The following is a 72,089-nucleotide window of genomic DNA, read 5'->3' as shown; positions in this document are numbered from 1 at the left end:
GCTTGCTTCTGGGATGTATTGACTATTTTCCAAAGAAGGCTGCGTCTATATATCATATACATACATATATATATTAATATTATATATATATAAAATAGGCTTCCCTGATGGCTCAGCTGGTAAAGAATCTGCCTTATATGCAGGAGACATAGGTTCAATCCCTTGGTTGGGAAGATTTCCTGGAGGAGGAAAATGGCAACCCACTCCAGTATTCTTGCCTGGAAAGCCCCATGGACAGGAAGCCAGGCAGGCTACCATTAAAAGGGTTGCAAAGAGTCAGACTGAATAACTAGGCATGAGCATGCTCTATGTATTATATATATCCATCCCTCAGGTTCTTACCAGATGCCACCGATGCTTCTTTTCCAAGGGGTCAGTCTCTGTCTCCTGCACTTGGACCTGGCTCCATCTTTATAACTGCTTCAACCAGAAGAAAATGTCAAAGTGACACTATATGATTTCTGAAGATCCTTTCAAAGCCATGCGGTTTCCTCCTGGCTCTTTCTCTCTTGGGCTGTTTGTTCTTAGAACTCAGGTATCATGCTGTGAGGAAGCCCAGGCCTCAGAAAAAGACCACAGGAGTGTCCTAACCAACAAGACAGGCTCACATAGGAGTGAGTGAGCATTCAGGTAATTCCAGCACCCAGGCTTCAAGTCCTCCAGCTGAGTCCCCAGGCATCATAGAGATAGGCCACCCCCACTGGGTCCTTTCTTTCTACATTTCTGATCCAAAGAAACCATGAGAGATAGTAAAAGATCATTGCTGTTTAAGCCACTGCATTTGAGGGTAATTTGCTATGTAGTAACAGATGCATTGGCCAACTCCGTGGTCCTGCCTCCCCGTCACGTGCACACAGCAGCGCTGTCACGATGGCTATTTGCATGTTTTTGTGAGCGATGCTTCATTTTCCCACTGGAACGTAAGCTCCACGAGGCCAGAACCCTGTCTGCTTTGTCTGTTTTGTCCCCGCAGTGGGCACAGTGCTTGTCTCTGTGTTCACAACATGAGGCTTGAACGAAGCTGGTGAGAGGCAGGGGCTTGCTCCAGCAACCTCTGGGCAGAATGCCGATGCTTCCAGGAATCTCCTGGGCACCGGCAGGTGACAGTGAGTAAGGAGGTGCCCCAGGATGGCTGGGGACCAGTGGGTGGCAGCAGACGGCAGACCCTGATGGCCACTGGAGCTGAGGGACTTCAGGCTCTGGTCCACTTGGCAGCTCCCCCTCATGGCTAAGGATCCTTGGTCTCTTCCCAGGGCACTGCACACAACTTGCTGATTCCTGCAGGGGCCTTGGTGCCCCCTCACCCTGGAGTGCTCTGTCCCTCTGCACGCTCCCACAGCCCATGGCTGTTACAGCCTGGCCCAACCCACATGTGTCTCCTCCAGGAAGCCTCCCACCATGGAGTCCCTTATATTTTGGATCACCCTTGTCGCTTGTCACAGGATGGTTCATGCACCCAGTGGCCCCTGGTCAACACTAAGGGGAGGCCGGGTAAAGTCCTCAGACCATTGTGGGGTACACAACAAGAAAATAGCCTCCCCCAGCATCTTCCCTTGAGACCTTTTCCCAGTCTCCTCTCCTCGGTTGGACCTTGCATCCCCCCATCACCATGGCAACCTGCATCTCATGACAAGCAACAACAGCATCGCAGGAGGTCTGGGAGTCACAGGCCTTTGCCTCCATCTGTCCTCAGAGGTTTCTGCCCCATCTCTTACCTCCAAGGTCTTCCAAATGGTTGGATGCCTGCCTGACATCTTGTTTAGGACCAGGGAGAGCACAGTGACCCCTTCTCCTGCATAGTCCCCGTTTTCTTTCTTCTACTTTCCTAGCTTGATGAAGGCCACAGGAAAAAACAAACTGAGATTTACTTTTTGTGATCGTTGTGACAGCTTTTGTGTCCTTTGGACATTCGAGGAGGAGTCATGGTCCCCACCCCACCCTGCTGCCACCCACTGCCCATCAGGAAGCCAGCTAATCCTTCTATTCTGTTCTTTCAAGGCTGTGCTTATACAGACTTGACTGAATCACCAGCCTGGGAGAGAGGGAGGCAGAGTGTTCTGAGAACCCTAGGGGGTTTGTCCATGAATGAAAAAACACAGGAGGGTGTTTGTTGCGGGGCTGTGTCAGGGACTGATCTGGGTAGATTACCCAAAGCAGTGTAAAACTCAGCCCCTCTTAAATGGGGAGCCCAGCACCCTCTACCTAACTTTGGTTCCATAGGACCCTTTGCTCTTCCCTCCACAAATGGTGACGCTTACTTGGCTCCTGAGCCGGTTCTCTTCAGTTACTTGAGTCCTCCCATCTCCTGGGCCCTGCATCGCTCTTGCACACAGACGTGCTGCTGAATTCACTCCGCCCAGAGGCCCCTGGGAGCCGGCTGGCAGTGGTGACTCAGGGCAGCCTATTTCCCCGGAGCATCTTCTTAGAAAGGGATGGCCCTGCCCTTCCGGGGTAGCTTTCTGCACCACCCCCGCCCCAGCTTCTAACACCTGTCTCTGGGTCGCTTCCCAGCCTTTTCAGTGGGGCTTCCAGCAGCTGCAGCTTGCCTGAGCTTGCAGCGCAGCAGGAGTAAGGGCATGGGGGGGCACCAGAGGACCATGGGATCCCTGGTCTGTGTCCCTCTCCAGGGAACCTCAGAACCATGGCACAAAGGGACTTAGGCACAGAAATGTGTCTTTCTAATGAGACAGTCACAGCATCTGCATCATCCAGTGTCCCTCCCGCGGCCCCACTGGGAGGTGGCAGTGGTTGGCTGAGCTCAGGGGTGGAAACTGAAAGAACTAGGGTGGCACTGAGCCAGGACTGTGCATCCATAGGTTGGTCAGTCACCTACGACGCGGCAAAGAACTCTGACCTGTCGGGGTGGTGTTAGCGAAACCGATCAGATTTGGACTAGATTAGAGAAAGCAGTAGGACTGGGCAGCTGGGAGCAAGAGGAGACCAGAGATGCCCCCAGAGAGATCCCAGGGCTGAAGCTGCTGCTATTCACGTGACACCTGGGCAGCTCTGGACCTTGAGTCCTAGTGGGTCACAACTGCGCTTCCCTCCATCACTGCCTCTGTCCTGCCCCGTGGCTCCTACCTTGTCCACTGTCTGGCCAGTGTTCAGTGTTTGTTTTATCTGGAAGTTTTATGCTTTTGCATTGAGAGTTGACTTTTGTATATGATATGAGATTTAGGTAGAGGTTTTATTTTTAAAAATTCATTTATCATTGTTGCTGCATGGGCTTTCTCTGGTTGCGGGGAGCAGGGGCTACTCTTTGTTGTGTGAGAGCCTCTCACTGTGGTGGTTTCTCTTGTTGCAGAGCACAGGTTCTAGGCACGCAGCTTCAGCAGTTGCAGCGTGTGGCCTCAGTAGTTATGGTCACAGGCTTAGCTATTCCCAGACATGCTGGATCTTCCCAGACCAGGGATGGAACCCATGTCTTCAGCATTGGCAGGTAGATTTTTAACCACTGGACCACCAGGGAAGTCCAGAGGTTTTATTTTTTGGCTTATGGATTTTCTGTGTTGCATCATAAATTATCACAAATTTAGAGGCTTAAAACAAAACACATTTATTTATTATCTCACAGTTTCTGCGGGTCAGGAGTCTGAGCTCAACTTAGCTGGGTCATCGTAGGGTCTCGTTGGGCTATGTTCTTATCTGGAGGCTTGACTGGAAAGAATATGCTTCCAAGCTCATCCAAATTGTTGGGGGAATTCATCTTGCTGGTGACTTTCAGCTCCTAGAGGCCACCTAGTTCCTAGAAGTCTCTCTCCTGCAGTTCCTCGCTTTGCAGGCTTTCCAAACACAGCTGCCTACTCCATCAAGTCATCAGGGAGAGTCTCTGGAGCAAGTGGGCAGCAAGATGGAACCTCATACAACATGATGTAGCCATGGGAATGACATCCCATCACTTTGCCATATTCCATTGGTTAGAAGCAAGTCACAGGTCCCACCTACACTCAAGAGGAGGGGTTTACACAAAGGTGTGAACACAAGAAGGCAGGAGTCATGAGGGGCCACCTAAGACTCCATCTGTCACACTGTCATATCATTTAATGAAAACATGATCCTTTCTTCATTGAATTCTGTTTGAACTTTTGTCCAAAATCAGTTGATCATATTTGTGTGAGTCTAGTTCTGGACACTCTTCTATTCCACTGATCTACACATCTGTCCTTTGGCCAGAAACATAATGTCCTGAGACTGTAGATTTCTACTAAATCTGGAAATCAGGTAGTGAGATTCTTCCAACTTTGTTGTTCTTTTCCAAGATTGTTTTTGGATATTCTAGGTTCTTTTGCTTTTCAACATAAGTTTTAAACTCAGTTTGCAAATTTTTTACCAAAAAAATCCTGCTGGAAGTTTGATTGCAGCTGCTCTGAAGTGATTTATAGAAGTGATAAATCTATAAAAGTGATTTTACAATGTGACAAGAGTTGAAAACTGATTTGAGTTTACATTGAAAAAACTCCAGATTTCTAGGTTTTCTTGAAAAACAAAAATAGGAAGATGGGACCACACCAGGCCCGTAACAACTGCCGCACAGCAACGGTCGCCGCTGCTTTGTCCAATGCTCTGCTCCAGCAGTGCTGCTGCCCGCCTGGCCCCTTCGGCCCTGGGGTCTGTGGTTCCTGCGTTAAGTTCTGGCTTTGGGGAAAGATGCCCTCTTCAGTACTCTGCATCTGGTTAATATCTTGCAGTCATTCAGAACTCAGCTCTAAACTCAGGGTTCCTGAGTGACTCTTCTGGACCTGAACAGGGGGAGGACTCCAGGCTGGTGATCTGGGAGCTCCCTGTGCTTTCTCAGTCCTCGGTCCAGGGCTGAGGGGCTTGTTGGTATGATTCACGCAGCTCAAGGTCTCTCTCTCACAGAGCTCCCAGAGGGCAGGGACCACGTCTTCTGGTCACTGCTGTACCTTCAGTGCCTGCCATGGTGTCTGCATGGGGAGAGCTCAGTGAGCGTCCAATTCAAGGACAGATGAGCCCTTCTCCTGGGCTGTAGCTAATGAAACTTTAAGCTGCTCCTCACGTCCCTGCTTCCCCTGCACTCCCACCCTCTTGGTCTCACTTGATGACACTGTGCCTGTGAAAATGGCCCACCAGGATCCTCGTGTCTCCAGCCTGCAAACTGTTAACTTCTAACAAGACAAACTGGACTCCCAGCCTGCGGCCTCCCTGCCTGACCTAAAGGTTTTAGCTGCTTTTCCTTCTTTTCTTTTCCTGTTTTAATTAATTTTTAAATTAAGGCAATATTTATGTACATTAAAACGTAAAAATCTTAATTGTTCAGTCAGTGTTTTGACAGTAGTATACACCTATATACCCACCACTCAAAACAAGACATAAAACAGTTCCAGGGGACTTCCCTGGTGGTCCAGTGGCTTAGACTCCAAGCTCCCAATACAGGAGGCCCAGGTTCCATCCCTGGTCAGATCCTGCATGCCATAACTAAGATCTGGTGCGGCCAAATAAATATTAATATTAAAAAAAAAAAGAGTTCCATTGCCCCAGAAAGTTCCCTCAGGGCTTCCCTTCACCACTACTTTCTGATTGCTACTCCCATAGAGTAGTTTTGCCTGTTCTAGAACTTTCTATATGTAATTCATGCAGCATGTACACTCCATCTGGCTTTTCTCACTCAGTGTAATGACTGTGGGATTCATACATCCTGCTGCATCACCTGTACAGCCAGAATGGTATTGTCTGAGTATCTGCTGAGTAATATTCCATCGTCTGGATGTTCCACAACTGGTTTGTCATGTCACCTCTTGGACGCTTGAACTGCTTCCTGTTTGGGTGATTAGGAATAAGGCTGCTATAGATGTTCTTATACAAGCCTTTTTGTGGACATATGTGTTCACTCTCTTCAGTAAATACCTGGAAGTGGAATTGCTGGACCATAAGGTAGACATTGATCTAACTTTTAAGAAACTTCTGCTTGCTTTCTAAAGAAGTCTCAGTTTATTCTTTCTGCTCTTGGCCTCCTGTTCTCTGGACGAGAAAAACAGATCCCAAGAATCAGCAAAGATCAGAGCTGGACGAGTTTTCAGAGGTCAGCTCCCCACCGCTCACCCTGAAGTGGGGGAGGGGTGAAGTTTGTCCAAGGAAGCCTGGTGAGACCTGGAAGAGCCAGAACTGGACTGATGTTTACATGCTAAGTCGCTTCAGTCATATCCAGCTCTTTGCAAAGCTATGCACTGTAGCCCTCCAGGCTCCTCTTTCTCTGTCCATGGGATTCTCCAGGCAAGAATACTAGAGTGGGTTGCCATGTTCTCCTCCAGAGGATCTTCTGGACCCAGGGGTCAAACCCAGGTCTCCTTAATCTCCTGCACTGGCATGTGGGTTCTTTACCACTAGCGCTGCCTGGGACTGGTAGCTCCTGAAAAATTTGCTCCTATTTTCAGCCAGGTTGAGCGCATCTGTTCTTGGAACCAGGTTTCTTGAGAGAAATATATGAATAGAATTGCAAGCTCAAGCTCCGGCCTACTACTCACATAATACTCACCCAGAAGGAGTAATGGGAGATGCAGCCAGGTAAGAGACCCAAGTCACAGCTCCAGCAGGACAGACGCCATACCGCCTTGTGCACAGGTGTGCTCTCCCTGCAGTGCATGTAGGACCTGCTGAGTACACAGGACTAGCTGCCAGACGCCAATGTGCTGAGGGACAGGGGCCTTCCTGGGAGACTTCCTGGAAGAGTGGGCATGGAGCTGATGCCTGGAGAACTATCCCTCCCAAATCTTGCAGCAATCTTACTTCCATGGGTCTGTCTCACAGAAGACCAGTCCAGTAGCAGGGTGGGGGCTCACTTGTTTTACATCTGGGGATATTGATACTCCAAGAGGCAAAGGGACAAGCCCAAGGGAGTTTACAGAAATGCTGGAACCAGAACTGGTGGTGGTGGTGGTGGTGGTGGAGTTCCTTGACCTGAGAGGAGATGGGCTTGGGGGTGGCAGGGGACTTCCGCCTTCATAGACACCCAGAGAGCAGCCTGCATGGACCTGGAAGTGTGAATTTCTGCTCTGGACAGCTGGTTGCAATTACCAAGGGCAGGACGACAGGCAGGCGAGGGGCGCCCTGCCTTCAGAGAAGGGTGACGGAAGGCAGGGTGCTGAAAAAATGTCCTGGAATGCAAGCCAGCTGGATGGCTCTTCCTTGAATGTTCCAGCTTTTAAAAAAATGAAACTTTGCTACTTTTCTCTGGTCCACACCAATTGGGCATGTGATTCTGAACACCTCATACAATTTTTAAAAACAAGAAAAAAGTGCTTTTTCTTGGAAAGCAATGGACAAGTGTTTTTCTGTAGATTCACTTGCCAGAGGGGACTCCTGGGTACTCCTGAGCTCAGCTGGCTGGAAAAGCCCCAGAGTCCATGGGGCCCCAACCAGCTCCAGGGCACGAGAGTGCACAGGAATCCTGGAAGCCGCCTTTCTGCTCTTTCTCTCCCCTTCTTTTTAAGGGTCCTGGTCTATCCTGTACAGAAGGAAGAGGGTGATGCCTTCTTAAAGCCCATTGGAAGTCAAGGTCGTGGTTACCTTGGTGGGATGGGGAGGGCACTGGGGGCTCCTGGGAGCTCACATGTTCTGTTTTTTGTCTGGATGCTGGTGGCATGGTATGATGGGTTTGGGAACACTCAGCAAACTGCCTGTTTATGACTTGTGTGCTTATCTATATGTCAACCACACTTCAAACAGTTAAAAAAGAAAAAAGAAAAAAAAAAAACAAAAACAAGGCCTGAGTTAAATCAATAAATGTTAGCTTCATTTAAAAGAAATAATAAAGTTTCAACATGAAAAAAATCAGATTTAAAGTATTTTATTAACAAAAGCTTATCTGAAATCACTTGGTTTGCAAATTTTGCAATGAAAGTGCTTTATGAATTACAGTGATCTCTTTCTTGAGCTTTTTATTTCCCTCATGAATTATACTGAATTTAGCAAAACATGCTGCTTGGCACATAATAAAAACCCAATAACTTAATAAACAAATGAATTTGGTTAAAACAAAAAGTTTAAATAAAGGACAAAGGAATTAAGTCTGTTTGATTAATATAAGGCAGACAACAGGCATTATCTTGCAAAGCGGAGATGACCAAAACCAAGGCATGCAGGAGTTAGGGAGGTTATACATTGTCGTGATTAGGAACGAATCTCTGCCCCTAGAAAAGCCAAATTGCCCTTTTCCCAGAGAGGAGCCAAAGTGCCTTTCTTATACCAGGGAAGGCCCTGCAACTCTGCGGTCACAGGCGACTGGACAAAACAGCCCTCGGTCCCCGCTCTTCAGGGAAGCGACAAATGGAGGGCTCGAGGTGTTGCTGCCCAGCCGTCTTGGGGGAAGATCTAGGCGTGACCATTTGGTGAAAGGCCACCACATGCTGCTAACAGGTGGGGCTCCCGGGGTGTCTCCGGGGAGCCCAGTGGGGATTCCTTGGGTGGAGCCCATCTCCAGTGACCCTCTCTACCCACCGCAGGAGCAGAGCTGGGTCAGCCAGAAACTTAGGCCAACTTTCCGTTCCAAGAGCCAGGAAAGGCTGGGGCAAGGGATGTCTGCAAGGTGCGGGAACAGGCTTGGGAAAGGCTTTTCCAAAGAGTGGACTGTGTACCCCAGCTGGCCCCAAATTCAGAGAAATAAGAAGGCAGAACACATCCCTTAGGACGAATCAAGCCCTCTTCCCTGACGTCTCCAGCCTCCCCTATGGTCTTCCTCTCTAGCTGCTGTTCCCCTGCCCTGAGCGCTCTCCATCCACAGCCCCACCCCCTCCACCAGGCTGACCCCCATCCACCACACTCACACTTCTGTCTCTGGTCTCCTCGCCCAGGTAGGCGGTCAGCCCCCTATCATTGCCCATCCCAGCAGAAAAATCGTACTCAGAAGGGACTAGAGACTGACATCAGTGAGTGGATGCATGGACACCCCACTGTGGCTTCCGGAATCATTCACTGGACAGTCATTCACTGGACAGTTATTCACAGGTGTGTGGACACAAGGGTTCAAGTCTGGGCCCTGCAGGTCTCGTCTCAGAACAGCCCTGCCTCCGTTTTCACATCTGTAGGATAGGGGAATCATTCTTGCCTGCCCCACTGGGGAGCTGTAGAGACCCACCCAAGTAGGAAGATGGTGAACAGCTGTGGGTGGGACTGTGAAGGACACCTGGAAAGACCAGACAAATGGGGTCTGGGTTCAGTCTGGATGGGGCCGTGGGGAAAGGAGAGGGTCGAGGCTCATGTCGTCAAGTCACTTCCTGTTGGGAGGGCTCTCAACCCCAGGCCTCAGACTTTCCTGGGAGTCACCTTGACAGTGATGGCGGATATGGAGGCCCCAAGGTGGGTGAAGCTGGGACAGTAATTCTGACAGTGATTCTCAGGTGGCAGCGGCAGACGGCTTCGAGCTGGGTGCTGAGACTTCTGAGGCAGGAAGCCCCCTGATGCCACCAGCGCTGTGGCAGATGAGGGCCTCTTCCCACCAGCTGGCTTATGCCATCAGCCAGTCACCTTCCACTGTCCCCACACAGCACAACTTCCATCTGCTGGTGATGCTCAGTGCTCATGTTCAGGCCCTGGGCCAAGAAAGCTGGAAGTGTCAGACGACTAGAAACACTCTGAAGGAAGACACCACCTCTCCCAGCGGGGCAGCAGACTAGATCTGGATGAAAGCTTGCTTCACCTAGTGGCTGGGGGCTGCTGGAGCCCAAGCCCGCTGGCCTCTGCTTGTTGAAATAGGAGGTCTTCATGTGGCGGACTCCTCCTGTCTTCAAGGCATGCACTGACCCCGCTGGGCTCCAAGGCCCTGTCAGCACGTGTGGAGCAGTGACAGGGGTCTACAGGGTGGGTAACGGGTGGCAGGAAGCCCCTTGCTTGGTAGAAAAGAGGCTGATGTGCTAGGAGGTCACCAGGAGCTCCACTCTGTCCTCGTTCAAAACCGTCCCCAGGTTTAAGTAGAGCCGGGAAGTGAGGACACACAGCTGAGCTGGTGGTGGGAGAAATGGCCAAGCCAGCTCCAGCCACTGGTCACAGGAGAGAGGGCCCCATCCCCCTGCTCCCTCTGCTCTCCTGCTCCGAGTGTTGCCGCTGCGGGAACGAGGATTTGTAAAATACCGGAAGTTGGATGAGACGTTGAGGATGAGCCCTTGCTGGAGCCACATGAGGTAAGGAAGGTGGGTGTCAGGAAAGGGAAGGACTGTCAGGGGCCAGGCCCTTGTCTTGGGATTTCATCCTGGTGGGACCAACTCTTCACAGGATGTCGGTTCTCAGTCAGGGGCTCGCTGGGATCCCTGGGCTTCCGTTCACTCATCTCCCCAGTCCGGGTGAGGCCTGGGCGCCAGCGTATTTATGGCCCTTCCTCCAGGTGGCTCTGATGCACATCAGGATTGAAAACCACCCATTGTGAGGGTGGCGCCCTCACTTTCATTCAGAGATGAGGGGACTGGCCTCATCTCAGAGGGTGAGTAACTCCCTCTAGATCACACAGCAAGAAGGGCCAGAGCAGGGCCCACACATCTTCACTGCTAGGGCTGGGGGAGCATGGGGTACTTTGGAAAGGGCCCTTCTGGCCTCCTCCCCTCCCCCAGCACTGCCCCAGGCACGCAGCGGCTGCTCGGGACAGCTGGGGGACGGGGGAGAGGGGCTGGCAAGCAGAGCAGAGGATTTGGTGCTGGGGTTCCAGCCCTCCACCCACCACTTACCACTGGGCCTCAGGTTCCTTAGCCTTAAAATGGGAGTAAGCAGCAGGGCCCTGACCACCTCAGTGGGAAGGGGCTGCAAGGTGGGGGTGGGACCTGCTGTCGCCGTCGAGGGACCCTCTGGTCTGGGAGGTCGTGTGATCCAGTGTCCGCACCTTCTCCCGGCCAGCCGCAGGAGGCCCTCTCCTTCCTGCAGCCTTTTTTGGTGGCTGAAACCCTAGACTGATCCCGGAGCCAGACAGGCGGGCAGACAAGCGCATTCTTTTCAGGGGAGGCCCCCTCCCCCTCTCTCTGAGAGCCGCGAGGGGAGAGGGCAGGGCCTGCCCAGGCCTGACCCCAGACTGGGTTTCAGGCTTCGAGGCCAAGTCGGGCTTGCTGGGGACCAGTGGAAGGAGTGGGAAGGAAAGCCCCAGAGGCCACCGTCTGCGGCGCGGAGTCTTGTGGGAGGAGGTGGCAGGGGGGTGATTCCAGAAGCCCTGGGGCTCGGGTGCTGCAGCTCCAGGGCTTACTCTGCGCGCTGATGACCAGTTTATGGGCAAACCCCCTGCCTGCCCAGGCTCTGTTTCCCCGATGACTGTCACCAGCCCTGGAACCACATATGACACGAGACTGGAACCCGAGCTATAAAAAAGGCTGCTTTCAGTTTCAAAAACCATCAAAGGTCATTCTACTGCTCTGCGTCCCCGTAAAGGAAAAGAAAGGAGGGTATGACGCACACAGAGGCGTACTCCAGACAGCGCTTCTACAGTGCTGGTCAACTTAAAAAAAAAAAACAAAAAACAACAATGTGTTCCCAGCACCTCCCACAGGAACCAGGCTGGACACGGGCCCCAGGTCTCAGGAATGGGGGAGGCAGCTTCCTTCCACAGCCTCCCTCTGGCCAGCGGGCTGACCACCTTGACCCAGGTCACAAGCCCTCTACTCTGGTCACTGGATGGAGGGAGGCAGTCCATCTCGGGTGCCATTCTGGTGGCCAAGTCACCTTGGCGGAGTCTGCCTCTTGGGGAGGTGAAATGGCCTGTAGGAATTCAAGTCCTGCATCCTGGGCATACACACACATGCTTTGAGACACACAGATGAGTCTGAAATGGCCTGCAGGAATTCAAGTCCTGCATCCTGGACAGACACACACACACACACGTCTGAAATGGCCTGCAGGAATTCAAGTCCTGCATCCTGGACACACACACACACACACACACACACACACACGTCTGAAATGGCCTGCAGGAATTCAAGTCCTGCATCCTGGACACACAGACACATAACACACACACACTTGCTTTGAGGCACACACACGAGCCTCCAAGATGGAGACTTCAAAGGAGCGTGGGAGGGGCGGATGAGTCAGGACGCAGCCTGGAGGGGCTGTGTCAGCCAGGGGATCAGCGCTCCCTCACTCTGTGGCCAAGCAGTAGTTCTGCTGGCATCCTCCTGGGTCCCTCCCTGCCGAGACCCCACCAGGCACTCAAGGGCATCTAGCGTTATCAGAGGACTGACGTCCTGCCCGGGGGACAGCAGGACCTCTGCGGCCCTGAGGAGGGTCTGGACCACACTCAGGATGAGTTGGCAAGAACAAAGAACATTCAGCATCCGGAAGACAAGGTCTCTGCCTCTGGGATGGCCTACAGGGTGTGAAGTGTCCGCCGGGCTGTGGGGCAGAGCCGGTCGTGACTATCACTGAGGTGGTTCTGTCAGGTGCTGCTCTAGGCCCGTTTCTTCCTCGTGGCAGCCCTGGACTAGCAGGGCTGGCCCTGTCACGGCTGTCTTACCAGTGAGGGCATGGCAGAATGTGGAAGGCCTAACTCCTAAGCAGCCAGCCTGGCCTCTGTCCAGATAGGGGACAGAGCAAGGAAATCTACATGAAGGCGTTTGTGAGACACAACCGCAAGAGGATGAAGATGCCCTGGAGGAGCCAGTCTGTGTTGAGTGTGGGGGTGGAGTCTCCTGAGATTCCTTGAAAATTGACCAGGGGGACACTTCTGCAGCACCGATGCACTGGTCTTGCTGTGTGTGGTCAGTCGCTCAGTTGTGTCTGACTCTTTGTGACCCCTATGGATGGTTGCCCGCCAGGTTCCTATATCCATGGAATTTTCAGGCAAGAATATTGGAGTGGGTGGCCATTTCCTCCTCCAGGGTGTCTTCCCAACACACGATCAAACCCGGGTCTCCTGCTTGGCAAGTGGATTCTTTACCACTGAGCCACCTGGGGAGCACTGGTCTTTGGGATCTCCCTAAAGATGTGATGAGCCTCCCTTATTTAATCTGCCAAGTGTATGGACACTGATATGTATTTCACTTAAGAGTCTTTGATTTCAAGGGATATAAACCCAACATAAAGAAAAACTGAAGCGTGTCAGGGTAACAGGCTTCTGGGGAAGAGTGTGAGTGCCATCATGTTTCCATGACAACAGGAATCACACTGTCATGCTTCCGCTTCTCTCCACCCTGCCTCCCACCCAGGGCAGAAAACAGCCTACATCAGATCTGAGCATGACACATCTTAGCCCCCACCACCAGAGGGGGCAATCACAAGGCGTACTCTGACTGGCCTAGATTGGCCACCGTGTGGGCAGCAAGTCAGAGCACACTGCTTGGCTCAGCAGGGGGCAGGTGCCCATTCCCGGACCTGGTGGTGTTAGAGACTTGACAAGAAGGAAAAATGAAGAGTAGTGGGTTCCAGGGAGCAACTGCAGAGAATCTGATACTTGAAGGCCTTGCTGGCTGCTAGATGCCGCTGTCAAGAAGGCACCATCCTCCAGTTCAATTGAGCAGACTTTATTGAGCACCTATTAAGTGCAAGGCACTGCGCTAGGTGCCGTGGGAAACACAGAGAGTGAACACAGAAAGCCCTGCCCACGAGGAGCTCACAGTCTAGAAAGAGAGGTAAGACAGAGCACACAATCAGCCGCAGCGACACCAACCAGAGCGGCAAGTGCCGAAAGCAAGACAAGTGCTGTGGGGTCACAAGACACCATGAGGCTGCTTCTGCTCAGAAGCTTTAGGCAAGGGTACAGAGGACCCAGGGCCGGGCCTTTGAGGGGGAAGCCATCTGGGAGAAAGGGCATTTTTAGCAGAGAAGAGATTCACTCGGAGTGGGAGCCCACAGGTAACTGAGGAAATTGTGTGGCTGCAGTGAGTGGACAGATGGGCTATACAGAGTGGGCCATCATGTACGACTGGGAGGTAGACTGCCAAGGATACTAAGCTCAGGAAGGTCTAAACTTGATACTCTGGTCAAGAGAGCCACTGGTCACTGCAAGAACAGGGGTGTGCAGAAGCGTATCTTCAGAAGATAAATCTAGCAGCTGTGCAGTCTCAAGGGGGTAGTTAGAGGCGGGAAAGCTGTGAGGTGGGCTGACAGGTCAGAGGCTGATGCCCACAGGGAGGCCATAAGCACAAGATGCGGGGTGGGGGGCAATGGCCAAAAAGGGACAACGGTGGATGCGGGGACCTTGTGGCAGAGTAGGTGGGAAAAGACAAGAGAACAGATGCAGGCAGAGGGTCTGGGGGGCAGTGGGTCTGGGGATGTCTCAGGGCTTCTAGGTAGACCTAAATATGCACTCATAAGGGGCAGGGCTGGAGCTGGGAGTCACTTCAGCAAAGAGGGGGTGGTTCGAGTCAAGGAAGTGTGCTGATCTCTAAGGGTGAGTGTGTCTCAAAATGTGGTCCATGGACCACCTGTGTGGGAACCATCCAGGGAATTTGCTGAAATGGCAGATTTCCACGCTTTGCACCAGAGCTACTAAATAAACCTCTGGGTAGTGCCCAGTCATCTGTATTAAGAACTGCCCTCCCCATCATGCGTCCCATAGCTGGTCTGAAGTTTGGAAACCACCTATTGAGCTGGTCTTTCTGCTGAACTGGCCTTTAGGTCAAAGAAGGAAAAGGAATGAAGACTGTTTAGGAGTGAGGGAAATCTCAGAAAATAGGGAAAGTAAGGGTCAACAGATGCAAAGAGTCGGACACGACTGAGTGACTGAACTGAACTACTCCTTGGAAGGAAACTGATGACCAACCTAGATAGCATATTCAAAAGCAGAGACATTACTTCGTCAACAAAGGTCCATCTAGTCAAGGCTATGGTTTTTCCTGTGGTCATGTATGGATGTGAGAGTTGGACTGTAAAGAAAGCTGAGCACCGAAGAATTGATGCTTTTGAACTGTGGTGTTGGAGAAGACTCTTGAGAATCCCTTGGACTGCAAGGAGATCCAACCAGTCCATTCTAAAGGAGATCAGTCCTGGGTGTTCTTTGGAAGGAATGATGCTAAAGCTGATACTCCAGTACTTTGGCCACCTCATACGAAGAGTTGACTCATTGGAAAAGACCCTGATGCTAGAAGGGATTGGGGGCAGGAGGAGAAGGGGACGACAGAGGATGAGATGGCTGGAGGGCATCACCGACTCGATGGACATGAGTTTGAATGAACTCTGGGAGTTGGTGATGGACAGGGAGGCCTGGTGTGCTGCGATTCATGGGGTCGCAAAGAATCAGACAGGACTGAGTGACTGAACTGAACTGAACTGAAGGGTCAACAACGTCATGCTATGGTTACTGAATGTGGACATGCAGATTCAGGATTGGGAAAAGGGTTCCGAATTTGGAAACTGACTGGTCTCCAATGACTTCCCTCGATTCATCCCATGTGATGGGGTGGAGGCCAAGTTTGCAGACACAGAAGTGAAAAGTGGGAAGGGGAACGAAGGTAGCAATGAACAGAGATCCTTAGGGAAATCAGGTTGTTTTAATCTCAGGATGTGAAATATGTAGGGAATAATGAGAGAGGTAGATAACGAAGAAATGGGGTAGTCAGAGTAACTAACCAAACAAACTATAGCTGGGAGATGAGAGATGGGCTAAGGGACACAGGATGGAAGAGGACAGGTGGGGACGTAGAGGGTTGCTGGGGAGGTAGAGGTGGGGAGAAATTCCTTAAGGAAGGCTGTGTCTCAGACATGTGTGGGAGGCAGGCTGGGCCTGAGGTGGGAGTGGTGCCAAGGCCCAACTCCAGGGGGCCCAGTGCCATTTGCCATGGTGGGGGGAAGGGCATGAGACTCAGTGGGGGTGGGGGTTCAGAGCATCATGGATTCTATGTGTGGATCATATTCCACAAATGCCACAATAAGCCTAAGCAATAAAGCAAGATTATCCCTCCTCTCACTGACACCAAAAGCTACAACAGGTCAGCGGAGTCCCTGGTGACAGCCACACGCTGCTAAGCCTGCCAGAACAATGCTGACCCTTCATCCAGGACGGCCGAGCCTTCTTACTGTTTTTCTAGCCACCGGACTGTAGGGTCTCAAACACTGGCTACTTGACAGAAAGACCAAACCAGTCTTTCTGCTCCCAGGTGGCAGTCTGGGGTGTGGGGAAGAATGTAGGCCCAGAAATCATTCAGCATCACTGCCTACTTATTCTTTTCCGGACAACTTCTCCGAGTCTACTGAAGGAGGGTGGCACCCTCTGCCCTGCCTCCTGCTTCACAGAAATGCCATGGAATACAGGATGCAGAGTCACCTGGAGGAGTTACAGGAAACACTGCTACAGACAGTCCCCAAGGTGGTTCCAAAAACCTACCAGGGGAGGTAGACTGGGAGTATCAACACTGAGCCTAGTATTAAGAGGAGTCTGAGAACAAGTCATGACTTCTTGAAATAATGGTTTGAGAACAGAGCTTTAAAATATTAAATTTAACTATACTTGACAGATTTCAGAAAGAACTGTGGATTCTGTTTCATGTTATAATTTATCAAGGTAAGTAAGTAATGCTTTTCTGAAACTCCTCCCACTTACCTTCCGCACTCTTCCTTCCTGCACCCAAGAGAGAGGAAAGGGCTGGTGGAGCTCTCAGAGACAATACTAAGATCACAGAGGCTTATGTAATTCAAAGGTCAGGTCACTTCTAGAGCCTAGAAAACTCCTGACCTCTAGGCCTAGCTAGCTCTACCCAGCATCAGTGGCACCTCAGCCCCCCTCCCAGGAAGACCAGTGGGTAAGTCCTGGCAATCAAGGCATGCCCCTCGGGTCCTTCTCTGAACAGCAGCAGTGCTGGATTGGCACGGCCACTTGACCTGGAAGGTAAAGTCACTGTGAGGGGTACCCAGGCCTCACACCTCTGCTGTTGTTTTTTAAAACCATCATTTGTGAAGCTGAGGCAAGGGACTGTGACTGAAGTTGCCTTCTGTCCTCCACGTGCACAGCTGGATGACTTGGGTATCCTACCCCCAGCTGACGACCAGCTCCACACCAGAATGCATCTTAAAGGCATCCAAGAGAAAAAGTGACTGAAGTCCAAATCTGGCCACCTGAGGACTCTGGACTCATCCCTGGAGGGATGCAGGATCATACATGCCTAGAGGGAGCACTGGGGGGAGCCAGCCAGGTCTGCTCATGGCCAACTAAGTCCCTTCACCATGAAGAACGAACTGGCACTGAGTCCTCTGGAATTGTTTCTGGGGGCCACAAGAGATGTGATCTACAAGGCAGATGTGAAACTGATCGTGAGCAGCCTGGGGAAAGAGCAAGTATTAAATACAAAGCCCTTTGAAGGTCCAGAGAACAAGAAAGATGTTAACAGTTAATTATCCAGAAAAAGAATTTTCACTGACACAGAATTTAGGCAACACTGAAAACACAATACTAAGATATCAATTCTGAGACAGACCCATAGGAAGGGCAGCTTAGGAGAACACTAAAGAGATTAACACAGGAAAAATAAATACAGGGCTCTGGGCCCCCACAGAAGCTACTAATGCTATTTATTGGCTTGGGTCTTTCTTGAGAATAGAAAACCAGTTTTTTGGCAAAGCTGCACAAACTTCACATGGGGTATCTCCCAAGGCTGTGGACACCAAACTACTGTAATAATGATGCTCTTCACTGAACTTCCTCACGTCCCACTAGCATCTTCAGAAGCTGAGATGGGACTTCTAGAGCCAGTCAGGGACTGAGTGCTGCGTGTCCCAGCCATGCACGAGGGATCCAGTTCACAGCTGTGGACTTGGGCGCGTCCAGACAGAGGGCACTTGGAGCCTCAGTTCCCTCTTCTGCCAGGTGGGAATGGAGGAAGGGCTGGACTACGTGGGCTCTCAAGGTTCTCCCAGCCGGATACTCCGTGCGTCTAGCTCTGCCCTGGTCATTAACAGTGGCTAGGCACAAGGTGCCATCTAGTGGCATCACCTGTCCACTCTCACAAATGGCTCCAATCAAAGACCCCAGAGGAGCAAAATTAACTCACACGGACTCTAATTCCAGGGGCGAGGGTAGAGGAGGCTAGGAGGGTGAGCACACTTCATGTCAGTGGACGTGACATAGTCATCTCAAGAAAATATACTTTAAGAGTTCTTGCTTTCCCTAAGAAAGCAACTTTTTTTTTTTTTTTAAGAAAGGCTAATCATATCCATTTGTCAATATTTTCAGCATTAAGGAAAATAGTTTAAAAAACATAAAAATGTAAGTGCACTCAAGAGTAACTGCTATTAAACAGTTCTGAACAGGCAGAAAATGTAGACTTTCCTTTTACAGAAAATGTTAAATCCGTAATAGCAGCATAATGTATATATATAAAAAAGCTGGTTTTGAAAACCCAGATTTTTTTTATACACAAAACATCTGTGTTTTTTTTTCTCCTATACACTACAACAGCATTTCCACTGGGAAATTGGTTTTTTCACATTATGTCACTTCCTGCTGGCACATGCAGATACTAGCTTGAGTGTGTGTCTTCAGCCCAGAGCCCCAGTTCCCAACAGCCTTCAGTCCAATACCATGGCGGAGAGTGCGTTCAGGTCTTTCATGTATGGATGAGCTGCCAAGATCTGGTCGATTTTCAGTTTTTGCTCCGAGTCAGGGAAGATCTTCAGAAGGGCTTCCCTCAGCTCGTTGGTTTCTGCAGGAGATCTCTGTGCTGGCATGGGCAGATTCTGCTGGATGTTGGAAAGGTTGGGCAAAAGTGGGAAGCGGGGTTGCTGAGGAAGCCAGTGGCTGGGTGGGGTGCCCTGAATCCGGGTCGGAGGCTGGTGGCTGGTGCTGGCTGCCTGGGCGCCAGGGACTCTGAAGCTGGGGTCAAACATGCCCACATTTGGCAGGGCGTTGAGTAGGGGCTGCATATCTCTGTGAATGGAAGCAAGCCCTGGTGAGCTAGGTTAGGAGACAAACAAGAAATCTGTCTAAAAATATCTGCTTCTGACTCCAAAACTCAAGGAGCTACTCCCTGGCCTCTGAAGGCAAGAGAAGACTGCAGCCATGGCAGGGAGGGCAACCACCCACAGACAGGCCTGTGGGGATGCCGCTAACACCAATTCCAGCCCAGTCATGACAGGGAATGCTGGCTCTTTATGAGCCACTCCATTTCCTGGCCTGCTGCTGTGAGGACTGACCCCATCCAGCTGCTTGGCTCTGAACCAGGGTGTACCAGGAAGCTTTCAAAAGATCTGGACGCAGGACCATACTCTCTTGCAGATTCAGATTCTCTGTGGGGCCAGGCTGATGGGGATCTTTGGGCAGAGAGGCTGCCTCCCCAGCCCCTCAAGTCTGAGTGAGATGTTGGTGTCCACAACTTGAATGCACATGAGTGTGTCTAGGGCATCTCTACCATTAAAAAGCCCCCCACCTGATTCTGCTTGCAGTAGAGAAATGGGGCTGCCTAACACTTTTCCCAACTTCAAAAGCTCAGTCCCTCCGTTGGAGGCAGGGCGGGGCGGAGCGGTGCGGCAGAGGGTGCAATGACTAACTTTGTATTCAATGGGTCTTATGTGAGTAGGCAAGACTGACCCTGCTGCCAGGCTGCTGAGGCTGGAGAAGGAGACAGAACTCTCCTTCCATTAAGTTTGACCCATGGACCCTGATGCTTGCACACAGGCCTGAGGTCTTAAAGCCTAGCAGAGAATTTCCAAGTTAAGACTTTGGAAGAAAAAATAAGATGTATGGCCATTCAGCAGGTGTTTAAAATGGCTACCATTCTCTTGGTGGAGGTAGGTAGAGAAGCAGGACCTTTGGGAACGGAGTGTGTAATACAACACAAAGGCTCAAAAGAGAAATGATTCACAAGACCTGGGAGTGGAAATCATGCCAGTCTCGTGTGCTGAAGACACTTCTGTGTGAGCCACCTGCCCTTTCCAATCCAAACCCAGAATCCCCCAAAGGCCCTGTCATAAACGGAGAGGATCAGCTCTGAAGTCTCACTGTCTTGAAACGCTGGGGGAGCTGTCTCTCACTTCTTTGAGCTTACACCCCTTTCAGCTGAGAAATACACAGAAATGTAGCTTATTTCACTTTTTAAAAAGAGAAAAGGCCTATCACTGGGGAATACGATCTGTCCACTTAAGAATGGACAATGTCCATTCTTGAGAATTCTGAAAATGGAAACACGTCTTTAAACACAAACAAAAAAACCCCAATCTACAAGAAAGAAAACCTAAGCTATCAAATTAATTTCAGACAAACATAGAATACTTGCTTCTCTACTCAGTGAGGTAGATAGCAACAGTTTCCCAGGTAGTGATTCCTGAATAGTAAATAAATTCATATAAGCATAAAACATTCAAAGTAAATGACTTGGCAAAATGAACTGAAAAAGATACTCTCACACACACAAAGAACCTAATTAGCATTCACTAGTAAATGACCACTAGCAAAATCTGCTCTGTCTTCTTTGGCCTACAGAAAGTCTGGCTCTCCATCCTCTCTTCTGGGATTAAAACCAAATGGACCACAAATGAAGATTTGGTCTCTGGAAGACATTCCACCTGTATTTCACCAGCACTAAATTTACGGCTAGTTTTTAAAATAAAATACCATTTATAATACTCAGGGAGAGAGTGCACTTGCACTTGAAGCACAAACAACTGAAACAAATTTGTAAACACAAGACAATCTGGAAAAGGAAACAAATACCTAAGGAAGACTTCCTTCCGAAGAAATTCTTCTAATCGAGGTCCACTTCTTCCCAGAGGGTCATCAGGAACCATAAATATGTCCCCCACAAAGGTATACTGGAGCAATCTACAACAGGGAGAATAATTACAGTGTGGGAGAAAAAAGTAAATTAAAAGACTGCTTAACCGAATCCATCTGCAACGCAAGAGAGCCCGGTTCAGTTCCTGAGTCGGGAAGACCCCGAGAGAAGGGACAGGCTGCCCATCCCTTCTTGGGGTGTTCTTCTATCAGTATTCCCTTCTGTCAGTATTCTTGGGCTTCCCTTGTGGCTCAGCTAGTGAAGCATCTGCCTGCAACGTGGGAGACCTGGGTTTGATCCCTGGGCTGGGAAGATCCCCTGGAGAAGGGAAAAGCTACCCACTCCAGTATTCTGGCCTGGAGAATTCCATGGACTGTATATGTATAGTGCATGGGGTCACAAAGAGCTGGACGTGACTGAGACTTTCACTTAACCACTAAAGCAAAGAAAACCAAACACACCCCAGTGAAACCACTTTCTCTTTTGGATACAAATACAACAGAGTAAGAGACTTTTACCTACTGGCCCTCTTATTTCTTACCAAGACTTTCAGATTTTTATCTGGGCTTGGGAAGCAGCTTCTTTTCCTAATATAATGTTCAATATAACTTTGAAAAACAAGATGGAAAGACTGTCACCTTAGGATACAATGGGTGCTCAACAAAGGTTTAATTTTTCAATTAATGAGCTCATGAGCAAACCTACTGATGTTCTTTTAAAAAAGGGAATTAGTGTATGAAGAAATACTGAAGGTCAGTTGAATATGATTTATCAAGTCTAGAAAAATGTTTTAAAAAAAAGTCCAAATGCTTGATTTGCTGCCTGGATCTTGGTTTCTGCCTTGCTTTATGACTTCTGAAGGCAATGGGTTGGTGTGTGACTGATTCTTCACTGCACTTAAACCTTCTATGCATACACAGATGAGTGTCTGATAAATACTGACAATGAGCTCAGGGCACAAATCCAACAGAAACATGTGCTAGAAGATTAATGGCTTGTTAACTGAGCCCAGAAGGTCAAAGACCAATTCTCACTTCAGCTATCACCAAAGTTTCTTAACAGCATATGGGTCAAATGCATATAGTAACTAACTTTCACCTGGGTATCATATTCTAAAACCCTCTCATGATTCAAAAAACATAAATATCAGACAAGAGGCAACCATGAAACCCCCTAGACAGGTAAGTATGTAGTTACACTGGTTATATACCAGTTATACACAATCTCAAGGTATGTCTTTTAGATTTCCGGCATTTATGACTCATCCCTGGCACTACCATAAGACTACTGGTTTTTGGTAAGTACTTGTCAGATGATGCTTGTTTACAGAAAGTCCTGGAAGCCTGTGCTCACTGATCTTAATGTAGCTGAACACACTCAGGGTGTCATCACAAACAGAAAACTTTGTTATTTTGGATATTCAATGTGCTTTCAATTCAGATGACTAAACTTTGATGGTAAAATGCTCAAGAAAAGTATCAGATATTAAAAACTAGAAATATTCTTTCCTTTCCCCAAAGTGAAAACCCAGTCAGCATACTGATTTTGGGACTATCCTCTTGCTGAAATCACAGCTGTTATCAAACTTAGCCTTCATATTTCACTGTTGAGTAAAGCCTGGGGGAGGCCCAATGACTTGCTCAAGTGTCCCTCGGCATCAGGCCATGGTCAAACTAGGTAGTCATTTCTGCTCCATCACACAGTTAACAGAGCTAACTGGACCACAAAGATACACCTCTTGCCAGGGGACACTGGTCTACAGAAGACACCTGTGGGCACCAGAGCACGTTCACACATCACTTGCTGGTGTTGCTGCTCTGTGCTCAGTCCTCCCGCTTCCTGACAGGGGCCAGCTACCCTGTGGATTGGAAGCACAGTCTTATGATACCTTTGGTCTCCTGAACTGCTTCCAAGGTGGACAAAAAACAAACAGTAAACAACAAAAAACATCTCTGACCAAAGACAAAGAAAAAAGTATTACCTTTTTGTAATTATTTCTCTCCAGGAGACTGACTCGGTCACAAATTCTCTGAAGTTATCATTTGTTACAATTATGCCACCAGTTTTGTCCGCTAAGTGTAGTAGAAACCTATGGTAATATAAGAGTGGTTAAAACAGGCAAGCAGGCAGCCCTGGTTCAGAGTAGCTTTACTATAAAAAACAAAAGCATTTCCTCTTCACAGAAAAATAAAACAATTTAACCAAGGCTGGGATGCAGAAAAGTTAAGCCCCTGTCAAGTGAACATCAACTTGAAATACTGAACACCTGAAATTACTAGAATGATTATAAATGAAGGCCTGGTTTTCATAAAATCTTTTTAAAAAATAATCTTAAGCATAATTTATACATTTTTCTAGACAAGTTGTATTATCAATAGAGTGGTAATATGATAATGCATGAGGACTAGAGAAGGAATGAATCAGAATTGATGCCTGTGAAATCACTATTCAGTTTTCAGTTGCTAAGCTATGGTACTTTGGTTCTAAGATTAGCCTTGCCACAGTCAGCCTTCCATTTTTTTTTTTAGCCTAATGCACATTTTCTGCCCTGACTTAAGATGTCCAGAACTGCCATTAGGTTTAGTCCAAGTTATAGATCCATGCAAATGCAAATTATGAGAAGATATATGGTGATCATATGGGCTTCCCTGGTGGCTCAGAGGTTAAAGCGTCTACCTGCAATGTGGGAGACCTGGGTTCGATCCCTGGGTTGGGAAGATCCCCTGGAGAAGGAAATGGCAACCCATTCCAGTATGCCTTCCTGGAGAAGCCCATGGACGGAGGAGCTTGGTGGGCTACAGTCCACGGGGTCGCAAAGAGTCAGACACGACTGAGTGACTTCACTTTCACTTTTCACTTTCATATGGTGATCAAAAAGTGTAACAAGTAAACATTACAGAGAATTCTATTTCATTATTCGAGATTATTCGTGTTCAAACCCTCTCAATGAGAGATCTGTGAGGACAATATGAGTTTCATCCCCTAGTCAGGATGACCACATTTGTCTGAGGCAATGCAGATAATGAAACAATAAAATAAGTGAAATCACTGAATTAAAGGTGCAAAACAACTGCTTTTATTATCAGTAGGGGGTACTTAAAAGGAGATCAAAAAAGCCTCATTAGTTTCAGAAATCTTAGGAACCTTGATAAGTAAATATGATTTAGCATGAGTATCTTAAATTATTTCTAATTGGCATGAACAGTGAGGAGTAATGTTTGTCCACAAGTATTAACGAAAATAGGCAGTAAAGCTTCTGGGCGTGTACTGTGAATCAGGACACATGTTCACATCCGCTAAAAACCCAGAGAGCCATATAAATTAAGTGAAAACATAGTTGACATACTTGTGTATGCATTCAAATTCTGTAGGTGTGAGAAGGAAGCTGCTGCGTTAAAACCATCTGAAGGCGCTTCGTGAGCCTGGCAGTCCAACCTGCCTTTTCACGTGAGCTCTCCAGGGTCCCTGCCCAGATCTCTGGAGCAAGGGTAGTCCCTCCACCCCAATCTCCCAATACTTTCTCACCTACGCCCCTACCCCCAAGTGCTTCCTCCTGCATTCTTTCATGCCATCTCGGATTCTCCCCAGATCTGCTCTCTCATACCAGCCTGGTGAAGGGCAAGGGGTTGTCAGTGAGGAGGCCCTTTGGACCTTTTGCTGAATGTCTGTTCACTCCAAGTTCTCTTCCCCTGCCAAGCTCCTCTTTTCATCTCTCACCCATCTGACCATCATTCACTACCTTGGGTTACAAGCTAAGCACTGTCTTCAACGTGAGGGAGCACTGTGGTAGAACAATGAGGCAAAAGCACCAGGGAGCTGTAAGTGCTGGAGGTCAGATGGAAAAAGGGTGAGGGCAGGAGAGTAAAGAGCAGGAGGCCAGCACTTCAGTTCCCAGACACTCGTCTCAGCACCTGCTCTCTGAGCAGTGTACCAACCTAAGAAACGCAGCTTATTCCTTTAACATGAGGGGCAGCTGAGACCATCTTCTATTATATGGAAGAAATACTGAGGGCTCAGGCATCACAATGACAGACTAAGTCACCAGCCAGATATAACCAGGAGGAGACAGAGGAAGTGTAAAAAGCACTCTTGAGGCTGCCACACTAAGACAAGACAAACATTACTTCTAGGAAGTATTTAAAAAGACTACAACTCAATATGGGCTTTTTACTTACAGATTCTCAGCCATGTTTTATTAAAAAAGTTTTTTAACTCAATAGCTTCTTTGGTAATGTCCCTGAGTGTATTAGTATAACCTTAAAGACTATGAATGTTAAAATTCTCAAACTCGGGTCAAGCATGTCCTTTTAAGAAGTAGATTCAGGTGCCTGATGAACTGTCTGGTGGAGCAGGTGGCTGGCTCCTCACCACCCCACACCCACTTTAGAAAGGAAAACAGCCTTTCATACCTGTCATCATGAGAAGCAATTCTTTCTCCAAAGACCATCCGTGCAGGAGTTAAAGATAATATTCCAAGCTCCTGGAGCTGGGTTAAGAAGTGCTGTTCTGTTTATGGAATAAGTTGAATACACATTCAGAAAAAGGCTATCTACCCAGATGTTTGAATAAATGAAAGCATCCCAAATGTTTCACTTGGAGACTTGTGGGTAACTTTTTTTCTATTGACTCATTTGCATTTTATGAACTTACTGGGAAGGGGGGAAAATCAAGGAAGACATATTCCAAAACAAATGTAATGTAAAAATTGACTTTAGCTATTTTTTAAACTTAAAAATGTTCAACTTATCTGCTTTGTAAGAAGAATAAACCATAAACCTATACATAAAGGATCTTACTATTAAGAACTTTTTCTCCGCTACATTACAAGCAACAGAGGACAAAGAGAGTGAGGGCCAAGTCCCTGAGAGAGGGCAGGGGTTGGAATAGAAGAGGGATGCCAGAGAGGCAGACAGACTGTTCTGTCCTGATCACAAGAAAGGTCTGCTTGGTCCCTATTCCAAGAGTCTGTCAAATCTCCCTCTGATTGCTACCCTATCTAATCTCTTCTCTGTTATTGGTACAAATATTTACTGATTTTCATGGGAGTGGGTCATGACAGAGAATAAAAGAGGGCCAAAGCCACAAACGAGTAATAGGCAAAATAGCAGCTACAGGCTCAGGGTCTGAGATTCCCACTACTGCATTCCCTACGATGGTACTCACCACTGACTTAGGCTGAAATGTCCTAACACAGTGCTTTATGGCTCTAGAAATGCAAGCACATAAGGCTTACAAGACTCTTTCAGGGATCCTACTGCAAAATGACTGAAATGAGTAGTTCTGCCTCATTCTCAAGGACCCTCTGCTAGGACAAATACACTTCCCCTGAGGAGGGAAGTTGGGATACCTGGGAAGTGTCCTTTTACCATTTCTACCTCAACAGCGACTAAGTTGTATTACTTCCTGCTGAATGTGCTGGGTGGGTCCTGTTCTCACCCTTCCTCCTCCCAGTCTACCTTTATTTCCAGGTAGTCTGATGCATCAAGCTGCTTGGCACAGCCCTTTCACCAATCTTCCTATTAAGACCCAAGAAAAGAAAAACCTTAACTTTCTCTGGATATTTCAGGATCCACAATAAGTTCAAATCTTTCGTGTGTGGCCTGCAGGTCAGCCATGCAGTACCACACAGTGAACATAAATGACTTATATTAAGCTATTAAACAAACTGTTAAAAAGACATCCTATGGGAGGGTTCCAAATTTATCAAATGATCATTTTCAAAAATACTATTTAAAGAGGAAGAAACCTAGCCTCGTAGAAAGACATATTTAATCAACTTTTTAGAAAGTCAAAGAAAATTTTTGTGATATATAATGAAGACTAACATAACTTTTTATATAAACATCTATTAAACTTTCCATCCCTCCCCCAAGTATGTCTTATGCTATAAAACTCTCTTCAACTGATTTTTTTTTTAAACTGGATGCAACAAATTTAGTTTTGTTTTTAAAGCTGCTGCCTATGGCACATGGCACTATTCTAAGTAGTGTGTGTTGCAATTAAGAGCCAACTGATTACCTAATTATTAGTAACCTGGAAAAATCAGTTTGCCTCACCTGTGACATTAGGATCCCGCCTTGTTCTCCACTGTGGAACAAATACAGTGATGTTTCTGTTGCCGAGCTTCCAAAAATATTCAACCGCAATTGCAATTCCACGACAAGAAAAGAACTTTTTCAGACCATGGCTATATGAAAATAAGTAAAATTTATTTCAGTTGAAAGCATGTTTAAAGCATGTTAAGTTTTACCAGGATAAAGTGAAAAAGTAAAATCTACAAACAACAAAAACAATTAGGACAATATTTCCTTTAATAGTTTGCTGCTTTGCAAAGCCAAGAGAAACCACGACAGGAGATGTGACTCAATAGCTTTGTGATTTCGGTTTTATTTTATTTAGTTGATTTGAGTGTGCTTCTGTGGTAGAGGGCAGTTTGAGCTTCGGGGCTATACTTGTTTACTACACCTTTTATGTTTGGTTTTAGATGAAGAGCCCATTCTAGAGAGTCCTAGTCCACTGGCCTCCAAGAATCTTTGATGAATGTTAGAAGGAATTTGTGGCCGCAGCAGAAGCAGCTATGATCAGAACGATCCCATGACATGTTCTCACCACCACAGCTTCCAGGGGTTTCAAATACATCTGCCTCCATCCAGGAGGGCTGCATCCCCTCTCTGGACAACTGGGAAGCCAACTCAGTTTACAGCTTCCAGGAAACGAGCTGATGGCAAGGCTCACATGGAACTACCTGGGGGCCATGGCACGTGATTCTCGTGACGGAAGCAGACAGCAAGGGGAAAGTAATTAAATAAGGGACAGTACTGAACATGAGTGAGCGCCAGACATGCCGCACCACAGAACTGCCAACTCTAAGAGAGGGGCTGGAGCTACGTTCCATGTTTACCAGAACATGGTGGCCAGATCGGGCCCTTACTTTGTAACTCATGGTACAGAGGATTAAAAACTGTTTCCCCACCCCAAAACCAATTTCAAAACAAATGAAGAAAAATATTTTAAAATTATTCTCCAGCAGTTAAGGAAAAGCAGAGGTTTTAACCCTTTCAACTAGCCCCAGTGGTATGGTCCCCAGCTAAATCTACGTTTTCATGGAGCAAGAATGGGCTGGACCTGTAACAAGCATCTAACATCCAGAAGAGTGGCTCAGAAATGCCTCCTTTTAGAGGCTAAAACCCACTCTTCTCAGTCAATCATAAATCAGACTCCACAGGCATCAGCTCCACTCCAGGAAATGTACACAAGTAAACAAACCCATTCTTGATGAAATAACTTAGCAGTGGCTTGTTTATCTAAAAGCATTTAAATATGGCAGGAATGTAGCAATATGACACTTGTTACTGGAAAATCGGCTTGAGGCAGGTAGTTTTTGTACAGAGGGTCTTAGTCTTGAGAGACATGCACTAAAAAAGCTTATTAAGTGCCTTCTTAGCTAATTCATCAGACACAAATGTATATGAACTCTTTTTCCTCTTTTCCTTAAATGTTTCTGTTGACAGCAACAGCAGAAACTAAGTGGAAATAAAGTCTCAGTCCATTCCTTTGGGTCCTGGTGGTTCAGATGGTAAAGAATCTACCTGCAATGCAAGAGACCTGGGTTTAATCCCTGGGACAGGAAGATCCCTGGAGAAGGGATAGCTATCACTCCAGTATTCTTGCATGGAGAATTTCATGGACAGAGGAGTCTGGTGGGCTACAATCCACAGGGTCACGACGAGTTAGACACGATCAAGCGACTAAAGCTTTTCAAGAAAAGGAGGGAAATGACAGTAGATAAAATTCTACTGCCCTGGAACGCCTCCCAAGCTTAGAGGGGGAAAGTGGAATTTCTAGAAACATTAGCACGAAAACAAAATTCCAGGGGCTTCCCTGGTGGCTAAGTGGTAAAGAATCCACCTGACGAAGCAGAAGACACGGGTTTGATCACTGGTCTGGGAAGATCCCACAAGCCTAGGGGCAACTAGGCTCTTGACCCTGTGCTCTAGAGCCTGGAAGCCGCAACTACTGAGCCCATGTGCCAAAACTGTTGAAGCCTGTGTGCTCGAGAGCCTGTGCTCTACGCAACAAGAAAAGCTACCACGACGAGAAGCCTGCACACTGCAACTAGAGAGCAGCCCCTGCTGTCCACAGCTAGAGAAAAGCCTGCGCAGCAAAGCCTATCAGCACAGATTAAAAAATAAATGAAAAAAAAAAAAAAAAATTCAAAGGGTTAGTTATCCTCAGTGATTAGAGCAAAACATTTTTAATACCCTGAAAAATTTCTAGAGCTGATTCAGGAATAAATAGCAGTTCAAACTTCTGGTAAAGAACATATGGACTAATTCAGAAGACAAAACAACAGAAATAAAATCAAGTAGAGCCAAATTATTGAATTTAAAATAATAAGGTCCCACTTTTATTTTCATATCATAATCAAGCAAAAAATGTGCTGTCTCCTAGCCTCTCTGTAATCACAGAAAAGCAACTTGCTGACAGGTAAACACAGACCAAATGTCTTTTTTGACTCAGAGACAAAGGGTACACATATAATAATACCTCTCTACCCTGGTGAAGGCCAAAGCTCTGGGGCTCCCAGATGCAAATAGAGAATTAACAGATATTAAGCCTGAGAAGCCAGATGTGCAGGCTCTCAAGGGAGATTTAAACTTCTGTTTCCATATACTTGGAGACAAGTTACACCATTGTGTTGTCTTCCTCTTCTGTATTGTAGCAGACACTCAACTAGAAAGAAAAGGATTCAAAGCAGAGAGGAGATGGGTGATAAATACCTGATAAAACAGATTAAAATGCAGGGCCATCACAGAGCCAGGCAGGGCAGTGTGCGGAAACAGAGAAAAACCCTTTCTGAGTTACCCAGGAAAGAGGAATTCTTTCCTGTAGCCTCCATTTAATAACAAGAGCCATGGAACCCTGATATATGACTACCATGAAAAAATGGTTACAATATATAGGCAAGTGAACGGACAAACCTCATCTACATGGAAAATGATCTATTCAGATAAGTCAGGTGCTCTTTGCTGAAGTTTCAGACTGACAGAGACCAAATGTTATCTGGCCACTGCGGTGATGTCTAGCCATACACCACATACAATTTCCATTTACTCATCGTTTGACTCATTCACGGTGACAAAGGGGAAAAACCAAGTAGAGATATGCATAATCAGCAGCATTAAATGGGGTATTTCGGAATTTCTCACGGTGTGTTAGAAACTGCAGACATCACACTGGCCTGGCAAATAAATGAGGCTTTGCAGAAACCCAGGGATGAGTGGGCTTGAGTGGCTTTAAGAAAGGGTTCAAACCTATTGCTCAAATACTCAAGTTTCCTTTTTAACTACTTCCCCAACTAGCTGGGTCAAGCTAGTGAGGTTTACTCAGCAGTGCTTAAGCAACTCAGGAGTAATGTATCCAATGGCTCTAAGGTCTAAAAATTTAATCTCAACTTCTGTGGGAAGAGGTGGGGTGTACGATGGCTCTGGAGAACTGTATCATGGGTCAAAATTTTGTAGCTGCATAATCTTGGACAAGACTTTCAAGCCATTTCATGTTATGTATATTACAGATAATTTTTACCCCATAAAACTGGTGTAAAGGTTATGTTTTCAAAGATAAAGTCAGTACCTGATATATAACAAGTGTTTCTGTTTTAAGATTCCAAATATTTGTTGAAATGTAATCCAAATTGATTTACTACAGCAACTGGAAGACCAAGCTATAAATAGGTGGTGAAAAGTCATTTAAATAATCCTAATCTTCATTAAGTCTTTAATTCATTCAACACATTGTCACCGAGTGGTTACTATGTGCCAGGCACCATGGACCTTGGGGATAGTTCAGTGAGCTGAATACACATGAATCACTTTTATGGAATTTATAGTCTGTAATTCCCATTTAAACTGAAGCAGCTGATTTAGAATGATAATTTTTTTTCTGACTCAAAAAAATTGAGGTGAAATTCACACAATGTAAAATAATCATTTTAAAGTGAATTTAGTATATTCACAATGTTGTGTAACCATTTGTATCTTGTTCCAAAACATTTCCATCACTCCAAAAAAAAACCCTGTACCCATTAAACAGTTTCTTCCCAGAATAAGAGTTAATTTTAATTACTGACATTTTGAGATCAATCTCCATCAAATTAAGTATAAGTCTGTCTGCCTAGGATAATATATCCTTTGTAAAAGAGTTGCTTTTAATTGAGACATCTATGAATTCAAAGTAAATTAAAATCCTCTCAATCAGCCTGTAGTTTCCCTTAGTGCACTAATCCAGTGGTTTTCAAAAGAAATGGCACTGTACTGAACGAGGTTAGGAATTATGTAACAGTGTTTTGGGGTGTCACAATGGCTTGGGGGCATTATGGGCAAAGTAGGAGGGACCAGATATGCAAAAACATCCTGTTCTGTACAGCCAGTGTGACTATAAATTTCAACAGTAACTCCTCTGAGAAGTACACTAGTTACTACAAAAAGGCTTTTTAAAAGTATCATTATCATTGTTCATTCTATCTTAATTTGCATTTCTTAGTCTTTGAACACCAATTTGGGAAATCTCTCCACATACAGAAAAATGAAAAAGGATTAATATTACTCATAATCGTGACCTAAATTTTATATCATCATTAGGCTCAAGAAATTGTAACAATGAGGAACTGCTGTAGGGCTTGGGCTGTGAGTAATTGAAATTGTACTTTACATTTTTACTTAGATAATGCCATACAGTTGTGGGCCATTTGCTGGGTTCCCCCCAAAAGAACTGCCAAAAGACAAAGTGAAATGACAATAAACAGCATTATTTGGAAATGAAGACAACCAGATTACATATTTTTACTGCCTATATTCACTTTTACATGTGAAGTGCTGGCATTTTCTTTTCTTATTTTTGAAAGCAAAGAACAGCACCATTCAAAAAATAAAAATCAAGAGAATCTTTATATTTAAAAAATAGATACTAAAATATTAAAATATTTATAGATGGAAATGAGATATCTGAAAATTCCTTCAAAATGGGTGAAAGGCAGCAGGTGGGGCACAGATGAAACAAAGTGAAAGGACAGAACGAGACAGGCCTGAGCTGATAATCACTGAAGCTAGGAGACGGCACACGCGAACCTCAAATGAATGTGAATTCCAACATGTGTGGAATTCATCATATCATCTTCTTGTGAATTTCTCTGAAAATTTAACAAAAAATAACAAGTATGTAATAAATGCATAATTTAATAATAGTTTTCAATTCATTTTTCAATTTTATCAAGTATTCCTGAAAAATCAGGGGATTAATTGATGTTTTAGAACTCCTAGGAAAGAGGTCATATAAGCATCCAGCAATTCAGGAAAGTACATATGACCCTTTAACAACACAAGTTTGAACACAGGGTCCACTTAAACATGGACCTTTTTTCAAGAGTAAATACTACAGTACTAAAAGATACAGAACAGCTTTATGGAGGGCTGACAATAAAGTTAATTCTGACCATGCAGGGGGTCAACGGCTCCCAACCCCACATCATTAGAGGGCCAACTGTATTTCAACTTCTCCTTCATTCCATGTCCAGGTGCCCCTTTTCTTGAATTGCAGCTACTTAAAATGCTAATCCCTTGGACTACAAAGAGATCCAACCAGTCCATCCTAAAGGAGATCAGTCCTGAGTGTTCATTCGAAGGACTGATGTTGAAGCTGAAACTCCAATACTTTGACCACCTGATGTGAAGAGCTGACTCATTTGAAAAGACCCTGATGCTGGGAGAGATTGAAGGTGGGGGAGAAGGGAACGACAGAGTATGAGATGGTTGAATGGCATCACCAACTCAATAGACATGAGCTTGAGTAAGCTCCAGGAGTTGGTGATGGACAGGGAGGTCTGGCGTGCTGTGGTTCATGGGGTCACAAAGAGTCAGACACGACTGAGAGACTGAACTGAACTGAACTAAAGACATCTTCAAAATCAGTAGAGTGACTGGTTTTGAAAACCAGAGAGAGATTTTACCTAGCAGTTGTTGAAACAGCATGATAAAGATGTCCTTTATCTCAGGGCAAAAAGTTGTATCAAGTGAAACCAAGCAGGCTGAAACCCATCTGAGGTCAAACAGCTGGTTCCCAGTGGGCGGAAACTCTGACTCTGACCCCTACATTCTCCTTATATCAAACTGCCCCTTAGAGTTCTAAGACAGGCTAAATAGAAATGATCATTTAACTTCTTTAACTATACAAACTTTCAGTAAGAGCAGAGGCCCATAAAGAAACTCAAACTGAAGAATTCCTTTGAAAGGAAACTGCTGTCACTCTTATCAACAAAAGTATAACAGAAGTACATCATGCCTATTATCACTGCACATTCTAGGGTAAAGACCTGGCATGTTGTACAGAAAAAGAAAAAGAAATCTCATTTTTGTTTTAAGCTTCATCCTTGTATTCAGAACCCAGTGGTGTTAAGACAGCATTAAGAACCTGAGGATTTAAGTCTCTATACTGCTTATCACTGGGAAATGCAATGTGAAAAGCCAAATTTTCTGTCATTCCCTGTCCTCAGAAATATAGGCTCAGCAGAGTGAAGAAAGAGTCTACAATGCCAGAGAATGGGGTCAACTACACACAGGATAGTTCCTATAAACACTGCAATTCTGAGACACGGCTAAGAGCCCTATTGAAAGCTATAATTTGAAGAGAGTGGACTTACGTAATCGCAACATTGCTTCCATCTATAACAATGTGCTTCAAATCCGTCCTCCCTGGTTCATTTTTTAATTCCAGCTTGTAGGGCACTTTCAGAGTATCTCGAAATCTTTGAACCCCCGTAACTGAGCAATCAATATGCTCAGAAGGTCCCGCCAACCTAGCATCAGTAACTGAAGGTAACAGCTGGGAGAGCGGCATCGGTGGAGAAAGGGGTGGACAGCCGGGCTTAGACTGAGGAGAGCTACAACACCTCGAGCGGTTTTCACAGGCAGACTTCATACTATTTGGAAGCAAAGGTTCTGCTTGCTGCTGCAAACCATTTTCAGGAAAAACCGGAATTCTGGGCTGGTGACTTGAAGCTCCTCTTGAAACAAAACTGACAACTTCTTTGGGACTTGAAGGGACAACAGCGGGTAAAGGGCCATCGGTCTCAAGGTCTATGTTACAAATGTAGTTCTGATTTGAACTCCAGATTTCTTGTTTCTGTTCTACTGGCACTGTTCTGAAAGTATTAATTTTGCAATTTGAGGTACATGGTTTTGATTCAACTCTGAATGGTAACTGAGAAAAATTTTCCACCATATTTTGCTGTGTGTGAGTTTGTGTTTTCTTTGGAGTGGAATCTGCTGTAAGCTCATTTATGCTGCTACAGACACCTTTATTTTTGGTTCTGCTGGTCTCTGGATACACAGTACCAGGTGAAAGTTCTCTGTCTCCTTGGAATCTTTTATTTTCTTTTTCAATTTCCTCCAAGAGTAATAACGGTTCAGTAGATGGCCCATACTCCCTAATGACCTTTTCAACAATTTCTTGGGAATAGCCCATGGTTTTAAAAAAGTTCACGAGAATGTTGTACTCCATTTCCTCAGTAGTGTCTTTTACGTCTGGACTTAAATTTTCGGCCTCAGTAGAAGAATCAGAGACGTCAATGATTACACTTCCAGCTAATGTCTTACCATCATGTAGAAGCTCTCCCTCTTCAACATTTTCCAAAGAAAACTGTTTCTTGGTATGCCTTTCTTCAGAATCAGAAAACCTCCTCTTGTGACAAACTCTGTCTTTGGAAAGTGCCTCTTCATCTGGGGTTACACCATTTATTGGAACAAAAAGTACATCTTGTGAACTAGAAAAGACTGTGTCCATTTGTTTTGTGAGCTCAGAAACGGGAGTCCCCGCTTTATTTCTTGCATCTTCCTGCAAAACAATTTCATCTCTGGAAATAGTCAGCCCTGTGGCAGCATTCTGTGTAAACTCTGCTTGTGCAGAATCTCTAATTTCAACAACATCATCATCTCCTGTTTCAAATAGATTCTCCTCACCTTGGGTGAGTGCCAAGAGTTCTTTTTTCAAGGAAGTGGGTAAAATTAACAAATCCATTGTGTAACTGTCTGCACGGGCTTCAACGAATTGTTTAAATTCCCTTTTTACCTCTGATTCTTTCTGGCTGTTGGGTAGGTTCTCATTATTCTCAAAGAGCTTTACAAACTGCTGAATGTGACTCCGAGCCATGACCACAGCTTCGGCACTTCCCCTGATGCCAAGGAGACCGATGTCGAGAATGCAGAGATCGGCACAGGTGTCCTGAATCAAGCTCTTCAGAAACAGGCTCTGTGCCCCAACAAAAATGCAGTGCATGGCCTTGGGATAACATTCTCTTTCTTCTAGTTCAGGTTCACAGATTCCTTTAATATATTCCTGTAAAGAGAAGATAAGAAATTAGATCAATTTATAAAACCACTTTACAGCACATATTATGTTACATACAAAATACAAATACCAAACCTTACAAAAGTCAAAAGCCTGCTAATATCTTTGAAAAAAATACCATGTTTTTAAAATAAAAGATATAAGCTGTTTAATTGTTTTCAGAGGAACTGAAAACTCTGCATTTAAGCGTAAAAGGCAGGTATTTGTAACATTTTCAATAGTGTATCTTGCAATGCAATCTTTAGGAGTTTGCCCAGCTGCACAGTTGATAATGACCAAGACTGGATTTATTTACGCCTATAAAGAATAAACATCTTTGCTTGCTACAAGCTGTCATTTATTACTACTATGACATAATTCAGAAAGGAGTTAAGTCAAAGGATTTACTCTAAAACAAACCTTGGCTTTTTCTTTGCGACTATTGTTTCCAGATAAAACAGACTGATTTTTGAAGGCATTTAAAACAAGATCAGTTTAACAACAAAAATTTTTCTAGCTGGCTGGAACAATGTATATACCCTATGTAATTTTATGTCTGTTTTCTGTCATTATTGGATGTAGATCTAAATATAAAGAACCAGAGAATGCTGACTAGTACCACCATTCTCAGATATAAAGCTATAGTTCCTAGTGAAATCTGGTACTGAAAGAGGCCTGTACGAGGTAAGAAAGGGAACTGGATTCTTGAGCAATTTGGTTGCCAGTGGAGGGAGAAGTGTGAATCAAGTAAACATGTGAGCCCTCAGACCCACAGTGGAACACAGTTGTTAGTAACTTGGGCACTGGAGTCAGTTCCCAGGCTCAAATTGCAGCCATACAACTGGTGACCTTGCTCAAGTTACCTAACCCCTCTCAGCCTGGTTTCTGCAACTATGAAAGAAAGAGAGAGAGAGAGACTAGTGCAATTTCAGAGGTCTGTGAAGAAATTCAATTTAATAATGAATGTAAAGTTCTAACAACAGGGTGTCATAAGTGCTTTCCAAACAGTAAAAACACTGTTACTTTAAATTACCAGTGAAAGCTTTCTGGACAGACAGCCTGGGGATACCCAATCTAAACTTTAAACTAAAATTAGATTGGTGTTATCCAAAATGATGCCATTTAAAAGTTCAATCTATGTAGTTATGAGGCTTTACAAACCCGCACCTACCATGTATACGTGTTACCACGGCCACATAACTTCTCCTATAATTTATATACAAATGTGTACATATTCCAGGCTTAAACAATTAGAATACAAAATTCCTGATGAGGAGATGAAACATAAGGAATACAAGGGAAACAACAAGGGGAAAAGCTCGACCCAAGTAGTATAATGTTCAGTCGTGAGTTCTGTACTTCCTTAGGCTCCTTTGGATAAGCCTGGAATATTTGTGGGCTTGTTAGTAAAGAATAAAAATAGCTGATGCTGGACAGAGGAGCCTTAAAAAAAAAAAAGAACAATTTATCAGAGCTACTTTTGTGAGAGCTGGACTATAAAGAAAGCTGAGTGCTGAAGTATTGATGCTTTTGAAGTGTGGCGCTGGAGAAGATTCTTGAGAGTCCCTTGGACTGCAAGGAGATCAAACCAGTCCATCCTAAAGGAGATCAGCCCTGAATATTCATTGGAAGGACTGATGCTGAAGCTGAAGCTCCACTACTTTGGCTACCTGATGTGAAGAGCTGACTCCTTGGAAAAGACTCTGATGCTGGGAAAGATTGAAGGCGGGAGGAGAAGGGGACGACAGAAGATGAGATGGTTGGATGGCATGACCGACTCAATGGACATGAGTTTGAGTAAACCCCGGGAGTTGGCGATGGACAGGGAGGCCTGGCGTCCTGAAGTCCATGAGGTTGCAAGGAGTCGGACACAACTGAGTGACTGAACTGACTTTTGTACCATGGTAATTGTGTTAAACACAAAATACAGTTATCAACTGTCCTTTTTCCCTAGATGTACAAGCAGTGTTAAATATTAATGTGAGCGTCTTTTTAAGATTTCCAAATGGGCAACATTTTACTATCACTTGTTTGAACTTATGTTGCATGTAGACTGCGGTCTGAAGTTTTTATTTTGAAATTGCAAAGATAACTTTATTTTGAAATTGCAGAGGAAGTTGTAAAGATAGTACATACAAGTTCTGTGTACTCTTTACCCAGTTTTCTCCAATTATTACATAATACATATTAATAACTGCAGTACAAAATCAAAACCAGGACATTTACATTTATACAGTGAGTGCATATAGTTCTATGCCATTTTATCACAAGTATTGCTGTTCAGTCACTCAGTTATGTCTGACTCTTTGCAATCCCATAGACTGCAGCACGCCAGGCTTCCCTGTCCTTCACTATCTCCCAGAGTTTGCTCAAACTCATGTCCATTGAGTCAGTGACATCATTTAACCATCTCATCCCCTGTCATCACCTTCTCCTCCTGCCTTTAACCTTTCCCAGCATCAGGGTTTTTCCCCCTATTGGGTCAGCTCTTCACATCAGGTGGCCAAAGTATTGGAGCTTCAGCTTCAGCATCAGTCCTTCCAATGAATATTTGAGACTGACTTCCTTTAGGTTTGATCTCCTTGCAGTCCAAGGGACTGTCAAGAGTCTTCTCTAACACCACAGTTTGAAAGCATCAATTCTTTGGCACTCAGCCGTCTTTATGGTCCAACTCTCATATCCATACATGACTAGTAGAAAAACCATAGCTTTGACTATACGGACCTTTGTCAGCTAAGTAATGTCTCTGCTTTTTAATACACTGTCTAGGTTTGTCACAGCTTTTCCTCCAAGGAATAAGCATCTTTTAATTCACAAGTATAGATTTCATGAAAACACCACTTCAATCAAGATACAGAATTATCACTACAAAGATTTCCTTCATGTTATCCTTTCATAATCACACTTTACTGTACTTCCATCTACTATCCCTACCCTTGGCAACCATTAATCTGTGATTTTGAGAATGTTATATAAAGACTTACACCATATGTGACTTTTGAGACTGGCTTTTTTCACTCAATGTAACACTTTAAAATCCATCCAAGTTGGTGCATGTACCACCAGTTCATTTCTTGTCACCACTGAGTACTACTCTACAACATGGATTATTTACTTGGTTGCATCGAGTCTCAGCCGTGGGACATGGGATCGTCATGTCACGTGGGATCTTTTGCTTCAGGCGGCACACAGACTCTTCTAGTTGGCGTATGCAGGGCTTAGCTGCTCTGTTGACCTCCCCTGCATTGCAAGGCAGATTCTTAACTAACGGACCACCAGGGAAGTCCTCTTAACTAGTTTTCTAATCATCTGTCTATTGAGGGACATTTCAGTTACTCCTATTTGGGGCTATTACAAATAAAGATGCTCTGAACAATCATGTACAGGTTTTAATGTGGACCTACATTTTCATTTCTCTGAAATAACGCCCAGGAGTGCAACTGTTGGGTGGTATGGTAAGTACATGTTTAGTTTTACAAGGAACTGCCAAAGTATGTTCCAGAACGACTAAACCATTTTATGTTCCTATTAGCAATGTATAAAAGATCCACTTTCTCTGCATCCTTCCCAGAATTTGATATTGCCACTAGCTTTTGTTTTAAAAATGCTAGTAAGAGTTTTTCCCATGTAGTTCAGTTAGTAAAGAATCTGCCTGCAACGCAGGCAAGCTGGGTTCGATCCCTGGATCGGGAAGATTCCCTTGAGGAGGGCATGGCAACCCACTCCAGTATTCTCACCTGGAGAATCCCATGGACAGAGGAGCCTGGCAGTCTACAGTCCATGGGGTCCCAAAGAGTCGGACACAACTTAGCAACTAGACCAAACCAGTAAGAGTGCAGTGTATCTCATCATGGTCTTTGCCATTTCCCTAGTGGCAAGTGATGTTGAACATTTTGCATATTCTGTTTACCATCTATAGTCCCTCTTGGGTGAAGTGTTTGCTCATTTCTTTTAGTTCACTTTCTAAAAATGGACTGTGTAGATTTTACTATTGAACTTTGAGAGTTCTTCATGTATTCTAGACATGAATATTTTGTGAAGTACGAGGCTGGCATTTTTCTCTCCTATAGCTTGTGTTTCATCCTCTTAACAGGATCTTTTGTGACGGGAAACATTTTTCATATTAATGAAGTCCGTTTATTGGTTTTTTCCATTACCAAGCCTTAGGTCCCAAAGACTTCTTGTGTGTTAGCATCTGAAAGTTTTACATTTAAATCCAGAATCCATTTAGAGTTAATTTTAGTATCAAATGCAAGGTTTAAGCCAAGGTTCATGGTTTTGGTTGTGGATATCTAGCTGCTCTAGCATCATTTCCTGAGAAGACTATCTTTTCTCTGTTAAGTTGCTTTTGTGTGTTCGTCAAATATCAGCTGGCCATACTTGTGTGGGGCTATTTCTGGGTTCCCAATTCTGTTCCATCAACTTATGAATTTATCCCTTCACCAACATCGCACCAATACCACACAGTATCAACTACTGTAATTATACAATGTCTTCAAATTGGGTAGTGACTGCTCCCACATTTTTCTTCTTTTAAAAGTTATTTTCAGCTATTCTACTTCCTTTGCCTTTCCATATCAAATTTTAACTTAATCTTATTTAGCAATTATGTTCAATTTGCACTTTGAGGATAAATTACATCTGTAGACTCTTGCATGAACATGCTGTCTCTTCATTTCTCTAGATCTTTGCTTTCTTTCATCAGTGTTTCATAGTTTTGAGCATACAAGTCCTATACATGTTTTGTGAGGTTTACACCCAAGCTTTTCATGTTTTTGAGTAACTGAACATGGCACTGCATTTTAATTTTGGTTGCTATGTGTTCACTGCTAATAAACAGGACCATATATCCTGTGACCCTGCTGATCCGATTTCTAATTCCAGGAGTTTTCTATATTCCCTGGGGTTTTCCAGTTAGACAGTTACATCATTTAGATTTTTTTTTTTTTCTCATCTATATGCCTTTTACTTTCCTACCTTGCTGTCCTAGCTAGAACTTTCAGCACTGTGCCAAAGAGCAGTGATGAGAGGTGGCGTGCTTCTTTTGATCACAATCTATAAAGAAAACATGCAGTCTTTCACCACTAAGTTAGATTTTTGTACATATTCTTTATCATATTAAGGACTGTTGCTGTTCAGTTGCTAAGTTGTGTCTGACACTCTTTGATCCCATGGACTGCAGCACACCAGGCTTCCCTGTCCTTCACTGTCTTCCAGTTTGCATAAATTCACGTCCATTGAGCTGGTGATGCCATTTAACCATTTCATTCTCTGCCGTCCTCTTCTCCTTTTGCCTTCAATCTTTCCTATAGTCAGGGTCTTTTCCAATGTCAGCTCTTTGAAGCAGGTGGCCAAAATACTGGAGCTTCAGCATCAGACCTTCCAATGAGAATTCAGGGTTGATTTCCTTTAGGATTGACTGATTTGATCTCCTTGCAGTCCAAGGGACTCTCAAGAGTCTTCTCCAGCACCACAATTCAAAAGTGTCAATTCTTCGGCACTCAGCCTTCTTTATGGTGTTCCGTACGCGACTACTGGAAAAACCACAGCTTTGACTAGAGGGACTTGTGTTGGCAAAGTGATGTCCCTGCTTTTTAAAACACTGTCTACATTTGTCATAGCTTTCCTTCCAACAATCAAGTGCCTTTTAATTCCATGGCTGTAGTCACCATCCACAGTGATTTTGGAGCCTAAGAAAGTAAAATCTGTCACTATTTGTACTTTTCACCCCATCTATTTGCCATGAAGTGATGGGACCAGATGGTACCATCTTATTTTTCTGAATGTTGAGTTTTAAACCAGTTTTTTCACTCTCCTCTTTTGCCCTCATCAGGAGGCACTTTAGTTTCTCTTCACTTTCTGCCATTAGAGTAGTACCATCTGCATATGCGAGGTTGCTGATATTTCTCCCAGCAATAGTGATTCCACCTTGTGGTTCATCCAGCCCAGCATGTTGTGTGATATACTCTGCATAGAAGTTAAATAAGCAGGGTAATAATTACAGCTTTGTTGTACATCTTTCCCAATTTGGAACCAGTCAGTTGTTCCATGTAGGGTTCTAACTGTTGCTTCTTGACCTGCATCAAGTTTCAAAGGAGGCAGGTAAGGTGATCTGGGATTCCATCTCTTTCAGAATTTTCCACAGTTTGTTGTGATCCACAGAGTCAAAAACTTTAGGGGAGTCAATGAAGCAGATGTTTCTCTGCAATTCCCTTGCTTTCTCTATGATCCAGCGAATGTTGGTAATTTGATCTCTGATTCCTCTGCCTTTTCTAAATCCAGCCTATACATCTGGAAGTTCTCAGTTCATGTATTGTTGAAGCCTAGCTTGAAGGATTTTGAGCATAACCTTACTAGCATGCGAAGTGAGCGCAACTCTACAATAGAACATTCTTTGGCATTGCCCTTCTTTGGGATTGGAATGAAAATTGTCCTTTTCCATTTCTGTGGCCACTGCTGAGTTTTCCAAATTTGCTGGTATGTTGAGTGCAGCAATTTAACAGAATCATCTTTTTGGATTAGAAATAGCTCATCTGGAATTCCATTATCTCCACTAGCTTTGTTTGTAATTATGCTTCCTAAGGCCCTCTTGACGTCATACTCCAGGTCTGGCTCTATCTGACCAACCACACCATCATGGTTATCCTAGTCATTAAGACCTTTCTTGTACAGTTTCTCTGTGTATTCTTGCCACCTCTTCTTTTTCTTGGGGACAGTTTTAGTCATCACCTCCTGTATAATGCTACAAACCTCTGTCCATAGTTCTCAGGCACTCTGTCTACTAGACCTAATCCGTTGAATCTATTCATCACCTCCACTGTATAATCTGTGGTGCCATCTGCTCCTGGGCAGCAGATTGGTCCTAAAGCAGCGAGCGGCAGTGAAGAGGTGAGGTGCCCTCTGCTGCTGGGGAGCAGAATGGCCCAAGGTGGCCAGCAGCAGTTGTGGGGCTGGGGAGTCCTCTGCTCCTGGGCGTCCTCCAATATTGGCTCCAGCCTTCTCAGGATCCCTTCCCAGCGACTCCAGCAGGGCCTCTGCCTCGGCCCCTAGGTGGCACACTGACCAACACTGAATGGCCAGTGAAGGTTTACACACTCAATAAGGCAGTGGGACAACCAGTGTGCCAGGCATTCCATCTAGCTACGTGGAGTAGCTAAAAGGCATGTCCCTGCTAGTCAGGGCCTGATAAAACGTGGTCCACTGGAGAAGGAAATGGCAACCACTTCAGTATTCTTGCCTTAAAACCCTATGAAGAGCATGAAAAGGCAAAAAGATACGACACTGAAAGATGAACTCCCCAGGTTGGTAGGTGTCCAATATGCTACTGGACGAACCTGCTGGGGAAGAGCAAGAAAACAGCTCCAAAAACAATTAAGAGGCTGAGCCAAAGCGATGACAATGCCCAGCTGTGGATGTGTTTGGTGGTGAAAGTAAAAGTTTGATGTAAAGAACCTAGAATGTTAGGTCCATGAATCAAGGTAAATTGGAAGTGGTCAAACAGAATACGGCAAGAGTGAACATCAATATTTTATGAATCAGTGAACTAAAATGGACAGGAATGAGCAAATTTAATTCAGATAACTATTATATCTATTACTGTGCATAAGAATCACTTAGAAGAAATGAACTAACTCTTATAATCAACAAAAAGAGTCCAAAATCCAGTTCCTGGATGCAATCTCAAAAACAACAGAATGATCTCAGTTCATTTCCAATGGAAACCATTCAACATCACAGTAATCCAAGTCTATCCCCTAACCAGTAATGCCAAAGAAGCTGAAGTTGAACAATTCTCTGAGACCTACAAGACCTCCTAGATCTAGCACCAAAAAAAAAAGATATCCTTTTCATCATGGAGGACTGGAATACAAAAGTAGGAAGTCAAGAGACACCTGGAATAACAGGCATATTTGGCCTTGGAGTTACAAAATGAAGCAGGTCAAAGGCTAACAGTTTTGCCAACAGAACGCACCGGTCATAGCAAACACCCTCTTCCAATAACACAAGAGACGATTCTACACATGGACATCACCAGATGATCAATACCAAAATCAGACTGATTATATTTTTTGCAGCCAAAGATGGAGAAGCTCTATACAGTCAGCAAAAATAAGACCTGGAGTTGATTGTGGCTCAGATTATCAGCTCCCTATTGCAAAATTTAGGCTCAAATTGAAGAAGTAGGGAATACCACTAGGCCATTCAGGTATGGCCTAAATCAAATCCCTTATGATTATTCGGTGGAGGTAACAAATAGATTCAAGGGACTAGACGTGGTAGACAGAGTGCTGAAGAATTATGGATGGAGGTTTGTACCACTGTACAGGAGGTGGTGACTAAAACCATCCCAAGAAAAAGAAATGCAAGAAGGTCAAGTGGTTTTCTAAGGAGGCCTTACAAATAGTTGAGAAAAGAAGAAAAGTGAAAGGCAAAGGAGAAAGGGAAAGATATACTCAATTGAATGCAGAGTTCCAGAGAATAGCAAAAAGAGATAAAAAAAGACTTCCGTGAACAAAGCAAAGAAATAGAGGGAAACAATAGAATGGGAAAGACTAGAGATCTCTTCAAGAAAACTGGAGATACTCAGGAAACAGTTCATGCAAAGATCAGCACGATAAAGGACAGAAATACGGCAAGGACCTGAGAAAGGCAAAAGACATTAAGAAAAGGTGGCAAGAATACACAGAAGAAACTGTACAAAAAAGATCTTAACGAACCAGATAACCACAATGGTGTGATCACTCACCTAGAGCCAGACATCCTGGAATGTGAAGTCAAGTGGGCCTTAGGAAGCCTCACAAAGAACAAAGCTCATGGAGATGATGGAATTCCAGCTGAGCTATTTCTAATCCCAAAAGATGATGCTGTTAATGTGCTGCACTCAATATATCAAAAAATTTGGAAAACTCCACAGTGGCCACAGGACTAGAAAAGGTCAGCTTTCATTCAAATCCCAAAGAAGGACAATGCCAAAGATTGTTCAAACTACCGCACAACTGTGCTCATTCCACATGCTAGAAGGTAATGCTCAAAATCCTTCAAGCTAGGCTTCAACAATACATGAACCAAGAACTTCCAGATGTACGAGTTGGATTTAGAAAAGGCAGGGTAAGCAGATCAAACTCCCAATACCACTGGATCACAGAAAAAGCAAGGAAATTCCAAACAAAATCTACTTTCGCCTCACTGACTATGCTACAGTCTTTGACTCTGTGGATTGCAACAAACTGTGGAAAATTCTGAAAGAGATGGGAATACCAAACCACCTTACCTGCCTCCTGAGAAACCTGTATGCAGGTCAAAAAGCAACAGTTAGAACTGGACATGGAACAATGAATTCATTCAAAATCGAGAGGAGTACATCAAGACTGTATATTGTCACCCTGCTTACTTAACTTCTATGTAGATACATCATGCAAATGCAGGACTGAATGAAGCACAAACTGGAATCAAGATTGCTAGGAGAAAGATCAACAACCTCAGATACAGAGATGATACCACATTAATGGTAGAAAGTGAGGAGGAACTAAAGAGCCTCTTGATGAAGGTAAAAGATGAGTGTGCAAAAGCTGGCTTAAAACTCAACATTCAAAAAACTAGGTCATGTCATCTAGTCCCATCACTTCATGGCAAACATATTGGGGAAAAGAGAAAACAGTAACAGCTTTCATTTTCTTGGGCTCCAAAATGACTGCCAACAGTGACTGCAGCCACAAAATTAAAAGACGCTTGTTCCTTGGAAGAAAAGCTATGACAAACCTGGTGGCTTCCCTGGTAGCTCAGTGGGTAAAGCGTCTGCCTGCCATGTGGGAGACCCAGGTTCAATCTCTGGGTCGGGAAGTTTCCCTGGAGAAGGAAATGGCAAGCCACTCCACTACTTTTGCCTGGAAAATTCCATGGACAGAGGAGCCTGGTAAACTACAGTCCATGGGATTGCAAATAGTCGCACACGACTGAGCGACTTCTCTTGACAAACTTAGATAGTGTATTAAAAAGCAGAGACATCACTCTGCCAACAAAGACCTGTGTAGTCAAAGCTATGGTTTTTCCAGTAGTCATGTACAGATTTGAGAGCTGGACTGTAAGGAAGGTTGAGTGCCAAGGAACTGATGCTTTTGAATTGTGGTGCTGGAGAATACTCTCGACAGTCCCTTGGACAGCAAGGTGACCAAACCAGTCAATCCCAAAGAAAATCAACCCTGAATATTTACAGGAAAGACTGATGCTGAAGCTGAAGCTCTAATACTATGGACACCTGATGCGAAGAGATGACTCATTGGAAAAGATCCTGATTCTGGGAAAGACTGAGTGCAAGAGGAGAAGGGAGTGACAGAAGATGAAATGGTTGGTTGGCATCACCAACTCAATGGATATGAGTTTGAGCAAACTCAGGGAGACAGTGAAGGACAGAGAAGCCTTGTGTGCCGCAGTTCATGGGGTTGCAAAAAGTCAGACACCACTTAGCAACTAAACAGCTACTGTATAATCATAAAGGATTTGTTTTAGGCTGAGTGGCCTAGTAGCTTTCACCACTTTCTTCAATTTAAGCCTGAATTTTGCAGTAAGGAGCTGATGAGCTGAGCCACAGTCAGCTCCATGTCTTGTTTTAGCTGACTGTATAAAACTTTTTCATCTTTGGCTACAAAGAACATAATCAATCTGATTTCAGTACTGACTATTTGGTGATGGTGAAGTCATCTCTAAAAGGATCTCCTGTGTTGCTGGGAAAGGGTTTTTGCTACAACCAATGTGTTCTCTTGACAAAACTCTGTTAGCTTTTGCCCTGCTGCATTTTGTACTCCAAGGCCTGGTATCTCTTGACTTCCTATTTTTGCATTCCAATTCCCTATGATATGAAAAGGACATCTTTTTTTAGTGTTAGTTCTAGGAGGTCTTGTAGGTATTTATAGAACTAGTCAACTTCAGCTTCCTCGGCATTAGTGGTTGGGGAATAGACTTGGATTACTGTGATGAATGGTTTGCCTTAGAAATGAACCGAGATTATTCTGTCACTTTTGAGATTTGTACCCAAGTACTGCATTTTGGACTCTCCTGTTGACTAGGTAGGCTACTCCTTTTCTGCTAAGGGATTCTTGCCCACAGTAGTAGATATAATGGTATCCTATATTCCTACTTGGCTATGAGTATGAACATGAAACTCAAGTGTTGAAACTTGTTAAATGCTTTACTAAATGCACCAATGTAATCATGTCCTGATTTACTTTTTCAGCCTGTTAGCATGATAGATTGCATTAACTGATTTTTCAATACTGAACCAGCCTTGCATCGTGGGATAATCACCATTGGGTCACTGATGTATAATTCTTTTGTAGGTTGATGGATTCTGCTTGCTATTATTTTGTACCACCTTTGTTTGGGTATTGAGAAAACACAGACTGCAAATGAATATAGGAGTCTTCACTCCCCTTGTATTTTCTGCACAAGATTGCATAGAGTTGATGTTAACTCTTAAAAACACCTTGCAGATTTCTCTGCTACAACTTGGGCCCAGTAATGTTTTTTATGAGAATTTTTATATTACTAATTCAATTTCCCTAATAGCTGTAAGTCTATTCAAATGATCTATTATCATATTGGGTAAGTTATGGTAGTTTATACTTTTTTAGGAATTGGCTGATTTCATCTAAGTTGTCAAATTTATGCATGTAAAGTTATAGGATTTCCTTATCTCTGATGTTTGCAGGGACTGTAGTTGACATTTTGCTATCAGTAATTTACGTCTTCTTCGGTATTGCTGAAGTCGGTCAGTTTCATTGATTTTTCCCCCAAGAACAAGCTTGTTATTTAATCAAGTTTATCTATTATTTTCAACTTCATTGATCTCCACTCTTTATTTCATTCCATTTGCTTACTTTGGGTTTATTCTACTCATCTTTTTCCGGTTCCTAGAGGTGAAAGTTAAGATTACTGATTTGAGACTTTTCTTCTTTTCTAATTATGTGTTGTATTTCCTTCATCATTGCTTTAGCTACACAGACCTTGTTTCCATAGTGCAGTGGTTATCACATTTGCCTCACATGAAAGGTCCCCGGTTTGAAACTGGGTGGAAACAGACTTTCTCTTTGGGATTCCCTGGTGGCTCAGAAGGTACAGAATCTGCCTGCAATGCAGGAGACCTGGGTTTGATCCCTGGGTTGGGAAGATCCTCTGGAGAAGGGAGTGGCTACCCCCTCCAGTAATCTGGACTGGAGAATTCCATGGACAGAGGAACCTGGCAGGCTACAATCCATGGGGTCGCAAAGCATGGGACACGACTGACCGACTTTCACTTTAGCTACCTCTCACAAATTTTGATATATATTATTTTCATTTTCTCTTCAGTTCAATGTATTTTAAAATTTCTCTTCAAATTATTCAATATTTGCTGCTGCTGCTAAGTCACTTCAGTCGTGTCCAACTCTGTGCAACCCCATGGACTGCAGCCCACCAGGCTCCTCCGTCCATGGGATTTCCAGGCAAGAGTACTGGAGTGGGGTGCCATTGCCTTCTCCATATCCAATATTTAGAGGTCTGTTATTGAGTTTTTAAGTATCTGGATATTTTCTCATTATCTTTCTGTTATTCTAGTTTGATTCCTTTGTGATCAGAGAACAGACTCCATATGATTTGGTTCTTTCAAATTTGTTAGTTGTTTTATGCCCAGGTTAGGTCTATCTTGATATACATTCTGTAGGCCTTGAAAAGAACGTGTACTGTGCTGTTGCTGGGCAGAATGCTCTATAAACACTGATTAGAACCTTGCTGGTTAACGGTGTTGCGTTCTCCTATATTCTTGCTGATTTTCCGTCTATTGGTTTTATCATTTGTTGAGAAACATGTTGAAGCCTCCAACTATAACTGTGAATATGTCAATTTCTCCTTTCAGGTCTACCAGTTTTTCATCTTTATTTTGCAGTTATATTATTAGGAATATACACATTTAGCACTGCTATGTATTCTCAGTGAACTGACTCTTCACTCTGAAGGGTATTTTGCCTGAATATTTTATCTGTGTATTGCCACTCCAGCTTTCTTTTGATTAATGTTTACACAGTATATTTTACCTTCCTTTTAACTCACCTGTATCAATGAAACAAGTTTATCCAAGACACCACATAATTTGGTTGTTTTTTAAATCCATTCTGACAATCTCTTTTTAAATTGGTATGTTTAGACTATTTAATTTTAATGAAATTATTGGTAAGTTTGGATTTAAGCCTACCATTAGTTTTTTTTCAGCCTGTTCTCTATTTTTAATTCCTTTTCCCCTCTCTGGACTTCTTGTGCCTTATACAAACATTTTTTCGTACTACAATTTAATTTATTGCATTCTTTTTTACTGTATCTCTTTACATAGTTTTTATAATAGTTATGTCAACTACAATATACACTTAATTTTCACAGTCCACTTAAAATCAACATTCTACCACTTCAAGAAGAATGTATAAGCCTTACACCCATACTGTTTTTTATTTCCTGTATCTCTATGTGTTTTGACATCTTGGGAGGCCTTTCAGACATGGGGAGAGATTCCCCCACCTCCAGCCAGGGTTAGTTGATTCCTTGGAGTTGTGGGCAGCCTGCTTAGAGCTTCCTTTTCACATACACAGGCCCATTTTCCTTATCTAATTCATATACCAAGCCTTGTAACAATCCAAGGCCAGGTACCAAACAACTAAGGACAGCTGCTATGCCCCAAAGCCAAGAGGAGTTATCCAGACTCGCCAGTCCTGCTGTGTCTTCCCCTCACTCCTGCTTCCGCATGTGTGCTCAGTTGCGTGGTTGTACCAACTCTGTGACTCCATGAGCTGTAGCCTGCCAGGTTCCTCTGTCCATGGGACTTCCCAAGCAAGAATACAGAAGTGGGTTGCCATTTCCTTCTCCAGAGGATCTTTTTGACCCAGGGATCAAACCTGCATCTCCTACATTGGCAGGCAGGTTCTTTACCGCTGTGGCACCTGGGATTCTGTCTCCTGGATATTGTCACCCTGCTTATTTAACTTACATGCAGAGTACATCATGTGAAATGCGGGGCTGGATGGCTCACAAGCTGGAATCAAGACTGCCAGGAGAAATATCAACAACCTCAGATATAAATGATACCACTCTAATGGCAGAAAGTGAAGAGGAACTCAAGAGCCTCTTATAAGGGTGGAAAAAGCTGGCTTAAAACTCAACATTCAAAAAAACAAAGATCATGGCATACGGTCCCATCATTTCATGGCAAATAGATGGGGAAAAAGTGGAAACAGTGATGGATTTTATTTTCCTGGGCTCCAAAATCACTGAGAATGGTGACTGCGGTAATGAAATTAAAAGATACTTGCTCCTTGGAAGAAAGGCTATGACAAACCTAGACACTGTATTAAAAAGCAGAGACATCACTTTGTTGACTAAGGTCCATATAGCCAAAGCTTCGGTTTTTCCACTAGTCGTGTATGGATATGAGAGTTGGACCATAAAAGCTGAGTGCCAACAAATTGATGCTTTAGAACTGTGGTGTTGGAGAAGACTCTTGACAGTCCCTTGGACTGCAAGGAGATCAAACCAGTCAATCCTAAAGGAAATCAATCCCAAATATTCATTGGAAGGACTGATGCTGAAGCTGAAGCTCCAATACTTTGGCCACTTGATGTGAAAAGCTGACTCAATAGGGAAAAAAAACCCTGATGCTGGGAGAGACTGAAGGCAGGAGGAGAGGGTGACCACAGAGGATGAGATGGTTTAATGGCATCACCAACTCAATGGACATGAGTTTGAGTAAAGTCCAGGAGATAGTGAAGGACAGGGAAGACTGGCATGCTGGAGTTGCATGGAGTCGCAAAGAGTCAGACACGGCTTAGCAACTGAACAACAACAGCAACCAAAAATGCCCAGCAAGGGGGAGACACGCTCTCTTTTCTTGGAAAATGTAAGTAATCAAAATCTTCTTTTAACAGCACTGACTTCTCCATGCCATCACTCTGTCACCTCCCTAACTCAAACTCCTACAGGAACTCATCCTATGAGTTCCTTTACCCTTGGTCTACCCTCCTTGTTCTCTTGTATGTTATAGCTATCTCATAAATTACACAAGTATAAAGCTGAAATCCTATCAGACAATGTCATAAATTTCACTTTCAACCACTAACTCAAAGAACTCAAGGGGAGACAGTAATCTATTATATTTACCAGATACAGTGTTATCATTTCTGTCTGAAAAGCTTCCTTTAGCAATTCTTTTGTAGCAGGCTACTGGCAATGATTTCTTAGTTTTTTCCTCAGCCAAGAATGCTTTATCATGTTTTATTTTACTTTCATTCTCAAAGAATAATTTCACTGAACAGAGAATTCTTGGTCCTTTTCTTTCACCACTTAAATAATAATGTGCTACTTCTCTGGCCTCCTTGGTTTCTGATCATTTACTCACTATAGTTGTTCCCTGAACTTTTTTGTCTCGATGCTTTTTTGATTTTTAATATGTCTTCAGTTTTCAGCAGTGTGGTTATGGCATGTCTGGGTGTGGAATTCTTTGAGTTTATTATGCTTGCATTCACAACTTCTTGAATCATTATGTTTACATCTTCTGCCAAATTTGGGAAGTGTTCAGCTATTATTTCTCCAAATATTTTTTTTAGAACCACACTTTGTCCTCTACTCATCTTGTTCAGATTACAAAGTTCACTGAACTCCTCTGTCATCTCCACTTAAAATCTAAGTTCATCCAGAGAGGTGCTATTTAGGTTATTGTAGCTTTCAGTTCTAACCTTTTCATTTGGTTCTTCTTTATGTCTTCTACTTCTTTGCTGAAACTATTTTTCTAATAGCTTTAAGAGTACTTGTGATTAGCCTGTTGAAGCATTTTTATAATACATGTTTTAAGTTCTTTGTTAAATAATTTCAACACCTGAGTTGTCTTGGCACTGATGTCCTCTGTCTTTTCTCATGCTGCTGCTGTTGCTAAGTCGCTTCAGTCATGTCCAACTCTGTGTGACCTCATAGACGGCAGCCCACCAGGCTCCCTTGTCCCTGGGATTCTCCAGGCAAGAACACTGGAGTGGGTTGCCATTTCCTTCTCCAATGCATGAAAGTGAAAAGTGAAAGTGAAGTTGCTCAGTCGTGTCCGACTCTTTGCAACTCCATGGACTGCAGCCTACCAGGCTCCTTCGTCCATGGGATTTTCCAGGCAAGAGTACTGAAGTGGGTTCCCATTGCCTTCTCCACTTTTCTCATGAGAGCTGACATTTTCGTGGTTCTTCATATGCCAAGTAATTTTGTATTGTATCCATTTTCAATACTGAGTTCTAGCTCATTTAAATAAATCTGTGATGGAAGTCAGTACTTCTGTTCTAGCAGGTATTCAATCTAGTTAGACTCAGGCTGCAAGAGGTACCCAGTCTTCTGTGAGCTGTGGTTCCAATATCAGTTCATTTTTTAAAGCCTTTGCAGTGCTATTTGTATCTGTCCCACAGGTGTGGTACCCAGTGGCCAATCGGGGACCCGGCTGGTGGTTTTCCTATTAGTTCAGTACTCGAAAGTCTTTGCTGTGCTGACAGGGAGTAGATCCACCCACGCATGTGTGTAGCTTGGGGATGAGCCTGGGAGATCACAAACAACTATTAGGGAGTCATTTTTCTGAGCTCCTCCCTCTCTGCCATCTTTCTAGTGCTTTCTGGTTCCCTGGGCTCCTCTTTTCAGTCTTCCAGTCAGAAAGCTAGGGCTTTGGTTACCCCATTTGGTTGCACTTCTGCAACTGTGCCTGGGTCCAGCCAAAGGACAGAGAGGGAGAAAAAGCAACAGGACTGGCCCTATCCTCTCAGGACGACAACCCCACCAATCAGAGGGGAAGGTTCTCCTCCCCCAGAGTTCTGGCTTCTGCAAGCTACTGCCACCATCATGGATGTTCAGAACCTGGTATCCAATAGAATGAAGAAAAACATTGGAGTATCTATGATATAGACCTTCACATATCATAGATACTCCATTTACTGTCCCTTGAGTTCAAACTGGAGGGCTTCTCCTGGTGCTCTTTTTGTGCCCTAGTGCCCATTTCCGCTTCCAGGTTAGGCTGTACTGAGTCCAGGCTGAGGCATGACAGAGGGGTAAAACTGGTACACTCACCAATGGTTTGGTTGTACTGTGAACCATGGTCTTCTTTCCTGCTCTGCCTGCTGTTTACTTTTCAGAGTTCTCAAGCAGCTGCTCAGTGCATTTTGTCCAAGTTTTATCACTGTATCAGTATGAGTGGCAGGGTGGAGTCTTACTCAGAACTGGAGTTGCTCCCTGCTGTCTGCTAATATGTAAATGCTGCTGCCTATTTAGCATAAGTAAGGTTGAATTCACAGGCGTCAAATATGCTGAGACTACTATGCAGCTACTGGATAAGAAAAAGTTGGTTACATCCACTCAGCAACAGTGAATCAACCTGGAGAGAAGTTTCTTCTCCAGATAACAGACTTCTAAAACAAATACCCTCTTAAACAAGGGCTGATTCTCTACTTGATCTAAAAAGGCCGCTTATCAACAGATTCTGCCCAGACACAAAGCTTCCAATCGGTTTTTCAGATTTAATATTAAATATTAAAAAACAAAAAACCTGTCAGAAGAAAGTTTGGCAAACATGAAGACTGAAACCAATACAGTAGAACACAAAATGGAGAGAAAGTAGGTAATTCAGGGTAGAAAAGAAAACTTCAACAAAATTTTAATTAGTGCTTTCAAACAGATGTAAGATGATAATTCACAAAACAGGAATCAAATGTTTTCAAAAAAAAAGAAAAGAAAAATAATCAGAATAAGAGCATTAGCAAATTAAGAATATGATGGCCAGGGACTTTCCTGGTGGTCTAGTGGTTAAGAATCCACCTTCTAAAGCAGGGGACGTGGGTTGATCCCTGGTGGGGGAACTAAGACCCCACATGCTGAGGGGCAACTAAACCTGTGTCACGACTGGAGAGCCCACATGCTGCAGCTACTGAGCCTGTGCGCCTAGAGCCTGTGTGTCAGAGAAAACCCAGTGCAGCCAATTAAATAGTCAAATGTTTTTAAAAAGAGTGTAATGGTCAAAATATTAACAGAGTCAATAGAAGAACTGAAAGGCAAAGTGGAAGAGAACCCTCCAAAAGTATCAGAAAAAAATGAGAGAAAAGAAACTTTAAAGGTCTATCAAGGATATCCTAAATCTGAACAACTGGCATTCCAAAAAGACAGGGTGACACTTAATAAAGAAATAACACAAATCATTTCCTTGAACTGAACTATAGAAGACCCCAGGCAAAATTAGTCAAAAAATTACATTAAGTCTTGTTTGGAAGCCAATGCACCCAAACCCCACTTTGAAAGGGTCCAAAGAGTATCCAAACATGATGAGTTTTTAAAGGTTCACTAGAGAAAAACCCTGGGTGCAGGGTGGGAACAGGACATGCATAAGAGAATGACCATCAGAATGTCAAATTCTCAATAGCAATTCTGGAAAATCAGGGGGAAAAGGTTAACAGTGCATTCAAAACTCTAAGGAAAAATGATTTTCAGTCTATAATGTCCACATTACATACCAAATATAAAGCAGAATAAAAACATTTCTAGCATGCTACAGGCTGAAAAAATTACTCCCACAGATTCTTTTCTTGAGAAACTATTTTAAGATGAAGGCCACCAAAAACATGGGAGATGGAGTAATTAGTAAATTCCATCCAAGAGTAGAATAGAAGTCCACAGATTACAGCCGTGCAGCAGATAAGATGTGCAACCAGCTGACTGGAGGAGGGAAAAGGGCTCTAGGGGTGTTCTCCTGGAAAAAGAGACTCAAAGAATAGTTGCTATAAAGGAATATTTATAAACTATTAGAGATGCGCTTAAAGCAAATTTCCTAAGTAGATGAGAAAGGGACAGATAAAAATCCTAAGAAAAAGGCTAAATCAGAAAGAGAACATAATGTAATATATATAGAACTTGCCCTTGCAATGAGTAGTATTCATATATCATAATTATATAAGCTTGCTTTAAGTGAAAAAAAAAAAAGAAAAAAAAAGTTGGTGTCTTAGTCTGTTTGAGCTGCTGTAACAAATACCACAGATTGGGTGGCTTATAAACAACGGAAATCTATTTCTCTCAGTTCTGGAGGAGGCTGGAAGTCCAACATCAGGGCGCCACCACGGTCAGGTGAGGGCCCTCTTTCAGACTGTGGACTTCGTGTCCTCATGTGGCGAAGGGCAGTGGAGCTCTCTCAGGCCTATTGTCTAATGGTATTAATCTCATCCATGGGGGTTCTGTCCTCATGACCCAATCACCCGCCAAAAGCCACTCTCCTATCATCACAGCGGGCATTAGAATTTCAACATTCATTAATTTTGAGGAGACACAAATATTCAGACCAGAGCAACTGAGCAAATGGATCTGGTTTTTGCTTCCATCATTTTTCTTAAAGAAAGTGAATAATGTCCAATACTGATAAGAAATAGCAGTATATTATTCATAATTATTTAGGTAAACATCAGAGCAAATAGCTAAAAACAGTAGATGCCATTAGGAAGTTGGGAGTAGGGAAGAAACAAAGGGACTGCTATTCTTCACCATAAAAACTTTCAGTAATATCTGATTTATTTTACCCATGTGCAAATATTATTTTATTACCCTCCCTTCTTCCTAATTTTATTTAAAAAATTTAAAAGTGGATGTATAACATGCTCAGATGCTGTATGACAAGATTACAGAGGGCCTCAGGAGGGCTCCTGTTGTGTAAGCGCTAGGAAGGCTGGCAGAGACATGCCAATACAAGTAGAGCTGTCTGACATTATCCCCAAATAACCAAAACTATTAATGCAAGACTAACTGCATAGGCTTGAGGAAGAACTGTGCTAGGAGCTAATGTGATAGCTTCACCTACCCAAAACTCCTTTCTGTTTGGGTGTTTCCCAAGAGGAATGAGTAGTTATCCTTGAGATTCAGACTCAATTTTTTTTTCATAAATAATTTACTCTTGGGAAATTACTAAGTAGCAACAATTGATTTTTATACTCCAGGAGTGAGAAATAATGTATACAGGCATACAGTGTTATCACATTCTAGACGTTTGGCCATCAGCTGTATTGATAAGAAAGACTCTGTGGATTCAAGCAGTCATCATTTCCATTTGACTGTATTTGGCATCCGAACATCTCAGTGTTAGTCAAAAACTGTTTTCTTCCATCCTGTAGTGTTAATACTGTTTTACTTTACTCAGGCTTTTAAGGAAAAGTGGGGGGAGGAAGAGTATATAATATAATAATATATACAATAGTAACTTCCCTTGCATATGGCAAAATGGATTTCTATTATTCTACTTTCTACAAGTTCAGTTCTTCTTAACTCGATCATAACAATTCATGGATCGGAGAAGCTCCTGGCAACCCCTGCTACTCACAACAGCTAAAAACAGAAAGGATCAAAGTGGCTGTTCCAGAGTATGTGTGCCCTGGGGAAAGGGTTCTTGGCACCACTGTTCACCAGCTACCATCTCTTATTATGGGCACACACTTGAAGGACTTTTATCAGCTTGTCTCCCAAATCACATACGGTTGAATAAAAGTATAAAAGGAACAGCATAGGGTGCTACCTGCAGAGCATGCAACAGCGAATAACTGACAGCACAGGTGCAAAAATAAGGAAGACACAACGGTTGAAAAACGTAGCAACGTGGGATCATCTGTCATGAGTGCAGAGCTGACACACTCTGGCAGGTGCCAGGAGTGTAACTGTACCCTGGCACAATATAACAGAAGATACACAAGTCAACCACACATCAGTGAGGAAGGAGAAACTATGCAGGCAACGAAGCTTTAATATACTACAGGCAGAGCTCTAAAATCGTTCTAATCAGCAGTTCTCTACTTTGGCTGTACACTTAAGGATTCTAAAGATTTCTTGTAACTCAGGATGCTCCTGCATAAATGGTGCTGTATGTTATCTGTAAGAGAAAAGAAGGGAGGAAGAGTAATATTTTTAGACACTGACACATGATTCCTACAGAATATATGTAAATTAGAAGCATTAAAATGCCTTGAGGAAAACAAACATTTAATATAAATACGTACAAATCTCTAATGGGTCATGATGGAGAGTTCTGACAAAATGTGGTCCACTGGAGAAGGGAATGGCAAACTATTTCAGCATTCTGGCCTGGAAAATTCCATGGACTGTATAGTCCATGGGGTCACAAAAAGTTGGACACGACTGACTGACTTTCACTTTCTTCTAACAACACAAGAGACAATTCTACACATGGACACCACCAGATGGTCAATATCAAAATCAGACTGATTATATTCTTTGCAGTCGAAGATGGAGAAGCCCTATACAGTCAGCAAACATAAGACCAGGAGCTGATTGTGGCTCAGATCATAAACTCCTTATTGCAAAATTCAGACTTAAACTGAAGAAAGCAGGGAAAAACATCAGACCATTCAGGTATGAGCTAAATCAAATCCCATATAATTATACAGTGAAAGTGACAAATAGATTCAAGGGATTAGATCTGATAGAGTGCTTGAAGAACTGTGGACAGAGGTTCGTGACACCGTACAGGAGGCAGTGATCAAGACCCCAAGAAAAAGAAATGCAAAGAGGCAAAATGGTTGTCTGAGGAGGCCTTACAAACAGCTGAGAAAAGAAGAGAAGGTAAAAGCAAAAGAGAAAGGAAAGCTATACCCATCTGAATGCACAGTTCCAAAAAATAGCAAGGAGAGATAAGAAAGCCTTCCTGAGTGATCGATGCAAAGAAATAGAGGAAAACAATAGAATGGGAAAGACTAGAGATCTCTTCAAGAAAAGCAGAGATACCAAGGGAACATTTCATGCAAAGATGGGCACAATAAAGGACAGAAAAGGTATGAACCTAACAGAAGCAGAAGACATTAAGAAAAGGTGGCAAGAATACACAGAAGAACTATACAAAAAAGATCTTAATGACCCAGATAACCAAGACGGTGTGATCACCAAGATGGTGTGATCACTCATCTAGAGCCAGATATCCTGGAGTCTGTAGTCAAGTGGGCCTTAGGAAGCATCATTACAAACAAAGCTAGATGGAATTCTAGCTGAGGTATTTCAAGTCCTAAAAGATGATGCTGTTAAAGTGCTGTACTCAGTATGCCAACAAATTTGGAAAACTCAGCAGTGGTCACAGGACTGGAAAAGTTCAGTTTTCATTCCAATCCCAAAGAAAGTCAATGCCAAAGAATGTTCAAACTACCACACAACTGCATTCATCTCACACGCTAGCAAAGTAATGCTCACAATTCTCCAAGCGAGGCTTCAACAGTATGTTAACCGCGAACTTCCAGATGTTCAAGCTGGATTTAGAAAAGGCAGAGGAACCAGAGATCAAATTGCCAGAGATCAAACTGATCTGCTGGATCACTGAAAAAGCAAGAGAGTTCCAGAAAAACATCTACTTCTGCTTTATTGACTACGCCAAAGCTTCTGACTGTGTGCATCACAACAAACTGTGGAAAACTCTTAAAGAGATAGGAATACCAGACTACTTTACCTACCTCCTGAGAAATCTGCACACAGGTCCAGAAACAAGTTAGAACTGGACATGCACAATGGACTGGCTCAAAACTGGGAAAGGTGTACGTCAAGGCTGTATACTGTCACCCTGCTTATTCAACCTATATGCAGAGTACATCATGCAAAATGCCGGGGTGGAAGAAGCACAAGCTGGAATCAAGATTGCCGGGAGAATCATCAATAACCTCAGATATGCAGATGACACCACCCTTACGGCAGAAAGCAAAGAGGAACTAAAGAGCCTCTTGATGAAAGTTAAAGAGGAGTGAAAAAGTCGCCTTAAAACTCAACTCAAAAAACTAGGATCATGGCATCCAGTCCCATCACTTTATGGCAAACAATTGGGGAAATAATGGAAACAGTGAGACTTTATTTTCTTGGGCTCCAAAATCATTGCAGATGGTGACTGCAGCCATGAAATTAAAAGATACTTGCTCCGTGGAAGAAAAGCTATGACAAACCTAGACAGCGCAGTCCATCTAGTTAGCCAAAGCTATGGTTTTTCCAGTAGTCATGTATGGATGTGAGAGTTGGACCATAAAGAAAGCTTAGCACTGAAGAACTGATGCTTTTGAACTATGGTGTTGGAGAAGACTCAAGAGTCCCTCGGACTGCAAGGAGATCAAACCAGTCAATCCTAAAGGAAATCAATCCTGAATATTCATTAGAAGGACTGATGCTGAAGCTGAGGCTCCAATACTTCGGCCACCTGATAGGAAGAGCTGACTCACTGGAAAAGACCCTGATGCTGGGAAAGATTGAAGGCAGGAGGAGAAGGGGACGAGAGAGGATGAGATGGTTGGATGGCATCAGGACTCGATGGACATGAGTTTAATCAAGCTCTGCAAAGTGGTGATGGACAGGGAAGCCTGGTGTGCTACAATCCATGGGTAGCAAAGAGTCCAAACACGACTGAACAACTGAACTGACTGACAAATCTGTAACAGGTTAAGGTAACATTTTAACCTGTTAAGATAACATGTCTCTATCTGATGAGCAACATTAATAATACTGCTAGAGAATTAAAATAACCATTTTAACCATTTTTCCCAGTGCATTTCCAACATTTGCTTTCTGTTCCATCTTTCTTCTCAATTTGATTTCTGAAATGTCTACAAGTTCTTCCCCAGGAGGAGCACCTGAATTGCCCTGCAAAGACTTCCTTGCATGCTCACTCTGAGTGTACTTCTAGGGACAGTGCTAGGAGCCACATTCACCCTAGTGCTCACCCGCATTACAACTGTAAGTCTCTCAAATGCTACAGCTTCCAAAACTGTCAGTTCTCCTGAGCAATTTAATCTTCACTCTTAACCAAGTAAGCTCTTTGGGTCTCCAATGTCATTTCTGTCACTCTCCTTACTCTTAGTAAATGAGCCGGGAATGTATGAATTCCTTTGACTGCCTCTCTGCTTTCATCTAAACATTCTACCTTTCATAAACCCTTCTCCTTTTTTCTCCTTCAAAGTCATGCCATTTTCTTAGACCTTGATTCATCACTCCCCCTTCATCTACCCACCCATGTCCCTCTGTCTACAAACCAGCGTGGGTCTCCTTGATCCTAAAAAAAACCCACTTCCTTCAGCCCAACTGCGCATACATAGAACCACTCTGTCTTTTCCTCTTCACACTTTCTGAAAAAGTATCCCAAACCCCATTCCCCATCAACCCCTTGAAATCTGGATTCTGCCCCCATTCAAACTGAAACCACTTTCCTGAATGACTAAAGCCTATCATTCTGACTATCCCCCCAAATCCTTTGCTGCCTTTCCCTACTGTACCTTAAATGCAGATATTACATAAGGTTCTGTCTTGGGCCTCTCCCTCAATTATACTCTAATAGGCTCTTTTATGTTCCAAAGATAACTTTTACTTCTCTGGCAGTAACTCCAAATGTCCATCTCTAGCCTTTAATACTGTCAGGCTGCAGACTATCCCCTGGGCATTTCTACCTATTCAGTTTCACACATGAATCTAGTCTGTAGGAATCTGATTTTACAATCTGATCATGTGGCAACCTGTCAGGAGGTAACAGGGAGCCACTTTTTGTGGCATGACAGACTACAGGAATATCTGGTTTTAGCTTTTTGTTCTTCTGTTTGTGCAAGAACATGTTTCAGGCCCACTGACAGAATAGCTCTTATGAAACCTGCACCAGTTTTGTGGTTTTGGATTACTTTGCGACCTGTGGCTAAGATCAGGGAACCAAAGCTAAAAGTTTTCTGTGTCTCTAAACAAGCTGGAATCAAGATTGCCGGGAGAAATATCAATCACCTCAGATATGCAGATGACACCACCCTTATGTCAGAAAGTGAAGAGGAACTCAAAAGCCTCTTGATGGAAGTGAAAGAGGAGAGTGAAAAAGTTGGCTTAAAGCTCAACATTCAGAAAACGAAGATCATGGCATCTGGTCCCATCACTTCATGGGAAATAGATGGGGAAACAGTAAACAGTGTCAGACTTTATTTTTTTGGGCTCCAAAATCACTGCAGATGGTGACTGCAGCCATGAAATTAAAAGACGCTTACTCCTTGGAAGAAAAGTTATGTCCAACCTAGATAGCATATTCAAAAGCAGAGACATTACTTTGCCAACAAAGGTTTGTCTAGTCAAGGCTATGGTTTTTCCATTGGTCACGTATGGATGTGAGAGTTGGACTGTGAAGAAGGCTGAGCGCCAAAGAGTTGATGCTTTTGAACTGTGGTGTTGGAGAAGACTCTTGAGAGTCCCTTGGACTGCAAGGAGATCCAACCAGTCCATTCTGAAGGAGATCAGCCCTGGGTGTTCTTTGGAAGGAATGATGCTAAAGCTGAAACTCCAGTACTTTGGCCACCTCATGCAAAGAGCTGACTCATTGGAAAAGACTCTGATGCTGGGAGGGATTGGAGGCAGGAGGAGAAGGGGACGACAGAGGATGAGATAGCTGGATGGCATCACTGACTCGATGGACGTGAGTCTGAGCGAACTCCGGGAGTAGGTGATGGACAGGGAGGCCTGGCATGCTGCGATTCATGGGGTCGCAAAGAGTCAGACACGACTTAGCGACTGAACTGAACTGAAACGAGAAAAAGCACTTATTTCTTCATGGTGTGAATGTGAAATATATTCCTATCTCCAGGAGTTATTAATAAAGTAGATAATAAAGATTCCTAAAGAACTTCTGTTCAAGTTGGTTTATAGAAAACAACAAGCTTTCACATAAATCTATATTACTCCTAGAAAATAAAGAAACTAAACATCTGAACTTATAATGAGTTAACTTCTTAACGACAAAAACAACCTAAAATGCACAGAAGCTGAAACTCCAAAGGCATTTGTTTTTAGAATATAAATTCATGTTTAAGAAAAACAAACCCTGGTGGTCCAGTGATTAGGACTCAGCACTTTCACTGCCACGGTCTGGGTTCAGTCCCTGGAAGAAAACTAAGATAATCCAGGTCATACGGCATGGCTAAAAAAAAATCCTTATACAAATCTATCTGATTTGATCATTTTAATGCTAACTTAAAAACAGATGTCCTTTCTCTGATTTTACCAGTGCAGAGTACAATGCATGCATAAGATTTTCTTTTTAAGGTTTTCCTTTCATGAAAAGACTGATTATGCACAAGAAAAATGTACATATTCAACTACACTGAATTATAACTTTTTTATATATATCAGAAGTTATATGTTGCTCAGTACTTGTCAGTTTAAGCATACTTTCCAATATCCTTACTTAACTTTAAGTCCCTGGTTGGACTAACAGTAAATGGTTCCCTAATGGACATTCTTTGGATACATGGCTAATTTCCAAGTGAGAGACGCCAAGCATAGTTTAAACACACACACTACATGTTTTCTTTTTAATATAAGCACAATGTCATTATTGTACCCAACAAAATGAATAATAATTCCTTAGTATCATCTAATACCCAGTCTGTATTTAATGTCTTTTTCCAGTTGTTCTGCTCTAATTAGTCTGATTTTTTCCCACCATAATTACACAATTAAGTCTTGCCTTGCCTAGTACGTCACACATGTAGAATTAGTATGCACTTGTTTTGTGTGAGACTGTTCTCATTTGGCACAATATTTCGGAGATTCATGCATGTTACTGAATGTCTGAGTAATTTGTTCTTTCTGTGACTTCGTAGCACACCACTCTGAAAGTCTTCTACACCTAAACTATCTTTGCTGTTTCGCAAAGGTCACTAGGCAATCAATCACAGAGATTTCTCTTTCACCTCATAAGGATGCTAAAACCATTCCTTTCTTTGGGGCACTCGGAATTTCTTAAATTGCGAACATTTATTAACTGTGTCAAATCAAAAGGGAAACTTGGTCCACTTTTACTGAGTCTCCTCACCTTTCATGGCAATGTAGTTATTTGCACAGGACTGTGAAGAATCTGTCCTTCCTTCTACTAGGGCAAAATCAGACAAATTCATCATGCAACCCAGGCCATAACTACAAGGTCATATTTAAGAATAAATTTCATTTAATCAGGTATGGCAAGGTTACCATTAAAACACAAGACTGTGGCATACATGCAATATAAAAACAAAAATCCCTTCCTGGTAAGCCAGAAATTCTAGCATATTTTGGGAATCTTGAGGAGAGAAGAATTCATCCAAATGTATAAATGCTACAGGTGAAATACGCAGAAACGATTTTCTTGATTTTTTTTTTTGGTAAGGTTTGCTTCCTAGTTTTAAAACAGAAGAGCCAAAAGGGGCAATTAAAAACAAAAACAAATGATAAGTACTCGGCTACTGAAAAGGCAACCTAAGGTTCCTTATGAAATTTCCAGAGAGGATAATTCTCTAGTCTTAGCTGTTGCCAATATCTCCTGCCATACTCTACATACAATCAGGCTAGTCTGTAAGTATATGCATTCACGTGTGTGATTAAAAGTAATCCTTGAGGCTATTTATGACTAAAAGGGGCACAAATAACACAAATTACAGAAACTCTGGAATTAAGATAAAAGAATAGCTGCAAGCTCTTTCAATGTCATACTAGAGAACTATCTAGCAGTTCTGTCCAGTCAAGGGTCATTTAATAGCTGGAGCAGCACCATCCAACAGAACTTCCTGTAGTGACATATGTTCTGTACCTGCACTGTCCACATCGGTATTCCACTAGCTATGTATGGCCATTGAGCACCTGAAATACAATGAGGAAATGAATATTTAACTTCATTCATTAAACAGCCAGATGTGGTAACGGCCACATATTGGACAGTGTAAATCCAGACTTCAAAGTATTTTTGTACAGGCCCAAAGAATTGTTTCTAACTTTTAAAGGGTTGTAAAAAGCAAAAACAAAGAAAAATATGAGACAGAGACCCTGTCTGGTTCACAAAGTCTGAAAATTTATTATCTGGCTCTTTATGGAAAAAGTTTGCCCATGTATGTATGCTCTAGGAGTATGTGTTTTTTTGACATACTATCATATTGAAAAAAGCAAGAACACATTAACTTGCAGATTTTTGTCCAATAAAGGCACAGATGATTTCTGAGATAACCTCCAAAATCACAGTTTCACTATCCTGTACGATATGAACAAGTTTTGTATCCAGTCTAGCAGTCTTATTCCAACATTCTTTTTTCAGTACCTCTGATCATATCTTCTGATTCTTGAACCAGTTCTCCTATGCAGCTAGCTACCTCACAGACAAGTTAAATAAATGTTTGATGTGTGCTCACTTTGTATCTTTAGAAATTACACTTAAAAAAAATGAAACTAAAGTGCTCACTTAAAAAATTCCTATTCATGAAAACAAAACTAAAAAACACATTGGGGATTCAGGGCATATTTTAAGAAGTAGATGACATGATGCAGCAGTCCTTCCTATTGTCTACCACTATCCATGTTCTGCTTCTTTAACAACAGAATCCAGATTTTGTTCAGGGCAGTAATGTATCTAGTTAAAACTGAACATTTCCTAGCTCCTTTTCCATATTGGCCATATGACATCATCCTGGCTAAAAGACATAAGGAAAAGTCTGCTGGGCTGTTGTTGAAAGCTATTGTGTCTTCTTTCTTCCTTCTTGAAACAGAGACGTGGTGGCTGGAGCTGCACAGTTATTTTGTGACCATAAGGGAAAGGCCAAAAGAACTGCAGAGGCCTTGACCCTGATAGCTCCTAACTACTACTCAGCTTGAACTATTGTTTAAGGTTTCTTGTTGTGTGAAAGAAAACTAAACCATTTTGTATAGATTTCTGTCACTTCAGCCAAATCTTGATCTATCTATCAGCCTATTAGAGATAATACCATCAGCATTAACCTAAACTATCTTAATTTTAAAAATGCCCTAAAAATAGGGTTAATAATGAAACACATTGTGAACTAAACACGCAGGTTCAAGAATGGATATGGATCCTAGGTGACTGGTAGACAGCTTCGAAGAAAAGGTGCCATAATCACAACTGACTTTTACACAGAAAATTCAGATGTGAATCCACACAGCTCTTACTCATCAATTAAGGTAACTAATTCTATTAGCACTAAAACTGAACACAATTTTCTCTAAGTTGAAAGGAAACTCTTAAATTAACAAAAGAAATTATTCTGGACTTCCCTGGTGGTGCAGTGGATAGGAATCTCCTCCAAGGCAGAGGACACAGGTTTGATCCCTGGTCTGGGAAGATTCCACATGCCAAGAAGCAACTAAGCCTGTGCACCACTAAGCCAGCGAGTCACAAATACTGAAGCCTGAGCACCCAGAGTCTGTATTCCACAAGAGAAGCCACCGCAATGAGAAGCCGGCACATCACAGCGACAAGGAAGAGAAGCCACCACTCACTGCAACTAGAGAAAGCGCATACAAAGTAACCAAGACCCAGTGCAGCCAAAAAAAGAGAAATAATTTGGTTTCTTTAAACAAAAGGATTTTCCTATGTTGTTTCCATAAGACATAACTGATTTTTTAAAAAGCAGATCTTTAATTACTGTAAGGATCTTCCCCCATAACTGTTTTTGAAATGCAAGATTTCTAACTTCACCGAACAAAATATCCCTGATTTAATTAAAACCCTACAATACTCTAGCTGGTAAACAAATCAGGAAGAGGAAACTACAGTCATAAGCAATCACTTTGACCCTAGTACGAGCAGTGAGAGTATCCCTTATTTCAACATTCTGGTATAACCCCAAAATATTAACCATTAAAAAGAGAATGAACAAATCACTTTTTCTTAAGAAGATGATTTTCACAACCATAGTCAGTTAAAAATTATCATTCCAGGAAATGCAAAAAGGCCTCCTTTTCTGGTAAAATCGAAACAAAATCTGTCATACCCACTATTACATCTATGGATTATTTCCTCCATGAACAAATCTACTGTTCAAGAATCTGTTCATGAAACCAGATACCAAATTCTTCTAACAAAAAAGGAAATTAAACAACACAGGGTGCATTTTAACGCTCTGAAGTCAGTGAAGTAATATACACCACTTCTACTGGAATTGCATTTTCTTTACCCTTATCTTTCTCCTCTCTTACTCCACAAATATGTGAGCAAAAACTCAGGTGAAGACAATCACCAACTCTTCATAAGACTCTCTCTTTTTTTCCTCCCAAATTAAAAGCAGGTTGGATGTTAAGCTTATTTTACCACAGCTTCTCAGGTGTATTGAGTAATAATTTCAGTGTTTAAGATTGATAAGTCCTCCAAATTACCCTCCTTATAAGTCCTCCAGATTGATGGTTTTGGTAGGTCACTGGCTATGCTTCATGGTGGCTATTCATTGCCATGAAGTAATGCCTAAAATAACACCAACTGATGGGCAGCTGTAGGTAGCAAATTCAGTACCATAAAGGCTCATGGAGAAGTCATACAACAAGCAGCCATGCTGTTTACTTCCAATCACTGCTGTGTTAACCTCCAGGACAGGCTCCTAAGCTCACGAACTAACTCTAGCACCCAACTCCCTGCTATGGACCTCAGTGACCTCAGCACTGCATTCTCTCTAGATGTCACACTCTATCATCCTTTAGCCTTTCATTTCTTTCTCTAAGTTAAAAAGAATGCTTTCGCTTTACCCGTGGCCACTGAGGCACCACCGCTTGGTCCTCAGAATCATCCTCAGAAATCTTCCATATCCAAGATTCTGATCTCTGAGCTGCCTCTCTAACGACCACCTCTAGAATTCTTCGACATTGACTGAACTTGTCCTCTGCCTGCAGGATCCCCTGAGTCTAGGAGGGGACTCAGTCGAAGGTCCCGTCCCTTCCTTGATTCTTACAGTTCTTTATGTCCTTTCTGCCTTCACCTCCCCCCTTTCTGGTCTGAATGTCTCAAGCTATTAGTCCACTGATAGTAGAAGATAAGTCTTACATTATTCTTGGACTGTCCTAGATGATCATTCAGAAACACTTCTTGGGCCCCCATTTGCTATGCTATGCTAAGTCACTTCAGTTGTGTCCGACTCTGTGCGACCCGATAGACGGCAGCCCACCAGGCTCCCCCGTCCCTGGGATTCTCCAGGCAAGAACACAGGAGTGGGCTGCCATTTCCTTCTCCAATACATGAAAGTGAAAAGTGAAAGTGAAGTCGCTCAGTCGTGTCCGACTCTTAGCGACACCATGGACTGCAGCCCACCAGGCTCCTCCATCCATGGGATTTTCCAGGCAAGAGTACTGGAGTGGGGTGCCATTGCCTTCTCCTGGGCCCCATTTAGCCTTCCTCAATTGCACCTTAGACTCCTGCAGTCTTTATGTGCTGGCTTCATCAACATTCTGAGTGCCAGAAATCATCACCTACTTGAGAATTTCTAGATCAAGTGATACGATAAATTCAAACCATCTAATTTTCCCTGGTCCTTACTTCAATTGCAGTACTTTTTTGTTCCTTTCCAATGCACTTCCAACAGTCCCACTGCATCTACGCTAACTTACTGCACTGCCTTCAGGTTCTTACCCTCCCTCTTTGGGTGTAAACTGGCACCCTATTTTACTAAGACAGTACTGCTGCTGCTGCTGCTAAGTCACTTCAGTCGTGTCCGACTCTGTGTGACCCCATAGACGGCAGCCCACCAGGCTCCTCTGTCCCTGGGATTCTCCAGGCAAGAACACTGGAGTGAGCTGCCATTTCCTCCTCCAATGCATGAAAGTGAAAAATGAAAGTGAAGTCTAAGCCTTCAAATGCCCTCTTTCTCAAATGGAAAAAAATGTGTATCTTTATTCATCTTGTCTCCTACTATCTAAAGCAGAGGTCCTAAAAATGTAATCCAAAAGCTGAACCTGGTCCACTGACATGTTATCCAAGATTGATTTTTATTTTTATTTTTCAGAATATGTACTTTAAAAATATAGTGGTGTAGAACTTTTATTGAGCTGTAATTCACAGCATGTATGGTTTTCAAAACATAGATTAGTTGTCTCTTAAAACAGACTTCCCATTATGAAATGCAGACATCTGGCTTCCTTTGGGTGAGCAGATCAGACATCACCAGGCCCACACTGTGCACGAGCACCCTGGTTCACCAGTTCCTTCCTACCAACCAGCCACTTCCCCATGCAGTCTCCTCACCTGGTCCCAGGGGCTCTTTGATCTAAAGGAAGGATCTAACTCTTTGCACTCTCGGGAGCTGAGATCTCTTCAGCCTCATCGCTCCCCACCAATGCCAGACTCCAAGGATCCCATCCCTGCTTTGCATCTTTGATTTCTTTGTAAATTGGGCAGCTCATATCGGTGCCTCCACTTCCTCTCTGAAAGTCAATCTCCTTTGTTTCCATGATGTCTGCCACCTTGGACCTCAGTCCCCTCCCACTGGTCCCTTATGCACAATGCCCCTTCTGGTTTCCCTCTCACTTTCAGACACTGCTTCTCTAGCCCCTGTAGTACTGTCACACTGCTATAAAAGCTGCTAAACACTTGTCCACCAGCAAGTGGTACTAAGCAGCATAAAACAAGTGGTACAAACACTGACGATGCAGGCAATGCTTAGAAATGTAAATCTGACGCCTCACACCGCCTTGGGCAGAGCAACCTTCCTTTCCCCTATTAATGTAACACACTGCACATCAACTCTTTAATAATGTTTCCAACTTTATCTCCCATATTAGGCTTATTAGGCTGTGGGTTCCTTGAGGTCAAGAGGCAACCTAACATACTTCTTGGCACAGAAGTTTTAAGTATGGGAAAGCTGATCCCACCAACCTACAGATCAAACAATGTATCTGCCATCCATCCTTTCTGCACTGGGGCTTCAAATCTCTCCCTCAGTCCCTACATACACTTAGTTGCCAGTCCTAGTGAAACCTCCTCACCTATTCATGCCTAGTTCTAAATTGGAACAATGTTCCCTCCACAGTTGGGTCTTAACTGTCTTCAAATACAGAGTTTCAAGCAAATCCTTCCTTTCCCTAAATCCTCACTGACTCCCTACTGATAAGGCCCAACTGGCCTGCATTTGGGTCCCTGGAGGGTTCACCTCTCACCTTGACACTTCCTAACCAAACACTCCATGTTTTTCTGGCTTCTAGGTCCTTGCATGCAACCATTTCTACCTGGGAATGTCCTGGTTCTTCAAAGACCAGCTCAAGTGCTACTTCCTCCAACAAATTCCCCTTTGACAAAAGTGGTCACTCCTAGAGCATGTGCCTTTATTAAAAAAAAAAAACTTCCCAGAACATTATCACTTTCTACCAGAGGCCACACCTCACCTCTTCATGGAGCCCTAACTAAACCTCCACATTCTCCTCTACCTGAGCATTTGCTGAAGAGTAGTGAATTAACATTTTTAAAGCAGGAAAACAACATGAACCATTTGATGAGACCCAGAAAGTTGCAATTAATCAGAGACTCTACTTCCCTGGTGGCTCAGTGGTAAAAAAAAAAATCTGCTTGCAAATGCAAGGAGATGCAGGAGACATGGGTTCTAAGCCCTGGGTCGGGAAAAGCCCCAAGGAGAAGGAAATGGCAACCCACTCCAGTATTCTTGCCTGGAGAATCCCATGGACAGAGGAGCCTGGTAGACTACAGTCCATACAGTCTCAAAGAGACAGACAGAACTAAGCACATACACATATCAGCTAAAAAAGCTTCAAAAAGTCCTTCCCCTGAATCTGCCTTCCCCTAAATCTTTTCCTCCACAGCTTAACTTAAAATATTGTAGATGTTGAAGTTTGTTCTCCTATTCTTAAATTTTTTTGGCTGCACTGCATAACATGCAGTATCTTAGCTCCCTGGCAAGGAATGAGCCCATGCCCCTGCCTGCAGTGGACACACAGTGCTAACTACTGAGACGCCAGGGAAGTCCCTCGTTCTTAGTTTTTAGAAATGAAGTAAATTTTTTAAAAATCAAATCTTCTCTTCTCAAAAGAAGGTAAAGCAAACTCCAAAACGAATTAACGAGAACAAAGCCTTTCAGAACGGCATTCAACTCTTACCCATAACTCTCAAGGGGGAAAAAAAAAAGTATTTCTTACAAGTGGGAAGGCTGGATTATGCACAACACATATAACAAAGATAAACGGGCAGGTGACACATACTACCAAGATAAGGTAAGACACACCTTTTCCAATTAGCTTATGCTGAGTTGCACAGCAGGGACAGGCAAGAGGACTGGAGCTGGGAGGGTCTGGCAGGGTTTTTCTGCAGAGCAAAAGCAGTACTTTCCAGTGAGCCATGAGTGAAGCTGAACTTGGAGCAGGCAGAGTACACAATAAAAGCAGTGTAGCAGTCAAACTACAGCTGAGTTTTAAGCTGAGAGATGCTAAGGCAGAAAACTGCAAAAATAAAGTAGGCTTGGATTAATAAGTGTTTTGTAAATCAGAAAAGTTTAGAGTGAAATGAGCTAGGCAATAGGAGACTTCTTGTGGGAAGATTAGTCTCATGCAAGTTGTAGCGGGGAGAGAGGGAAGGCAATGAAATAGAAAGGGCACATACCAAGAAAGAAGGTCTTAATTGCTGCAAAAGTAATGGAAAAGAAAGGAATGAATGCATGGAAGAGACTTCAGAAGTCATTACAGGACTTAGTCATGTCAAACCTTTCAGCCCTGGTGAGTGGGAAGAAACTGAGTAGCTGGAGGAGAAAATCAGGAGAGGACTGGGAAGAAGTTAAACCAGCTGTCTGAAATCAGTAAAGTAATTTAAAAAAAATCAAGAACAGCAAAGTAAACTTGATTCAACATCTGCACTGCTTTAAGCTTGGAGAAGAATCACACAGTTAAACGTCCTATCTTCTCTAAACACATTAAAAGCAAGCAACCAGGTTTTTTTTTTTTTCTTTAAGCTAAGAAAAGTCAAGAGTTACAGCTAATCAGATTCTTCAAGGGCATTGTGAAATTTCTGAAGGAGGACATGAACAAAGGATCCCCCCACCCCCAGTGCTCATCATTTCGAAGATGGTATCAAGAACAAGGTCTCTGGAAACAAACTGCCTCTGTCCGAGTTGTGACTCTCCCACTTACTTGATGGGAAAAACTGGAGAAACTTGGCTGGTGGGGGTGGGGTAAGGGTGAGGGGAGGATGTACTCTCGCAGTATTTTGGCTTGCGGAGGGAAGGGAGTAGCTGAAGATGTCTAAAGTAGGTATAAGTCTGAAATGCTGATTTAGAGAGAAGGTGAGTCACCTCTCCGAAAGTTTCAGTTTCCCCAGCTGTTACAGACAGGAAGATAATAAAATCTACCTCACTGGATTTTTTTTTTAAGGGCTGCAACTGATAATCCTTCTGAGGTATTACACATAACGTCTGATGTGCTATAACCATTCGACAAATGTTAGTGGCACACAAAATACGAGGAATCATGCTATTTTTAGCACCATTATTAAACATTCCCTTCTCTTTTTGATGTTCTCTGAGTACTGCACTACTACGATGGTTTTGTCAGATTCTCAAAGGGACTGACATCCCTCGAAGGGTCAGAATCCCTGTAGCGGAGGCCTGGGAAGAGAAAAGTGGCTGAGGTGGTGGGCCCGGAGGTCGCGCGCCCAGCCAGCAGGCCCTACGCACCAGCCCGCGGGCTGAACAACAGGCAACACTCTCGACGCCTTCACTCCGGGCCAGCCTCTGCACATCGCCTAGGCGAATCCTCGCCACAGCCCTTCGAGTCAGGTGCTTTCGTCAACGCCAGTTTACACACAGGGAAACTGAGGCGCCTGGGATGAAACCGCTAGCCAAGGTCACATGGTTCGAGAGCCGAAGCTCGGAACGGCGCTCTCAGAACAGCGCCTGGCTACGGTCGCGCGGGGAAGAAGGGGGTGGGGCGCCCAAGGGACCCCCGATTAATCCAAGGCCGCGCGCGCGGCAGGGGGCCGGGCCCGGGAAGGCGATCTCGCGGGGGCGGCGGCCGGACTCACCTTGGCGCTGTGCACCGCCTCCTGCGCCCCGCGGAGCTGCAGCCAGATGCGCGCGGGCAGCGGTTCCTCAGCTCCGAGCGCGCCGAGCACGGCCAGGCTCACGCCGAAGAGGCCCTCGATGCGGCCCCGGCTCCTCTCCAGCAGCGCCGCCTTCTCGGCCGGCGCCGTGAACTCGTCCAGCACGGCCCGGGCCGCCATGGCGGGCGCGGCCTCCCGCGGCGGCGCCGGGGGCCGGCGGCGGCGACGCCCCCTCAGCGTGCTGCCGCTGCACCCGAGCCCGTCAGGCGGCGTCGGCCGTTTCGGCCGCCTAGCCCCGGCCCGCGCCCCGCCGCCTGGCCGAAAGGCCAGCTACACCATCCCGCTGCGGCCGCCGCAACTGGGCAACTGAGGGCAGATAGCCCCTTCGCCGCCGCCGCCGCCGCCGCCGCCGCCGCGGGCCGGGCCCCGCCGCCGCGCATGCGCCCCGCCCGCCGCCGTCATTGAGAGTCGCCACCCCCTGGGGGTGGGGGTGGGCGTGGGGGCGGAGGCGATAGAAGTGGACGTCACGCTCAGTCGCCATGTTTGTTGTTGGCATAAGGATGGCGCTCGAGAGGGCCCCGGGTGGTCTTTGGTGAGAGCACTGAGGCTTTTGAGTGGCCTGGTGGCTGGTGAATTAATGGTTTCTCAGATGGGGAAATTGGAGCCCCGAGACAGTACGGGAGACTGACCCAGTGTCACGCTAGGGATTTGGCTTGCTTTCAGACATTTTGAAGCCCAACCTAGGGCTCTAGCAAATTGAGTTATCCAGCTTCTCATGAGTTGATAGATGGTTCTCTCTTCCTCCCTCCTCCTCTCACTCTCCTCTCTCCTCCTCTCCTTCCCCCTCCTCCCCGCTTCCTTTGTTTTCCCTCTTTCCGTTGTTATTTCAGTAAAAATGGTAACAGGAAGAGAAGAAAGTGGGGATGATGTGTATGGAGAATTGAAAAAGGAATGATTAAGGAAAAGTCAAAACAGTGTTTTCTTTTGGGAGGGGAGGAGGAAGTGTTATAAGGAGAGGTACAAGACCTGGGGGATTAGGGGCTCCTGTGTGATTTTTTAATGTGGGACGTGGGCAAGGACAGTCTAAACCCTCTTGGGCTTTAGATACCTGGGTTGCTCCCAGGTGGAAGATAAAGTGGTTTCCTTTCTCTGTCCTAAATGTTGTCATATAATAGAGACTTCGGGACTGTGAGCGTATTGCTTGTCTAACCCCACATTTTCTCATTTGTCAATGTGCATAGCAACAGTAC

The 72,089-nt window shown here is 43.9% G+C and overlaps 1 protein-coding gene across 2 annotated transcripts; it reads right to left on the bottom strand.

Annotated features, from left to right (window-relative positions):
- Positions 1 to 13,424: 13,424 nt before the first annotated feature.
- Positions 13,425 to 71,253, bottom strand: N4BP1 (NEDD4 binding protein 1). Of its 2 annotated transcripts, XM_027513680.1 has the most exons (8): positions 70,822 to 71,253; positions 69,409 to 69,429; positions 33,319 to 35,012; positions 26,681 to 26,811; positions 25,034 to 25,130; positions 22,606 to 22,713; positions 20,564 to 20,671; positions 13,425 to 18,781 (listed from the first exon to the last, which is right to left on the bottom strand). In XM_027513680.1, the coding sequence occupies exons 1-8, from the start codon at positions 71,017 to 71,019 to the stop codon at positions 18,424 to 18,426; spliced, it is 2,715 nt and encodes a 904-aa protein (XP_027369481.1). In that variant the 5' UTR covers positions 71,020 to 71,253; the 3' UTR covers positions 13,425 to 18,423. The 2 variants fall into 2 exon arrangements, with proteins under 2 accessions (XP_027369481.1, XP_027369482.1); XM_027513681.1 differs by lacking the exon at positions 69,409 to 69,429 and having other exon boundaries at positions 70,822 to 71,252.
- Between the last annotated feature and the right edge of the window lie 836 nt (positions 71,254 to 72,089).

This window comes from Bos indicus x Bos taurus, chromosome 18, assembly GCF_003369695.1.
Source record: "Bos indicus x Bos taurus breed Angus x Brahman F1 hybrid chromosome 18, Bos_hybrid_MaternalHap_v2.0, whole genome shotgun sequence".
Classification (NCBI taxonomy): Eukaryota; Metazoa; Chordata; class Mammalia; order Artiodactyla; family Bovidae; genus Bos; species Bos indicus x Bos taurus.
Note: the sequence above shows the minus strand (reverse complement) of the source record. Positions and strands in the feature narration are given on the sequence as shown.

What these genes read in the sequence shown, in the direction of transcription:
- N4BP1 (XM_027513680.1), bottom strand. Translation starts at nt 71,019, where the DNA reads ATGGCGGCCCGGGCCGTGCTGGACGAGTTCACGGCGCCGGCCGAGAAG. An exon ending in ATTGCTTCTCATGATGACAG is followed by an intron (nt 22,714 to 25,033) that starts GTATGAAAGGCT and finishes ATATTACCATAG; the next exon opens with GTTTCTACTACACTTAGCGG. An exon ending in AGAGAAATAATTACAAAAAG is followed by an intron (nt 20,672 to 22,605) that starts GTAATACTTTTT and finishes TCCCTGTTGTAG; the next exon opens with ATTGCTCCAGTATACCTTTG.